Source organism: Oncorhynchus nerka, linkage group LG2, assembly GCF_034236695.1.
Source record: "Oncorhynchus nerka isolate Pitt River linkage group LG2, Oner_Uvic_2.0, whole genome shotgun sequence".
Taxonomy (NCBI): Eukaryota; Metazoa; Chordata; class Actinopteri; order Salmoniformes; family Salmonidae; genus Oncorhynchus; species Oncorhynchus nerka.
In genome coordinates, this window is record NC_088397.1 from 12,261,495 (window position 1) to 12,333,583 (window position 72,089).

The 72,089-nt window shown below is 45.2% G+C and overlaps 3 protein-coding genes across 4 annotated transcripts; all 3 read left to right on the top strand.

The window, feature by feature from the left end:
• Positions 1-27,787: 27,787 nt before the first annotated feature.
• On the top strand, positions 27,788-44,073 carry lancl1 (LanC antibiotic synthetase component C-like 1 (bacterial)). 2 transcript variants are annotated; one of them, XM_065023234.1, is made up of 10 exons: positions 27,788-27,893; positions 28,294-28,442; positions 28,668-28,785; positions 29,398-29,608; positions 29,941-30,094; positions 35,455-35,601; positions 40,425-40,607; positions 41,182-41,358; positions 42,281-42,353; positions 42,644-44,073. In XM_065023234.1, exons 2-10 carry the CDS (start codon positions 28,356-28,358, stop codon positions 42,718-42,720), a joined length of 1,227 nt encoding a protein of 408 aa, XP_064879306.1. In that variant the 5' UTR covers positions 27,788-27,893; positions 28,294-28,355; the 3' UTR covers positions 42,721-44,073. The 2 variants fall into 2 exon arrangements, with proteins under 2 accessions (XP_064879306.1, XP_064879308.1); XM_065023236.1 differs by lacking the exon at positions 27,788-27,893 and adding an exon at positions 27,933-27,956.
• Positions 44,074-48,335: 4,262 nt separating this feature from the next.
• mylz3 (myosin, light polypeptide 3, skeletal muscle) lies at positions 48,336-57,482 on the top strand. The gene is made up of 6 exons (XM_065023238.1): positions 48,336-48,444; positions 49,030-49,102; positions 54,597-54,740; positions 56,315-56,485; positions 56,728-56,805; positions 57,025-57,482. Exons 1-6 carry the CDS (start codon positions 48,442-48,444, stop codon positions 57,051-57,053), a joined length of 498 nt encoding a protein of 165 aa, XP_064879310.1. The 5' UTR covers positions 48,336-48,441; the 3' UTR covers positions 57,054-57,482.
• An 8,132-nt stretch (positions 57,483-65,614) lies between these two features.
• Positions 65,615-71,103, top strand: acadl (acyl-CoA dehydrogenase long chain). The gene is given in 12 exon segments (XM_065023239.1): positions 65,615-65,774; positions 66,512-66,688; positions 66,853-66,990; positions 67,345-67,509; positions 67,807-67,808; positions 67,811-67,872; positions 68,066-68,230; positions 68,728-68,829; positions 69,076-69,189; positions 69,501-69,628; positions 69,907-69,993; positions 70,092-71,103. Coding segments are annotated over 12 exon segments (1,320 nt in total). The 5' UTR covers positions 65,615-65,688; the 3' UTR covers positions 70,186-71,103.
• Positions 71,104-72,089: the final 986 nt, after the last annotated feature.

Genomic DNA, 72,089 nt, shown 5'->3' on the forward strand with positions numbered 1-72,089 from the left:
CGGCCAGAGCACCTGTGCTACCACCGTAGCATACTCCTGGGCTACAATACCCGGGCCCACGACCGGTCTATCGATGTCACCGCATGAAGAGGAATAAACAGACTCACCCCATCGCGACGTCCCCCAAAGGCTAACTTTCTAGCCCTCGCTATCTCCCTGCTTGCTAATTCGGCCTGCTAACTGCTAGCTTGTCTAGCTCTGGTCCGCTAACTGCTACCTTGTTTAGCCCGGGCCTACGAACTGTTAGCTTGTTAGCAACTTCCGGGTTGGAGCGAGCGGTCGCATCTGCACTCAGTCCGCAGGTAGTATTACATTTCATTACATTTCATTATAGTACAACGGTTTGATTTGTCTAATCTTAGCAATTTTTCTTCTTAGCTAGCTACATAGCCGTCTTTGTATCATAGATAATTGCGTAATTATCGTATTTTGTCGTCCTAACGCAGTCTACACCACCCTGCAGCTAGCTAGCTAGCTAACGTCTACCGTTAGCTAGTCCACCGTCTACCGATTAGCAGCACAACTTACACTCAACTGAACGACTTGATTAGTGTAGTGTTAGCTAGCTACATAGTTGTCTTTGCTGTCTTCGTATCCAAGATAATTGTGTAGTTTAGAGTGTGTAGTTTTAGAGTGATTATCTTAATTTACCGAGGTTAGCTAGCCAGCTATTTGTCGTCCTTAACGTAACAGAACTTCCGCACTCAACAATCCGGTCGCATTTCGCTTCGCTCCACAGGTAGTATCACATTTTTCATTTCATTACAGTACAACGGTTTGATTTGTTTGATCGTAGCTAGCTACATAGCTAGCTACATAGCCGTCTTTGTATCAAAGATAATTGTGTAGTCTTGAGCGATTTCCTAGGTTAGCTAGCCAGCTATTGTCGTTCTTTAACGCAACGTAACGTAAATCAACACTGCTAGCTAGCCAGCTAGCCCCGAATAGCAGCACAGTAGCACAGTAGAAACCATTACACTCAACGGAACGACTTGATTAGTGTAGTGTCAACAACGCAGACACTGCCAGCTAGCCTACATAGTCAACAACGCAGCCTCTGCCAGCTAGCCTACTTCAGCAGTACTGTATCATTTTAATCATTTTAGTCAATAAGATTCTTGCTACGTAAGCTTAACTTTCTGAACACTCGAGACGTGTAGTCCACTTGTCATTCCAATCTCCTTTGCATTAGCGTAGCCTCTTGTGTAGCCTGTCAACTATGTGTCTGTCTATCCCTGTTCTCTCCTCTCTACACAGACCATACAAACGCTCCACACCGCGTGGCCGCGGCCACCCTAATCTGGTGGTCCCAGCGCGCACGACCCACGTGGAGTTCCAGGTCTCCGGTAGCCTCTGGAACTGCCGATCTGCAGCCAACAAGGCAGAGTTCATCTCAGCCTATGCTTCCCTCCAGTCCCTCGACTTCTTGGCACTGACGGAAACATGGATCACCACAGACAACACCGCTACTCCTACTGCCCTCTCTTCGTCTGCCCACGTGTTCTCGCACACCCCGAGAGCTTCTGGTCAGCGGGGTGGTGGCACCGGGATCCTCATCTCTCCCAAGTGGTCATTCTCTCTTTCTCCCCTTACCCATCTGTCTATCGCCTCCTTTGAATTCCATGCTGTCACAGTTACCAGCCCTTTCAAGCTTAAACATCCTTATCATTTATCGCCCTCCAGGTTCCCTCGGAGAGTTCATCAATGAGCTTGATGCCTTGATAAGCTCCTTTCCTGAGGACGGCTCACCTCTCACAGTTCTGGGCGACTTTAACCTCCCCACGTCTACCTTTGACTCATTCCTCTCTGCCTCCTTCTTTCCACTCCTCTCCTCTTTTGACCTCACCCTCTCACCTTCCCCCTACTCACAAGGCAGGAAATACGCTCGACCTCATCTTTACTAGATGCTGTTCTTCCACTAACCTCATTGCAACTCCCCTCCAAGTCTCCGACCACTACCTTGTATCCTTCTCCCTCTCGCTCTCATCCAACACTTCCCACACTGCCCCTACTCGGATGGTATCGCGCCGTCCCAACCTTCGCTCTCTCTCCCCCGCTACTCTCTCCTCTTCCATCCTATCATCTCTTCCCTCTGCTCAAACCTTCTCCAACCTATCTCCTGATATTGCCTCCTCAACCCTCCTCTCCTCCCTTTCTGCATCCTTTGACTCTCTATGTCCCCTATCCTCCAGGCCGGCTCGGACCTCCCCTCCCGCTCCGTGGCTCAACGACTCATTGCGAGCTCACAGAACAGGGCTCCGGGCAGCCGAGCGGAAATGGAGGAAAACTCGCCTCCCTGCGGACCTGACATCCTTTCACTCCCTCCTCTCTACATTTTCCTCTTCTCTCTCTGCTGCTAAAGCCACTTTCTACCACTCTAAATTCCAAGCATCTGCCTCTAACCCTAGGAAGCTCTTTGCAACCTTCTCCTCCCTCCTGAATCCTCCTCCCCCTCCCCCTCCCCTCTCTGCAGATGACTTCGTCAACCATTTTGAAAAGAAGGTCGACGACATCCGATCCTCGTTTGCTAAGTCAAACGACACCGCTGGTTCTGCTCACACTGCCCTACCCTGTGCTCTGACCTCTTTCTCCCCCCTCTCTCCAGATGAAATCTCGCGTCTTGTGACGGCCGGCCTCCCAACAACCTGCCCGCTTGACCCTATCCCCTCCTCTCTTCTCCAGACCATTTCCGGAGACCTTCTCCCTTACCTCACCTCGCTCATCAACTCATCCCTGACCGCTGGCTACGTCCCTTCCGTCTTCAAGAGAGCGAGAGTTGCACCCCTTCTGAAAAAACCTACACTCGATCCCTCCGATGTCAACAACTACAGACCAATATCCCTTCTTTCTTTTCTCTCCAAAACTCTTGAACGTGCCGTCCTTGGCCAGCTCTCCCGCTATCTCTCTCAGAATGACCTTCTTGATCCAAATCAGTCAGGTTTCAAGACTAGTCATTCAACTGAGACTGCTCTTCTCTGTATCACGGAGGCGCTCCGCACTGCTAAAGCTAACTCTCTCTCCTCTGCTCTCATCCTTCTAGACCTATCGGCTGCCTTCGATACTGTGAACCATCAGATCCTCCTCTCCACCCTCTCCGAGTTGGGCATCTCCGGCGCGGCCCACGCTTGGATTGCGTCCTACCTGACAGGTCGCTCCTACCAGGTGGCGTGGCGAGAATCCGTCTCCACACCACGTGCTCTCACCACTGGTGTCCCCCAGGGCTCTGTTCTAGGCCCTCTCCTATTCTCGCTATACACCAAGTCACTTGGCTCTGTCATAACCTCACATGGTCTCTCCTATCATTGCTATGCAGACGACACACAATTAATCTTCTCCTTTCCCCCTTCTGATGATCAGGTGGCGAATCGCATCTCTGCATGTCTGGCAGACATATCAGTGTGGATGACGGATCACCACCTCAAGCTGAACCTCGGCAAGACGGAGCTGCTCTTCCTCCCGGGAAGGACTGCCCGTTCCATGATCTCGCCATCACGGTTGACAACTCCATTGTGTCCTCCTCCCAGAGCGCTAAGAACCTTGGCGTGATCCTGGACAACACCCTGTCGTTCTCAACTAACATCAAGGCGGTGGCCCGTTCCTGTAGGTTCATGCTCTACAACATCCGCAGAGTACGACCCTGCCTCACACAGGAAGCGGCGCAGGTCCTAATCCAGGCACTCGTCATCTCCCGTCTGGATTACTGCAACTCGCTGTTGGCTGGGCTCCCTGCCTGTGCCATTAAACCCCTACAACTCATCCAGAACGCCGCAGCCCGTCTGGTGTTCAACCTTCCCAAGTTCTCTCACGTCACCCCGCTCCTCCGCTCTCTCCACTGGCTTCCAGTTGAAGCTCGCATCCGCTACAAGACCATGGTGCTTGCCTACGGAGCTGTGAGGGGAACGGCACCTCAGTACCTCCAGGCTCTGATCAGGCCCTACACCCAAACAAGGGCACTGCGTTCATCCACCTCTGGCCTGCTCGCCTCCCTACCACTGAGGAAGTACAGTTCCCGCTCAGCCCAGTCAAAACTGTTCGCTGCTCTGGCCCCCCAATGGTGGAACAAACTCCCTCACGACGCCAGGACAGCGGAGTCAATCACCACCTTCCGGAGACACCTGAAACCCCACCTCTTTAAGGAATACCTAGGATAGGATAAAGTAATCCCTCTCACCCCCCTTAAAAGATTTAGATGCACTACTGTTCCACTGGATGTCATAAGGTGAATGCACCAATTTGTAAGTCGCTCTGGATAAGAGCGTCTGCTAAATGACTTAAATGTAATGTAAATGTAATCGTCTGAATCGCCGCGTCCCAAACACTCACTGGACCCATATTTACTTTCTATCTCTTTTTGATTTTTAATTTGTTTATACCTTCCGGAAACCTGCCTCACCCAATGTGATACGGAATCGCTATTATTTTTTATTTTTTAGAACACACTCAAGAACCTCCAGAAGCTAACCAGCTAACTAGCTACAAGCTATTTAGTCATTGTTAGTTTTTTTTTACCTGGATAACACTCGCCAGTCCAGCTTCCCTGCCCCATCCACCGCTGCCCCCTGGACACTGATCTCTTGGCTACATAGCTGATGCACGCTGGACTGTCCATTAATCACGGTACCCCATTCTGCTTGTTTGTTTTAACTGTTGGCCCCGTTGCCTAGTCAACGCCATTTTACCTGCTGTTGTTATGCTAGCTGATTAGCTGTTGTTGTCTCACCTACTGTTTTAGCTAGCTTTCCCAATTCAACACCTGTGATTACTGTATGCCTCGCTGTATGTCTCTCTCAAATGTCAATATGCCTTGTATACTGTTGTTCAGGTTAGTTATCATTGTTTTAGTTCACAATGGAGCCCCTAGTTCCACTCTTCATACCCCTGATAACTCCTTTGTCCCACCTCCCACACATGCGGTGACCTCACCCATTACAACCAGCATGTCCAGAGATACAACCTCTCTCATCATCACCCAGTGCCTGGGCTTACCTCCGCTGTACCCGCACCCCACCATACCCCTGTCTGCGCATTATGACCTGAATATATTCTACCATGCCCAGAAACCTGCTCCTCTTATTCTCTGTCCCCAATGCTCTAGGCGACCAGTTTTGATAGCCTTTAGCCGCACCCTCATACTACTCCTTCTCTGTTCCGCGGGTGATGTGGAGGTAAACCCAGGCCCTGCATGTCCCCAGGCACCCTCATTTGTTGACTTCTGTGATCGAAAAGCCTTGGTTTCATGCATGTCAACATCAGAAGCCTCCTCCCTAAGTTTGTTTTACTCACTGCTTTAGCACACTCTGCTAACCCTGATGTCCTTGCCGTGTCTGAATCCTGGCTCAGGAAGGCCACCAAAATTCAGAGATTTCCATACCCAACTATAACATCTTCCGTCAAGATAGAACTGCCAAAGGGGAGGAGTTGCAGTCTACTGCAGAGATAGCCTGCAAAGTAATGTCATACTTTCCAGGTCCATACCCAAACAGTTCGAACTACTAATTTTGAAAATGACTCTCTCCAGAAATAAGTCTCTCACTGTTGCCGCCTGCTACCGACCCCCCTCAGCTCCCAGCTGTGCCCTGGACACCATTTGTGAATTGATCGCCCCCCATCTAGCTTCAGAGTTTGTTCTGTTAGGTGACCTAAACTGGGATATGCTTAACACCCCGGCAGTCCTACAATCTAAGCTAGATGCCCTCAATCTCACACAAATCATCAAGGAACCCACCAGGTACAACACTAACTCTGTAAACAAGGGCACCCTCATAGACGTCATCCTGACCAACTGGCCCTCCAAATACACCTCCGCTGTCTTCAACCAGTATCTCAGCGATCACTGCCTCATTCCCTGTATCCGCTACGGAGCCGCAGTCAAACGACCACCCCTCATCACTGTCAAACGCTCCCTAAAACACTTCTGTGAGCAGGCCTTTCTAATCGACCTGGCCTGGGTATCCTGGAAGGACATTGACCTCATCCCGTCAGTTGAGGATGCCTGGTCATTCTTTAAAAGTAACTTCCTCACCATTTTAGATAAGCATGCTCCGTTCAAAAAATGCAGAACTAAGAACAGATACAGCCCTTGGTTCACTCCAGACCTGACTGCCCTCGACCAGCACAAAAACATCCTGTGGCGGAATGCAATAGCATCGAATAGTCCCCGTGATATGCAGCTGTTCAGGGAAGTCAGGAACCAATACACGCAGTCAGTCAGGAAAGCTAAGGCCAGCTTCTTCAGGCAGAAGTTTGCATCCTGTAGCTCCAACTCCAAAAAGTTCTGGGACACTGTGAAGTCCATGGAGAACAAGAGCACCTCCTCCCAGCTGCCCACTGCACTGAGGCTAGGTAACACGGTCACCACCGATAAATCCATGATTATCGAAAACTTCAATAAGCATTTCTCAGCGGCTGGCCATGCCTTCCGCCTGGCTACTCCAACCTCGGCCAACAGCTCAGCCCCCCCCGCAGCTCCTCGCCCAAGCCTCTCCAGGTTCTCCTTTACCCAAATCCAGATAGCAGATGTTCTGAAAGAGCTGCAAAACCTGGACCCGTACAAATCAGCTGGGCTTGACAATCTGGACCCTCTATTCCTGAAACTATCCGCCGCCATTGTCGCAACCCCTATTACCAGCCTGTTCAACCTCTCTTTCATATCGTCTGAGATGCCCAAGGATTGGAAAGCTGCCGCAGTCATCCCCCTCTTCAAAGGGGGAGACACCCTGGACCCAAACTGTTACAGACCTATATCCATCCTGCCCTGCCTATCTAAGGTCTTCGAAAGCCAAGTCAACAAACAGGTCACTGACCATCTCGAATCCCACCGTACCTTCTCCGCTGTGCAATCTGGTTTCCGAGCCGGTCACGGGTGCCCCTCAGCCACACTCAAGGTACTAAACGATATCATAACCGCCATCGATAAAAGACAGTACTGTGCAGCCGTCTTCATCGACCTTGCCAAGGCTTTCGACTCTGTCAATCACCATATTCTTATCGGCAGACTCAGTAGCCTCGGTTTTTCGGATGACTGCCTTGCCTGGTTCACCAATTACTTTGCAGACAGAGTTCAGTGTGTCAAATCGGAGGGCATGCTGTCCGGTCCTCTGGCAGTCTCTATGGGGGTGCCACAGGGTTAAATTCTCGGGCCGACTCTTTTCTCTGTATATATCAATGATGTTGCTCTTGCTGCGGGCGATTCCCTGATCCACCTCTACGCAGACGACACCATTCTATATACTTTCGGCCCGTCATTGGACACTGTGCTATCTAACCTCCAAACGAGCTTCAATGCCATACAACACTCCTTCCGTGGCCTCCAACTGCTCTTAAACGCTAGTAAAACCAAATGCATGCTTTTCAACCGATCGCTGCCTGCACCCGCATGCCCGACTAGCATCACCACCCTGGATGGTTCCGACCTTGAATATGTGGACATCTATAAGTACCTAGGTGTCTGGCTAGACTGCAAACTCTCCTTCCAGACTCATATCAAACATCTCCAATCGAAAATCAAATCAAGAGTCGGCTTTCTATTCTGCAACAAAGCCTCCTTCACTCACGCCGACAAGCTTACCCTAGTAAAACTGACTATCCTACCGATCCTCGACTTCGGCGATGTCATCTACAAAATGGCTTCCAACACTCTACTCAGCAAACTGGATGCAGTCTATCACAGTGCCATCCGTTTTGTCACTAAAGCACCTTATACCACCCACCACTGCGACTTGTATGCTCTAGTCGGCTGGCCCTCGCTACATATTCGTCGCCAGACCCACTGGCTCCAGGTCATCTACAAGTCCATGCTAGGTAAAGCTCCGCCTTATCTCAGTTCACTGGTCACGATGGCAACACCCATCCGTAGCACGCGCTCCAGCAGGTGTATCTCACTGATCATCCCTAAAGCCAACACCTCATTTGGCCGCCTTTCGTTCCAGTACTCTGCTGCCTGTGACTGGAACGAACTACAAAAATCGCTGAAGTTGGAGACTTTTATCTCCCTCACCAACTTCAAACATCAGCTATCTGAGCAGCTAACCGATCGCTGCAGCTGTACATAGTCCATTGGTAAATAGCCCACCCATTTTCACCTACCTCATCCCCATACTGTTTTTATTTATTTACTTTTCTGCTCTTTTGCACACCAATATCTCTACCTGTACATGACCATCTGATCATTTATCACTCCAGTGTTAATCTGCAAAATTGTAATTATTCGCCTACCTCCTCATGCCTTTTGCACACATTGTATATAGACTCCCCCTTTTTTCTACTGTGTTATTGACTTGTTAATTGTTTACTCCATGTGTAACTCTGTGTTGTCTGTTCACACTGCTATGCTTTATCTTGGCCAGGTCGCAGTTGCAAATGAGAACTTGTTCTCAACTAGCCTACCTGGTTAAATAAAGGTGAAATAAAAAATAAAAGAATCCAGGAACGATACCCTAATAGCTCCACAGTCGCTCAGCATAAAAAGTCGTAGTAGGGGGTTAGATTACAACTGCAGACATAGACAGCGCCTGAGCCAGAGAGTTGTGATGTGGGGGGATGTGTCAGTGCATACCCATGCTGTACAACACTTATGCCCAGGTCAGGGAGCCTCGTCTCTGGATCACTCATCACTTCTGGAGGGGTGGATGGAGCACAGAGGGAGCCTCATCTCTGGATCACTCATCACTTCTGGAGGGGTGGATGGAGCACAGAGGGAGCCTCGTCTCTGGATCACTCATCACTACTGGAGAGGTAGGTGGTTATTATAGGAGGGGTTATGGGGTCAGAAAAAAAGGTAAGAGGAAGAGGTGGACTGGTTGTATGGGGTTATTATAGCAGGGGTAATGGAGTCAGAAAATAAAGAAAAAGAGGTGGACTGGTTGTATGGGGTTATTATAGCAGGGGTAATGGAGTCAGAAAATAAAGAATAAGAGGTGGACTGGTTGTATGGGGTTATTATAGCAGGGGTAATGGAGTCAGAAAATAAAGAAGAAGAGGTGGACTGGTTGTATGGGGTTATTATAGCAGGGGTAATGGAGTCAGAAAATAAAGAATAAGAGGTGGACTGGTTGTATGGGGTTATTATAGCAGGGGTAATGGAGTCAGAAAATAAAGAAAAATAAAGAAGAGGTGGACTGGTTGTATGGGGTTATTATAGCAGGGGTAATGTAGTAAAGAAGAAGAGGTGGACAGAAAATAATGGGAAGGAAGAGGTGGACTGGTTGTATGGGGTTATTATAGCAGGGGTAATGTAGTCAGAAAATAAGGAAGGAGGAAGAGGTGGACTGGTTGTATGGGGTTATTATAGCAGGGGTAATGTATTCAGAAAATAAGGAAGGAGGAAGAGGTGGACTGGTTGTATGGGGTTATTATAGCAGGGGTAATGTAGTCAGAAAATAAGGAAGGAGGAAGAGGTGGACTGGTTGTATGGGGTTATTATAGCAGGGGTAATGTATTCAGAAAATAAGGAAGGAGGAAGAGGTGGACTGGTTGTATGGGGTTATTATAGCAGGGGTTATGTTCATGTTCTAGCGGGGATTGTTTACAATTCATGCAAAACCTGAGTTCAAATACATATTTAAACTATTTAAGGAACAGGTGTACTTGATTTAACTTGCTTGGGAATCCAATGTTTTGCACTGTTTAGGACTATTCCATTGGTTCTATTGTGACTGCTTAGCTAGGTCAAGCACACTCTACTTCAACTATTTCAAATACATACTCTATTCCACCCAGGTCTGATTCATGCTCATTCATACAGTAGACCCTCAGGCATAACAGCACAGTATCGTTATACTCAACAGCCCTTAGTGATCCGCCACTGGTTGGATCTTCTTGTCATCTTAATCCATATAGTGTCTCATAATGAGCAGTACGATGACGGAGGAGACCTTGTTAGAGACGAGAGGATGAGAAGGCTCTCACGCTGGAGGTCAAGCACATTTAGCCCGGGCCGCACGACAGGGAACCAAACGAGGGGTGGGGCTCTCTCTTCAAGGGCCTCCATCCTCTAGCCTCCAGCCACACAATGCTTCACCTTACGATTCCCCCCACGTCTCTCGTGATTCCCAGCCACTCTCAGATCAATAGCGGCCTTCAAGGGGAAAAGCAAGAGGCCTCTATTCAGGTTGACTTTACCGCCGTCTAGAAATCGCCCTTCTAAAGCATGACGGATCCCTCGCCATGGCCGGCGCCACCGCCACATCCGCCAGTCGTTAGTCAGCCCCTCATGGGTGAAAACACTGACGTGGCCCTAATGAGAATTTAAGGCCCTTCAATGTACCTGCAGCCAAACAGGAAGGAAAGATGCAGGGAAGAGGAGCGCTGTTCTTCGCTGGGCGGTGGTGACTCACACAGACAGAGGATATTACATATTGGTGGGCTGTTTGAGAGGAAAGGGACTAGACATAGACAACACATGTATCAGAAGGTGGAATCTATTCATGTGTACTAGCAGGCAAAACATCACAACTGAGCCTGGTGTGTGGAGCTGGATTGTGTACTGTCCTCGGGCATTGCCTTGTGGGAGATCATTTGTTTTTGATGCAGGGTGGTGAGAAGTGTGTGTGTGTGTGTGTGTGTGTGTGTGTGTGTGTGTGTGTGTGTGTGTGTGTGTGTGTGTGTGTGTGTGTGTGTGTGTGTGTGTGTGTGTGTGTGTGTGTGTGTGTGTGTGTGTGTGTGTGTGTGTTTATGTTTTGTGCGTGTGCGTGTGTGTGTGTGTGTGTGTGTGCCTGCCTGCCTGTGCATGTGAATGACTACATTTGTGTGTCTGTTTATAGGTTAATGTATACAGTGTCTTCCAGGGTCATTCATAATTGTAAATGCTTTAATGGGGTTACAAGTCACCCTAGTGTCAGGCCAGTCATACCTTCAGTTTAGCCATGATCAAATAGGCTCGTTTAGCCACATGAATAACACTATACAAACCAGCACGACGCAGTCATATCACTCACTTATTCACATGGTAAATATTCCTATTCATCAGCCTATCACCCTAAATTCCTTTTGATTGTATGAAATACATTGTTTATCTCACACACCAGACACTTGCCCCATGGCATTCACGTTATGGAAATCCACACCACTTCAGACACAAAGCCTATACATGAAGGTGTCTCTCCTTGGACAACTTCTTCAACATTCTAGATTAGACATTTTTTACTCACTTCTCCAGTGAGTCATTAATATATCGAATTATCCAGTCAATTAAACGTTCAGAACATTCCGGTGAAGATTTAATGTTGTTTAACCGGTGCACTTAACTGACTAAATATTTAGCTTGTTGAAATGTGTTGACATATGACAATGTTTTTATATTTGTCACAGTAATTAGAACATCAGTCCATTGCTGCCTCTGGGGCTTAGAAATACAGAATCACTGGGGGCTGCTGAGGGAGGACTTTTAAATGGAGTAAATGGAATGGCATCAGAGATCATTGTACTGACATTGGGGCTGCTGAGTACTCCATTCCAGCCATTGTACTCCATTCCAGGGAGTACTCCATTCCAGACATTGTACTCCATTCCAGACATTGTACTCCATTCCAGATTGTATGGTCTGGAATTCCAGGAGTAATTCCAGACATTGGAATTGGCATCATTCCAGACATTGTACTCCATTCAGACATTGTATCATAGCCATTGTACTCCATTCCAGACATTGTACTCCATTCCAGACATTGTACTCCATTCCAGACATTGTACTCCATTCCAGCCATTGTACTCCATTCCAGCCATTGTACTCCATTCCAGCCATTGTACTCCATTCCAGCCATTGTACTCCATTCCAGCCATTGTACTCCATTCCAGACATTGTACTCCATTCCAGACATTGTACTCCATTCCAGACATTGTACTCCATTCCAGACATTGTACTCCATTCCAGACATTGTACTCCATTCCAGACATTGTACTCCATTCCAGACATTGTACTCCATTCCAGACATTGTACTCCATTCCAGACATTGTACTCCATTCCATTGTACTCCATTCCAGACATTGTACTCCATTCCAGACATTGTACTCCATTCCAGACATTGTACTCCATTCCAGACATTGTACTCCATTCCAGACATTGTACTCCATTCCAGACATTGTACTCCATTCCAGACATTGTACTCCATTCCAGACATTGTACTCCATTCCAGACATTGTACTTCCAGACATTGTACCCATTCCAGACTCCATTCCATTGTACTCCATTCCAGACATTGTACTCCATTTCCAGACATTGTACTCCATTCCAGACATTGTACTCCATTCCAGACATTGTACTCCATTCCAGACATTGTACTCCATTCCAGCCATTGTACTCCATTCCAGACATTGTACTCCATTCCAGACATTGTACTCCATTCCAGACATTGTACTCCATTCCAGACATTGTACTCCATTCCAGACATTGTACTCCATTCCAGACATTGTACTCCATTCCAGACATTGTACTCCATTCCAGACATTGTACTCCATTCCAGTCTTTATTATACCGTTCCCCTCAGCAGCCTTGGATTCCAGACTCTAGCATTGTACTCCATTCCAACCATTGCAGCAGGCAGTGAATCATTCTTTGAGATGGAATAACAGGTTGACTCATCTTAACCTGAAAAATATGGATTTTGTTTGCATAAGATCTATAGGTTTACGGTAGCTATTTACCATAAGCTGACAGCCACATAATTATTTTTGATAGGAACAGACATGATCGTGGTTTGTCCGTGATTTACCTACAGCTTGAATGAACTACTAATGAAGTCCGCTAATTGATAAGGTGTAAGGTGATACATTCAGCAGAAGAGATGCAACTGATATTCAGACACAGACAGACAGGCGTACTGGTTCATAGCTCCATGATGTGCTAGCAGGGTGGTGCCCGTTCTGAGCTCTGTTCGTTGCTCTGTGGTCTCACACTTGTCAGACACACACACACACACACACACACACGCGCACACACACACACACACACACACACGCACACACACACACACACACACACACACACACACACACACACACACACACAGGGACACACACACAGGGACACACACACACACAGGGACACACACACACACTGAGAGCTATGGATTCAGCCCATCCAGGCCGGGACAAGTATAAAACATGACAGTATTGGCAGATCCCCGGATAGCTGGCCGCTCGCCTTTCCAGGGGTGTTAGGATTCATAATGGCTCCATACACTTCTATCAAATGTGTATTGAGCTCTTGTGACACATAAAACTGCCGCACCATGATGAGAAATAACCACTGTCAGCTCCCATCTGCACTTTAAAGATTCAAGCGTTTGGGTAAGATGGAGAGAGGAGAGAGAAGCGAGGAGAGGTCGAAGGGTCAGACCTTGACAGAGCATACACAACTGATTCATACAAACTGATTCAGCCACAGCTGATTCATACACAACTGATTCAACCACAACTGTTTCAGCCACAGCTGATTCAGCCACAACTGATTCAACACAACTGATTCAACCACAACTGATTCATACATAACTGGTGCACATACACACAGATGGGTGTACATACACACACTCTCCACTCACTCTGCCGCTCTCTAACAAAGCCACATGTGATGGTAGTGCTCAAACTCAAATTAGAAACTGGTAGTTTGGGTCCTGGATACTGATTGGCTGAAACAGCATTCCATCATGTGTATATCAGACACTATACAACTGTATGGTGCAAACTACTTGTTCACTGGGCACCGGAGCAGTGGAGCGGAGCTAGACGCCGTGCCTGGACTGGGCACCGGCGCAGAGGAAGGTTCCGGCCATGGAGCGGAGCTAGACGCCATGCCTGGACTGGGCACCGGTGCAGAGGAAGGTTCCGGCCATGGAGCAGGGCTGGACGCCATGCCTGGACTGGGCACCGGCGCAGAGGAAGGTTCCGGCCATGGAGCAGGGCTGGACGCCATGCCTGGACTGGGCACCGGTGCAGAGGAAGGTTCCGGCCATGGAGCGGGGCTGGACGCCGTGCCTGGACTGGGCACCGGAGCAAAGGAAGGTTCCTGCCATGGATCGGGCTGGACGCCGTGCCTGGACTGGGCACCGACGCAGAGGAAGGTTCCTTCCATGGACTGGACGCATGGACTGCACCGGTGGAGAGGAAGGTTCCTGCCATGGAGCTGTACACACGCACTGGTGGACAGTGCAGCCTGGACTGGGCACCGGTGCAGAGGAAGGTGGGGAGCTGGCACAGGGAAGGTTCGGCCATGGAGCCGGGCTGGGGAGGTGCCTGGACTGGGCACTGGTGGGAGCGGGGCTGAGTGCCTGGGGCAGCTGGAGGACATGGACGGGCTGGACGCCGGGCTGGGGAGGCGCACTCACTGGAGGCCCAGATCATTGACCGTCACTGGAGCCGGCACAGGACCGTCGCTGGAGGCTCTGGGCTGGGGCCCGGAGGACGCACTGGAGGCCTGGTGACCGACGCTGGAGCCGGCTGTACACACGCACTGGTGGACGAGTGTGGGGAGCTGGCACAGGACGTACCGGGCTGGGGAGGTGCACTGGAGGCCTGGTGCGTGGAGCCGGCACAGGACGTACCGGGCTGGGGAGGCGCACTGGAGGCCTGGTGCGTGGAGCCGGCACAGGACGTACCGGGCTGGGGAGGCGCACTGGAGGCCTGGTGCGTGGAGCCGGCACAGGACGTACCGGGCTGGGGAGGCGCACTGGAGGCCTGGTGCGTGGAGCTGCACAGGACGAGGGGAAACTGGTCCAGGACACCTACACCACCCGTGTTACAGGAAGCCGATCATCAAGGCACAGGACCCCGCTATCATCCAGGGCTGGGGAGGAGACTGAAAAACAGGCTGGCCATCAGACTGTTAAACAGCCACCACTAACATTGAGTGGCTGCTGGGGAGGCGCACTGGACACTGAGCCGGCACAGGGACGATGGGAAATGATGTAAATATATCACTAGCCACTTTAAACAATGCTGTTACTTACCCTACATTATTCATCTCATATGGGAGGCGCACTGGAGGCCTGGTGCGTGGAGCCGGCACAGGTCACAACGATAGCCGAACCACTTCTGTTCATCATCCAGAAGGCGAGGTCAGTACAGTGTGCATCAAAGCTGGGACCGAGAGACTGAAAAACAGCTTCTATCTCAAGGCCATCAGACTGTTAAACAGGGACGCCACTACCGGGCACTCACTAGCCACTTTAACTATGCCACTTTGTTTACGTTGTCTACATACTCATCTCATATGTATATACTGTACTCGATACCATCTACTGTATGCTGCTCTGTACCATCACTCATTCATATATCCTTATGTACATATTCCTTATCCCCTTACACTGTGTATAAGACAGTGTTTTGAATTGGCCTGGGTTATCACTGCATTGTGGAACAGGCACAAGGTTTCATCTGCTAACCATGTGTATGTGACAAATAAAATGACACGCTGGGGAGGCTGGAGGCCTCAGGGGACGAGTGCTGGGGAGGCGCACTGGTGGACAGTGTGGGGAGCTGGTACAGGACGGCTGGGGAGGCGCACTGGAGGCCTGGTGCGTGGAGCAGGCACAGGTTTCACCGAACTAATGACACACTCTTCAGGGCGAGTGTGGGGAGACGGCACAGGACGTACCGGGCTGGGGAGGCGCACTGGAAGCCTGGTGCGTGGAGCAGGCACAGGACGTACTGGGCTGAGGAGGTGCCCTGGATGCCTAGTGCGTGGAGCCGGCACAGGACGTACCGGGCTGGGGAGGCGCACTGGAGGCCTGGTGCGTGGAGCCGGGACAGGTTTCATCGGACCAATGACACGCTCTTCAGCGCGAATGACATGTAAAACACACCTAACCAACATCTCTCTCCGATCTCCCTCCTCCAACAGCTCCATCGACTCACCATCTGCCTCTGGCTCTCTCCTCGGCTCGACCGACAGCCCCTTGTGCCCACCCCCCAAAAGAATCTTGGGGTTTCTGTGACCATGCCCCAGGACTCCCATGAGTGACTCGCTGTCCTCCAAACTCCTTGCTGACTCCCAGCCAACTGGAAGGGTCTCGGATCCACCCATTATATCCTCCCATGTCCAGCTCCACCTTTACCTCCATGGCAACTGTTCTGCCTTACTATTGGTCCTGTGTCATTGGGATATTCTGTCACGTTCTGTTATAATCTCCATACATAATGAGCGGACCCCACAGGCTCTCTCTAATTCGCAGCGTGAGTAGAGTTCCCCAGGACTACCTGACATGATGACTCTCTATAGTCAGGTGCTGTGACAAGTTTCAACAGCCCTTACCCCATGTTGTTATAACATTTGAACCATTAAAAACTGGGTGGTTTGAGCCCTGAATGCTGATTGGTTTCTGGTTTTGGCCGTTCTAGGTTTTCAGACCATTTTATACCTGCAGGTATGACAAAACAGTTATTTTTCTGCTTTAATTTCGTTGGTAACCAATAGCAGTAAGACACCACTGGGGTTTGTGGTACATGGCCAATATACTGCAGCTAAGAGCTGTGTCCAGGCACTCCACATTGCGTTGTGCATAAGAACAGCCCTTAGCTGTGGTATATTGGCCACATACCACACCCCCCTGGCCTTATTGCTTAAATATACCACACCTCCTCAGACTTTATCCCAATGTCACAACTTCTGAAAAAAAATGCAATTGCCCCCAAAGTAGGCTAATTTAATTGCAGACGTTCAGCTGTCTTAACAGCCTGTCCCAGCAGGGTTCCTAGGCCCATCTGGGATTCCCAGATACAGTAGATTCACCCTGGACTGATTGTTAGACTGCCGTAGAGTCCACTTTCTCTGGGAGGTCAGAGGCTCCACTAACACTGTGAAAGTCTCTCTGGGAGGTCTGGTCAGAGGCTCCACTAACACTGTGAAAGTCTCTCTGGGAGGTCTGGTCAGAGGCTCCACTAACGCTGTGAAAGTCTCTCTGGGAGGTCAGAGGCTCCACTAACACTGTGAAAGTCTCTCTGGGAGGTCAGGTCAGAGGCTCCACTAACACTGTGAAAGTCTCTCTGGGAGGTCTGGGAGGTCAGAGGCTCCACTAACACTGTGAAAGTCTCTCTGGGAGGTCTGGTCAGAGGCTCCACTAACACTGTGAAAGTCTCTCTGGGAGGTCAGAGGCTACTGTGAAAGTCTCTCTGGGAGGTCTGGTCAGAGGCTCCACTAACACTGTGAAAGTCTCTCTGGGAGGTCTGGTCAGAGGCTCCACTAACACTGTGAAAGTCTCTCTGGGAGGTCAGAGGCTACTGTGAAAGTCTCTCTGGGAGGTCAGGTCAGAGGCTCCACTAACACTGTGAAAGTCTCTCTGGGAGGTCTGGTCAGAGGCTCCACTAACACTGTGAAAGTCTCTCTGGGAGGTCTGGTCAGAGGCTCCACTGTGAAAGTCTCTCTGGGAGGTCTGGTCAGAGGCTCCACTAACACTGTGAAAGTCTCTCTGGGAGGTCAGGTCAGAGGCTCCACTAACACTGTGAAAGTCTCTCTGGGAGGTCAGGTCAGAGGCTCCACTAACACTGTGAAAGTCTCTCTGGGAGGTCAGGTCAGAGGCTCCACTAACACTGTGAAAGTCTCTCTGGGAGGTCAGGTCAGAGGCTCCACTAACACTGTGAAAGTCTCTCTGGGAGGTCAGGTCAGAGGCTCCACTAACACTGTGAAAGTCTCTCTGGGAGGTCAGGTCAGAGGCTCCACTAACACTGTGAAAGTCTCTCTGGGAGGTCAGGTCAGAGCCTCCACTAACACTGTGAAAGTCTCTCTGGGAGGTCAGGTCAGAGGCTCCACTAACACTGTGAAAGTCTCTCTGGGAGGTCAGGTCAGAGTAACACACTTCCATGACTGTGGGATTTTCCAGGGCTACACTACCATCACACAGTGACTAAGTACATCTGACGTCACCGTTTAGCAGTACCACACGTCATGATTCTGCTCTCAGTGTGCAATGTCGGAGCACGGTCAAAATCAATGGGAATACTTTTCTACTTGTGACTGTAAAAGCATGGCTGGATGCTGTGGATGTGGCTGCAGCAATGGTGAAGCCCAGTGGAGTTGTATTCCTCCACTCATCAGTCTCCACACTCCTCCACCCCACCTCTCCCTCCTCCTCCTCTGAGTCAGAGTCTCCTTTTTGTGATTTTTGTTGTGGTGTGGAACACTCTGTCTCTCTCCCTTCCTTTCTCTTCCTCCCTCCCCCTCACTCTCTCTCTCTCCCTCCCTTCCCCTCTCTCTCTCATGATTGGCGCAATCCCGGGGGAGCGAGGAGAGAGGGGAGGTTGATGGCCCCCACACAATTAAAAGCCAACCCCTGTTTTTAATGAGGTGCCTGTTTGTTAAGTCCACTCAGGGACCCGGGGCGGGTGCTTAGCATTTGCTCTCTAATTAGGGAAGCTAAACAGTCCCTCTTGCAGAAAGATCAACCATTAGGCGCTGAATTGGGGGCTCCTCAACTGGGCACCGCAGCTCTAAGTCTGTTGTGTGCAGATTGTTGTGCCAATGCAGGATGGAGAGGAAGACAGAAGAAGATGTACCGAAACACACTGGACTGGATAGAGAGAGAGAAAGAGAGAGATGTTTACTGTTAATTTTGTATCGTATATTTCACTTTTGTTTATTATCTATTTCACTTGCTTTGGCAATGTTAACAGATGTTTCCCATGCCAATAAAGTCCCTTGAATTTAATTTAATTTAATTGAGAGAGAGAGAGAGAGAGAGAGAGAGAGAGAGAGAGAGAGAATTATATAGACACTGAACTGAAGCACTGTGTGTTATTGTCAATGGACAACCACTTGACTGTCCAAGAGGAAGAGTACACCAAACCAGTGTTCATCAGACATGCTGATTATGAAAAAGCCACACATCCCCTCCTCATATTGTCTGTGTTCTTACTTGAACAATGTGAAGCCAACTTGTTCCAGCGTCCAGGCGCTAAACTGATGTTACAATGCTGCCATCTAGTGGCGAGTCATGTCATCATCATCCTGCTACACGGGGATCAGCCTCCGAAAAACACTCATCTGATCCCTCCACTTATTAGATGCCCCCCTCCTCTGAGAGATGCCCCCACTTTGGCATTCAGAACAATAATTATTATTCATTATTCTGCTCAGACTGGATATTAAAATGTTCAAAGTACAAGGACGAGACACAGAGAGGGGACCTGCAAGGGCAATTATTTCCCATGCATGTTCTGCTATTGTTCTGACATTTCTAAGGATACATAAAGTATATTGGTGATAGTGGGTATTGTTGAATCACATCCACTCAGGTTTAATAAGCACCTACGTTTCTTCCATTATGAATGACACCCGACACTTTTGAATAACCTTTATTGTACGTCACGCTACTGGTGATGACAATGCCGTTGTCTCGGAGACAAAAGCAAAGTTGCAGGTAGTGAGTGGGTAGTCTGGTTAACCAGTCGTAACCTTTGTCCGCAATGGAGAGTGCATTGTTCTGTCTGGTTCAACCAGACTAGAAGTCTTGGTGAGTCACTGGGACAGTAACCTGTAGCTAAAATACATAGAGAGAGAGAGAGAGAGAGAGACACACACAGACAGACAGACAGACAGACAGACAGACAGACAGACAGACAGACAGACAGACAGACAGACAGACAGACAGACAGACAGACAGACAGACAGACAGACAGACAGACAGACAGACAGACAGACAGACAGACAGACAGACAGATGAGGGAGAGAATGAGAGAGAGAGAGGGAGACACACACAGACCGACAGACAGACAGACAGACGAGGGAGAGAATGAGAGAGAGAGAGAGAGAGAGAGAGAGAGAGAGAGAGAAGAGAGAGAGACACACACACACACACAGACAGACAGACAGACAGACAGACAGACAGACAGACAGACAGACAGACAGACAGACAGACAGACAGACAGACAGACAGACAGACAGACAGACAGACAGACAGACAGACAGACAGACAGACAGACAGACAGACAGACAGACAGACAGACAGACAGACAGACAGACAGACAGACGAGGGAAAGAATGAGAGAGGGAGAGAGAGAGAGAGAGATAGAGAGAGACCAGAGAGAGAGAGAGAGAGAGGAGGAAAGAAAGTAAGAGAAAGACAGAGAGTTTGTCTCTCCACAACCCCGCCCCTCCTCACATTCAGAGCCCAAATGGAAGCATCCCCATTACCCAGAGTGCTTTGGGAGTACAGTGAGGGAGTGCCCAAACACTTTTTTTTAAATGTATTAACATCCTGATCAAATTTTCATCACTGAATTTTGGGAAAGGAAAAAGGGCATAGATGTGTCGACGTCCACACACACACACACACACACACACACACACACACACACACACACACACCTCCCTTTATTCCTCTGTCTAATCTTCTCTCCTTTCCCCAAAAAGATACCACTCCGAACTGAGATATAACATTCTGTCAACGTTTCTGTGATCGCCAGGTGACCTTGTCTTTGACCACTACAGTGATCACTGTCTTTGACCACTACAGTGATCACTGTCTTTGACCACTACAGTGATCACTGTCTTTGACCACTACAGTGATCACTGAGTGGACAGACAAGGCCTCTCTCTTTACAGACTGAAGTCACTTGTTTTCCACACCGTTGAAATCAGTTGGTCTGATTCTAACCACCATTTGAGGGTCTGACTTTGGACCACAGAAGGCCAATCACTGAGGTGTTGGTAAAGGTTTGTGAGGCTAGACTAATCTATATCTAACAGCTCTAACGTCACACACACTTCAGAACTAAGACTGACAGACTGTAGGTTATAGTATGCCTCAGAACATACACTCAATGTGTGTGTGTGTGCACACGATCTGTCCGCACGTCCATGTGTGCGTGCGTGTGCGTGTGTGTGTGTGTGTGTGTGTGTGTGTGTGTGTGTGTGTGTGTGTGTGTGTGTGTGTGTGTGTGTGTGTGTGTGTGTGTGTGTGTGTGTGTGTGTGTGTGTGTGTGTGTGTGTGTGTGTGTGTGTGTGCTGGAATCTCTCCCTGAGCCAGGCGGTTCACTGTTATGATGACACCAGCTAGACTGTGTCTATTCTCAGTTCACAGATGGGCCCATGTCTGTCTGGCAGGGACCAGAATGTTCTTCAGCTCAGCTGTCATGTTTGGCCTTATGAGTGAAATGGATCCCCAGCCTCAGTCTTCACTGAGAGGTGGCTGAATACAGGACTCTCCTTTAATATTCCTTCTTTCTCTTCAAACTGGGCATTTGACATTGAAATTCTCCTGATAACTCACTACATACGTTTAACCCACTTTCACCAACAACAAAACATGTAACATGTCTAATTCATTTGAACTGGATTGTGTTACTACTGCTGAGGAACCTGTGTGTTCAGGGTGTTGTTATATGTGGTGATGTTCCCCAGGCAACAACAGCCTCTTTTCATCAAGCCCTGAGGGAACTCAAGAGTCAGAGCAGCAGTGGGTCTCTGTTTCTCTGGACATACCAACTGATGACAAAGCTGAGAGCACCGTGGGCGGGGCTGGAGACACTTCACAGCAGGGCAACATAACAACCACTTACACCTGACAGACATGCCTGTTGCTGAGGATGAAGAATGACTTTAAGGGACACTTTTCATCACCTTAGTCGGAAGAAGTAGTAGCTACATTGTATGGGTCAAACGGGCTACATATTATGGGTCAAATAGGCTACATTGTATGGGTCAAATAGGCTACATTGTATGGGTCAAACAGGCTACATTGTATGGGTCAAACAGGCTACATTATATGGGTCAAATAAGCTACATTGTATGGGTCAAATAGGCTACATTGTATGGGTCAAACAGGCTACATTATATGGGTCAGGACTGGCTGTCCATCTGAATTGAATATCAGGTGTGTGTGTGTGTGTGTGTGTGTGTGTGTGTGTGTGTGTGTGTGTGTGTGTGTGTGTGTGTGTGTGTGTGTGTGTGTGTGTGTGTGTGTGTGTGTGTGTGTGACAGCAACCTTGGGATATGTGTCACGTTCTGACCTTTATTTCCTGTGTTTTGTATTTAGTTAGTATGGTCAGGGCGTGAGTTGGGTGGGCAGTCTATGTTTGTTTTTCTAGGTTTTGGGTATTTCTATGTTTTCGGCCTAGTATGGTTCTCAATCAGAGGCAGGTGTCATTAGTTGTCTCTGATTGAGAATCATACTTAGGTAGCCTGGGTTTCACTGTGTGTTTGTGGGTGATTGTTCCTGTCTCTGTGTTTGCACCAGATAGGACTGTTTTAGGTTTTCTCACGTTTGTTGTTTTTGTTAGTTATCTCATGTGTAGTTTCTTTATAAATTAAAGAACATGAATAACCACCATGCTGCTTTTTGGTCCGCTTCTCTTTCACCAGAAAACCCTTACAATATGACTGAAATTGTAAGGATAAAATTGCCTCCGATGCAAGTCGTCTTTACAGAGCTTTCCCAGGCTAACATTAAAGGAAATTAGCTCAATATATGTACGTTTTTCAGACGAATCCTGCTATATTAAGTCATTGCCTTCACCTGTCCCCCCAGGCAAGGTAAAGCAGTCAGTCCCTGGGGAAAGACGTGAAGGGCGGCCATTTTGTTTTCACCACATAAACAAACGCTGTGATGAGCTAGCTACTGATGTGGCAATAACTGAGCAGGCTAACAACATGGGCTGTCGATCACAAGGGGAAAAGAAGAGGACGAGAATAGATCAAATCAATAGCTTTCTTCATCTTTATTATGAGGGGTGCAGTAATAAACACATCTTATTCATTCTCCACGCTGTAGCCCCAAAGAATCGATGAAATGAAGGAACCAGGACCACCCACTCTTCACTGCTTAAAAAGCCTGGCTCTGATGTTATTTCTCCACACCTCGATATGCCACTCTACTTTCTAAAAGTCTTGATAGCACAGGAATGGAACGAGAGAGAGAGAGAGATTCAAAATCACAGACTCAAAATGGCTTTAGTCAGGATCATTATGGCATAGTTATAATACATTATAGGGGGGTTCATACATGCCTATGTCAAGTCTGACAACGCATTATAACCAAACGATAATGTATTATAACCGCATGATAATGCATTATTTTAAATGTACATTTTATTCGTTTAGCAGACGCTCTTCTCCAGAGCAACTTAAGTGAATACATTTTCATAGTTTTTGTCCCATACTGTTCCCCACAATCAAACCCACAACCCTGGAATTGCCAGCGCCATGCTCTACCAACTGAGCCACACGGGACCAACATGATAACTACACAATAATGTATTCTAACCACATGATAATGCATCAGCCAGAGCTATATATTTTAGATATTCGCTCTACTGCAGGCTTTAAGGGTTTCTAGCTGGAACTGTTCAGAAGACAGCAAAGCAGCAGGCTGTAACCAATGGAGACAACTTGTTCTGGGTTCTGAAAGGTGGACTTGGCTCCCCGGACTCTGCTATCAATCTGCAGGAGTGGGAGAGCTCAATCTGGAGGAGTGGGAGAGCTCAATCTGGAGGAGTGGGAGAGCTCAATCTGGAGGAGTGGGAGAGCTCAATCTGGAGGAGTGGGAGAGCTCAATCTGGAGGAGTGGGAGAGCTCAATCTGGAGGAGTGGGAGAGCTTGATTGGTTCTGAAGAAGGTCAAAAGCAACTTGGTTGGGGATGCTGGCATTTTCATGGCAGTGACATATGCAAACTGTCATTATTCTGCCACCAATACACAAACAGATTACAGACTCAGAATGGACACAGCATAGAGGCTTATTGGAAAAGAAGATCAAGTGTCACAAACCCAGCACAGGGACATAGCTACAGTAAGACAGATAACTATGGCAGTGTGACTCATAAGAGGCTGGTAGTTCACTATCATTACAGTGCATTAACTGTGATACAGGAATCCTATCAAAGCTTGATATGAACAAAGACTCCTATGGAAAATGCTGGTTTGTAATCTAGTAATTAACTTCCAGATGTATTTGATGGTGCTAATCAGGGAAGAGCTTCCATGGACCTGTGTTCACTCTTAGAGAAAAGGGTTCCAAAAGGGTTCTTCAGCTGTCCCCATAGGAGAACCCTTTTTGGTTCCCGCAGAGCCCTTTTGGGTTAGAACCCTCTGTAGAAAGGGATCAACATGGAACCTATAGGGTTCTACCTGAAAGCTAAAGGGTTCTACCTGGAACCAAAAATGGTTCTTCAAATGGTTCTCCTGTGGGGCTAGCCAAAGAACCCTTTGAGGTTCTAGATAGCACGTTTTGTTCTAAGAGTGTAGTGAACAGAAATAACCACCATGTTCCACTTTTGTTTTTCACGATGGATGTTTATTGGTTTGAACTGAACAAATTGAAAGAACACATTTTACATATAGTATTTTATCGAAATGATAAATGAGCATTGAACACAAATTAAGGCCAATATACACACCACAAGAGGGACAGAGTTGAACTGTTTGTGTTGCAAATGTATTTCTTGCACTTGATGCATGTGTACTGTGTCTTCCTGTCCTTCTTGGGTCCACACACATCGCAGCACTTCTTCTTGTTGCTACCGGCAGCAATCTAGAATGATGAAAATATTTAGTTCAGGAATTTTACTAACATCTTACTCACATACAGTGCCTTGCGAAAGTATTCGGCCCCCTTGAACTTTGCGACCTTTTGCCACATTTCAGGCTTCAAACATAAAGATATAAAACTGTATTTTTTTGTGAAGAATCAACAACAAGTGGGACACAATCATGAAGTGGAACGACATTTATTGGATATTTCAAACTTTTTTAACAAATCAAAAACTGAAAAATTGGGCGTGCAAAATTATTCAGCCCCCTTAAGTTAATACTTTGTAGCGCCACCTTTTGCTGCGATTACAGCTGTAAGTCGCTTGGGGTATGTCTCTATCAGTTTTGTACATCGAGAGACTGACATTTTTTCCCATTCCTCCTTGCAGGGGCGGCAGGGTAGCCTAGTGGTTAGAGTGTTGGACTAGTTGGTTGCAAGTTCAAACCCCCGAGCTGACAAGGTACAAATCTGTCGTTCTGCCCCTGAACAGGCAGTTAACCCACTGTTCCTAGGCCGTCATTGAAAATAAGAATTTGTTCTTAACTGACTTGCCTAGTTAAATAAAGGTAAAAAAATAAAATAAAATTTTTAAAAAAAACAGCTCGAGCTCAGTGAGGTTGGATGGAGAGCATTTGTGAACAGCAGTTTTCAGTTCTTTCCACAGATTCTCGATTGGATTCAGGTCTGGACTTTGACTTGGCCATTCTAACACCTGGATATGTTTATTTTTGAACCATTCCATTGTAGATTTTGCTTTATGTTTTGGATCATTGTCTTGTTGGAAGACAAATCTCCGTCCCAGTCTCAGGTCTTTTGCAGACTCCATCAGGTTTTCTTCCAGAATGTTCCTGTATTTGGCTCCATCCATCTTCCCATCAATTTTAACCATCTTCCCTGTCCCTGCTGAAGAAAAGCAGGCCCAAACCATGATGCTGCCACCACCATGTTTGACAGTGGGGATGGTGTGTTCAGGGTGATGAGCTGTGTTGCTTTTACGCCAAACATAACGTTTTGCATTGTTGCCAAAAAGTTAAATTTTGGTTTCATCTGACCAGAGCACCTTCTTCCACATGTTTGGTGTGTCTCCCAGGTGGCTTGTGGCAAACTTTAAACGACACTTTTTATGGATATCTTTAAGAAATGGCTTTCTTCTTGCCACTCTTCCATAAAGGCCAGATTTGTGCAATATACGACTGATTGTTGTCCTATGGACAGAGTCTCCCACCTCAGCTGTAGATCTCTGCAGTTCATCCAGTGTGATCATGGGCCTCTTGGCTGCATCTCTGATCAGTCTTCTCCTTGTATGAGCTGAAAGTTTAGAGGGACGGCCAGGTCTTGGTAGATTTGCAGTGGTCTGATACTCCTTCCATTTCAATATTATCGCTTGCACAGTACTCCTTGGGATGTTTAAAGCTTGGGAAATCTTTTTGTATCCAAATCCGGCTTTAAACTTCTTCACAACAGTATCTTGGACCTGCCTGGTGTGTTCCTTGTTCTTCATGATGCTCTCTGCGCTTTTAATAACGGACCTCTGAGACTATCAAAGTGCAGGTGCATTTATACGGAGACTTGATTATACACAGGTGGATTGTATTTATCATCATTAGTCATTTAGGTCAACATTGGATCATTCAGATATCCTCACTGAACTTCTGGAGAGAGTTTGCTGCACTGAAAGTAAAGGGGCTGAATAATTTTACACGCCCAATTTTTCAGTTTTTGATTTGTTAAAAAAGTTTGAAATATCTAATAAATGTCGTTCCACTTCATGATTGTGTCCCAGTTGTTGTTGATTCTTCACAGAAAAATACAGTTTTATATCTTTATGTTTGAAGCCTGAAATGTGGCAAAAGGTCGCAAAGTTCAAGGGGGCCGAATACTTTCGCAAGGCACTGTATATAGTTACAGCAGGCCAAGGTGGGAGAGTTAGACACACACACACAACAACATCACACACACACTTACTTCCAGTATTGGAGTTGTTGGTTCTGTGGGTCAGGCGGATGGGGCACCAGCATCCTCACGATGGCTGCAGAAGCTGGGGTCCTTAGGATATGTTGCTTCCTCTGAATTGGAGGTCTTACCCAGCCTTGCCAAGCTCCTCGAGAAAGAGCCGTCTTTTACAGAGCTTCTCTCTGTTCCAATCTAGGTTCAACCCCATCCAGATGACAAATGCATTGTATGCCGAGATGTCCAAAGTGGAACTAGCTTCTCTCTGTATTTCGAAGGCCCTCTGAGCAGAGATGATATTTGCCATACTGATTGAATGTGTTAAGGAGACACACGCAAAGCTATTTATTTTTTTACCAGGTAAATTGACTGAGAACACATTCTCATTTACAGCAAGGACCTGGGGAATAGTTACAGGGGAGAGGAATGAGCCAATTGTAAGCAGGAGATGATTAGGTGACCATGATGGTATGAGGGACAGCTTGGGAATTTAGCCAGGGCACCGGGGTTAACACCCCTACTCTTACAAGTGCCATGGGATCTTTAATGACCTCAGAGAGTCAGGACACCTGTTTAACGTCCAGCCGAAAGACAGCACCCTACACAGGGCAGTGTCATTGGCATTGTGATATTTTTTAGAACATAGGAAAGAGTGCCACCTACTGGCCCTCCAACACCACTTCCAGCAGCATCTGGTCTTCCATCCAGGAACTGACCAGGACCAACCCTGCTTAGCTTCAGAAGCAAGCCAGCAGTGGTATGCAGGGTGGTATGCTGCTGGCAAATTTATTTTGTCTCTCTCCCAATTGGCACCTGGCTGGTAGTGTGGGAAAATACTGGTATTGTATATTAAAAATACTGGTACTGTATATTAAAGGGCTTTAAATATTAATATAACAGGCTTTTAAAATGTAGTATTGGTGCACAATTTATACTTAAAATATCAAATGGACTCTTTTCATTGAACAACTCATAATTCAGAGACTGGGATGGGTTTTAATCATTCAAAACAGACATGTAGGCCTTCATAGCAAAACCTTCTGCTTTGTTTAAAAGGCAACAATAGTTTTAAAAGTTGGATGCGTATCCTTCCACCAGCTCAATCTATCCCTGCGTGCATAAAATCCATAGCATTGCTTACGCCTTTTCACTGTCATTATGGCACACAGAAAATACACAGTGTAATTGCAATATCGTATTTGCAATGCACAGGTGGCAGCATTACAAAGTGGCAGGATTACAAGGTGGCAGTTGAAGATGAATAGTGTTTTATAAATGAATAGTCAGTATTATGATAGTTGATTGTTTAACTCGTTATTTACTGCACATCAACATATTACCTCACACGGTCCTCTTCACTGCTCCAAGTAACCAAAAAAGGCCTGTAATGCGGACTCCTTCACACCAGGTGGCCACACTGACGTTGTAAAGTCCATTCAACGTGTTTGTCAGTGAAGCGATCAAGAACATTATAAACATCAACCGTCTGCAGTGGTATGTCCTTTTAATCGACTGACTTTTAACATTCGGCCTTTTTTTTGTGTATTTAGCGCAAAGGCATGTGTTTCAAAATATTAGCTAATATTGTAGCTATAGCTAGCTGCACTATCACACATGCTAATTTCAATGGCGACTGAGCACATGATATTGAGCTAGCGTAGCATGCTAGCGCTAGTTAGCATAGCTAGCAAGTTTGGGGGCGTGTTGCACGAATCTCTTCCAAAGCAGTGTCTCTAACTATTATATTTGATTTAGTTAGATAGCGAGATACATTGCATATTTTTGTTGCACCCTCTACCAAGGAGTTGTTGAAATTAATGTAATTATATCTGTAGCGAGAGCCAGACCGAGAGTGGTCTCAACATCGTGTGTCCCCATCCCACCTCTCTCGCAGATTCCTTCTCGTTTGACCAAAAAACTTGAGTTTTAGTGGGAGCGGAGGGGAGTTGGAAGAAAATGGACCAGAGAGCTTGGAAGAACCCATACGCAGACTATGATGGGAACCCTGCATCTGTGCAAGAACTATTTGATTCACAAGGAAAGGTATGAAGCTAACATTAGCTAGCCGAAGTTAAAGCTAGCTAGGCCTGGTAAGCAAACGGTCATACCCTGGCTGTACAATACATAGCCTACATGTCATTAGCCTTTTTATGGTAAATGCATCAGGTAACTGAAATATGTAACATTCAAAGGACTTCAAAGCCAGGACTACTGATAAAGATCTAATCCAATAAAATTCAATATGTTCTGTCATGGTGTTTTCTACAGCTCACAGCAGAGTTTGCAGGGCGGTTGAGCAATGCCATCAGTCAGCTGTTGATGCACATGGAGAACGGGCTCAAGTCTGCTGACCCTAGAGACTGCACTGGCTACACTGGCTGGGCAGGTGAGGAAGAATAACCCACCATCTTGTTTTTTCTAGGTTCGACTACATTCTGTCACCTCAAATCATAAGTCTCCTAAACTCTGTCCCCGCCTTTCTCTTCCTCGCATCCCTCTTTCCTGTCCCCCACCTCATCATCTCCCATCCCCTCCCTCCTCTCTGCCCTGTCCCCTCTCCCCACTCCTCGTCTCCCCCATACCTCCCTCTCTGCCCTGTCCCCTCTCCCCCCTCCTCGTCTCCCACATCCCCTCCCTCCTCTCTGCCCTGTCCCCTCTCCCCCTCCTCGTCTCCCTCCATACCTCCCTCCTCTCTGCCCTGTCCCCTCTCCCCCTCCTCGTCTCCCCCATACCTCTCTGCCCTCTTCCCTGTCCCCTCCTCGTCTCCCCCATCCCCTCCCTCCTCGTCTCCCCCATCCCCTCCCTCCTCGTCTCCCCCTCTCCCCCTCCTCGTCTCCCCCATACCTCTCTGCCCTCTTCCCTGTCCCCTCTCCCCCTCCTCGTCTCCCCCATCCCCTCTCTGCCCTCTTCCCTGTCCCCTCTCCCCTCCTCGTCTCCCCCCATCCCTCCTCTCTGCCCTCTTCCCTGCCCCCTCCTCGTCTCCCCTCTCACTCCCCAGGCATCGCCCTGCTTTACCTGCACCTCCACGGTGTGTTCGGCGAGCCTTCATTCCTGCAGAAGGCTCTGGACTACGTGGGCCACAGCCTGACGTGTCCGACGCGGCGACGTGATGTCACCTTCCTGTGCGGTGACGCCGGGCCCCTGGCCGTGGCAGCAGTGGTCTACCACAGAGTACAGAGGGCACAGGAGTCAGACGAATGCCTCAGCAGGTCAGTACAGGACATGGGCCATAGACGTGTGTGTGTATATGATCTGTTTATATAATGATGTGTTACATATGGCTCACCAGTCTGAGAAGTAAGACACTGGTGCTCTGTGTGTCTAGATTTCATTCCACCTAATCGCTCATTTGATCAGTATCTGGATATCATGCCAGTCACTCCTCGCACTTGTGTAGATCTGAGAGGATTTGGTAGGTGTCCCAATATGGCAACAGGTCCACCTGATCCTATGGGATAAAGGCTGGATGTTGTCCAAACAGTTAATCAGTAAGATGCCATAAGAGATCTGAAGTAACCTGAGTGTTCCCCCTTCCCTCCAGGCTGCTGCAGCTCCATCAGTCGGTGGTAATGGGCTCCGGGGCCAGCGGTCTCCCTGATGAGCTGCTCTATGGCAGGATGGGTTACCTCTACGCCCTGACCTTCATCAACCAGCAGTTTGGCCACGACAAGATCCCCATCCAGTACATCCAACAGGTCAGTCGTAGGCTCACGGTTAAGGTTCATCACATACACATTGTATATGTATTCAATGTGTTTGACAAGCACTGTTACATTGACCGTGTTCAATAGAAACCGAGTTGGTTGAGTGAGCTACAAGCATTGTCATCAGAAAGGTGAACGATCACCTAAGTAGGACAATTTTATAATGACATGAAATTGTTAACCTTTTAAATGACTGAAAGGAGCTTAGTCGAGCCAAGTACTGTGCTGGCCTGGTAATGCATCCACTGGTGGAGCTGTGCTCTGAAGGACAAAGCCAGGGAGGCCCCCCTTTTGTAGGCCCACGTTAAAAACATTCTTTTTAGGAACTATCGCCTTCTCAACATACTGTTGAGAGTTATAATATTAGAATACACACGATGCAATTTAGAGATGTGGTTGTGCATCAGCAGTTCCTCTCTTGTCAGTCATTAGCTAGGTTTCCATCAAATTGGCCACCGATTTTCATGCAAAAAGAAAATATGCAGATTTTCCCACCATTGGTGTTTCCACCGAGCAGACTTGGTGTGGAGACAAATCAGTGGGTGAGGACGTAGTGCACAGTGGGTGAGGACGTAGTGCGCAGTGGGTGAGGACGTAGTGCGCAGTGGGTGAGGACGTAGTGCGCAGTGGGTGAGGACGTAGTGCGCAGTGGGTGAGGACGTAGTGCGCAGTGGGTGAGGACGTAGTGCGCACAATGTACTTTTCCCTTTTCATGGCCCCAATGACAATCTGAGGTTCAATGTGTTTCCATCACATTTTCAACTCTACCAATAGTTGAGTCAAACTGTTGCGTCTTGGCCCATGCGCTCTAGCCAACAGCTGGCAGGCAGACCACATGAGCTTAACATGAATAAGAGCGCAGGTATTTTTATTTGTCAAACGGCAGTCGCGTATCGCTCAGGTAACCAGAATAAGACTCTATGTTTATTCGAAAGGTTCATCATGACTGGTTTAATCTGTAGCCTAGTAAACTGCATGGTTTCCTGAGTCCTAGTGGGAGGACCACACACCCATATCATTGTGTGACTCCAAGTTTACTTCCATGTGATGGTTGTTATATCAGTATTTGCTCATAAGAGCGTTTTCACCTCCATTTCTCGCATAATATTTTTTACCGACTCAAAAAGATCCCACCATGTCGAACGAGCAAATTATTTTTGTGCGTTTATAAAGTTGTAATAAAACTTTGTATTTCTATCAAAAAAACATGTATACTGTATGAGTAGGTAGGACTACTATAAAAACATGTATACTGTATGAGTAGGTAGGACTACTATAAAAACATGTATACTGTATGAGTAGGTAGGACTACTATAAAAACATGTATACTGTATGAGTAGGTAGGACTACTATAAAAACATGTATACTGTATGAGTAGGTAGGACTACTATAAAAACATGTATACTGTATGAGTAGGTAGGACTACTATAAAAACATGTATACTGTATGAGTAGGTAGGACTACTATAAAAACATGTATACTGTATGAGTAGGTAGGACTACTATAAAAACATGTATACTGTATGAGTAGGTAGGACTACTATAAAAACATGTATACTGTATGAGTAGGTAGGACTACTATAAAAACATGTATACTGTATGAGTAGGTAGGACTACTATAAAAACATGTATACTGTATGAGTAGGTAGGACTACTATAAAAACATGTATACTGTATGAGTAGGTAGGACTACTATAAAACATGTATACTGTATGAGTAGGTAGGACTACTATAAAAACATGTATACTGTATGAGTAGGTAGGACTACTATAAAAACATGTATACTGTATGAGTAGGTAGGACTACTATAAAAACATGTATACTGTATGAGTAGGTAGTACTACTATAAAAACATGTATACTGTATGAGTAGGTAGGACTACTATAAAAACTGTGGTTGGAAACTTGTTGGCAGTCACTCAATTGGCCCATGTCGGTTTTTAGAATAATACGTTCATCTAGCCAGCTATCTAAACTAGTCATTGTCGATGTCCGTACCACATTTGATTTTATTAGTCACTCTCACTCAGATATTTTATTAGTCACTCTCACTCTCATATTTTATTAGTCACTCTCACTCTCATATTTTATTAGTCACTCTCACTCAGATATTTTATTAGTCACTCTCACTCTGATATTTTATTAGTCACTCTCACTCTCACTCAGATATTTTATTAGTCACTCTCACTCTGATATTTTATTAGTCACTCTCATATTTTATTAGTCACTCTCACTCAGATATTTTATTAGTCACTCTCACTCAGATATTTTATTAGTCACTCTCACTCTGATATTTTATTAGTCACTCTCACTCTGATATTTTATTAGTCACTCTCACTCAGATATTTTATTAGTCACTCTCACTCAGATATTTTATTAGTCACTCTCACTCAGATATTTTATTAGTCACTCTCACTCAGATATTTTATTAGTCACTCTCACTCTGATATTTTATTATATTTTACTAGATATTTTATTAGTCACTCACTCAGATATTTTATTAGTCACTCTCACTCAGATATTTTATTAGTCACTCTCACTCAGATATTTTATTAGTCACTCTCACTCAGATATTTTATTAGTCACTCTCACTCAGATATTTTATTAGTCACTCTCAAATTTTATGTGGGTAAATGCAGAACATTTGATGTAAAACTAGCACATTTTTTTATTAGTCCCCTCCGTATTTTATTAGTCCTCTCACTCTGATATTTTATTAGCAAATTTTAAGTAGAATTTTATTAGCGTGAAATGAGTAATAAATGGCTCACTCTATTTTATTAGTCCCTCCGTCCCCAAGGCAAATGAAGTAGAATTTTATTAGTGAAATGAGTAATAAATGGCTCACTCTATTTTATTAGTCCCTCCGTCCCCAAGGCAAATGAAGTAGAATTTTATTAGCGTGAAATGAGTAATAAATGGCTCACTCAGAACATTTGACTCTCCGTCCCCAAGGCAAATGAAGTAGAATTGCGTGAAATGAGTAATAAATGGCTCACTCTACCCTCCGTCCCCAAGGCAAATGAAGTAGAATTGCGTGAAATGAGTAATAAATGGCTCACTCTACTCTCCGTCCCCAAGGCAAATGAAGTAGAATTGCGTGAAATGAGTAATAAATGGCTCACTCTACTCTCCGTCCCCAAGGCAAATGAAGTAGAATTGCGTGAAATGAGTAATAAATGGCTCACTCTACTCTCCGTCCCCAAGGCAAATGAAGTAGAATTGCGTGAAATGAGTAATAAATGGCTCACTCTCTACTCTCCGTCCCCAAGGCAAATGAAGTAGAATTGCGTGAAATGAGTAATAAATGGCTCACTCTACTCTCCGTCCCCAAGGCAAATGAAGTAGAATTGCGTGAAATGAGTAATAAATGGCTCACTCTACTCTCCGTCCCCAAGGCAAATGAAGTAGAATTGGAGGGCGATATGGCCTGAACCATATCTCAAGTTTATTTTCTTTCTTAAACTTATGGGCAATTCATGATATCTATTTTTTTTATATATGTTTTCTCTAAATAAGAGTTGTACAATTAAAGGTAAAATACACGTTTCAAACAGTCAGAAATAATCTAAAGAATTCAGGGTTTGTGATGTTATACCGAGGCTGAATGTAAGCCTTCCACGACCAGAACACCCACTAATCATTTCATTATTTTATCAAAATAGTTTCACCTGGGTTTTTAGTTTAACTTATCTGTCTTTCAAGTCTTTGAAAATGTCATCTTTTTGTCACAACTGTGACTAGAAGCATAATGCTCCTTCACTAATAATGACTAACTTCTTGTAGCAGCCATCAGGCTATAGAGAATTAACACAGGTCTCATCAGCCATTAGGCTATAGAGAATTAACACAGGTCTCATCAGCCATTAGGCTATAGAGAATGAACACAGGTCTCATCAGCCATCAGGCTATAGAGAATTAACACAGGTCTCATCAGCCATTAGGCTATAGAGAATTAACACAGGTCTCATCAGCCATTAAGCTATAGAGAATTAACACAGGTCTCATCAGCCATTAGGCTATAGAGAATTAACACAGGTCTCATCGGGCTATAGAGAATGAACACCGGTCTCATCAGCCATTAGGCTATAGAGAATTAACACAGGTCTCATCAGCCATTAGGCTATAGAGAATTAACACAGGTCTCATCAGCCATTAGGCTATAGAGAATTAACACGGGTCTCATCAGCCATTTAGCTATAGAGAATTAACACCGTTCTCATCAGCCATTTAGCTATAGAGAATTAACACAGGTCTCATCAGCCATTAGGCTATAGAGAATTAACACAGGTCTCATCAGGCTATAGAGAATGAACACCGGTCTCATCAGCCATTAGGCTATAGAGAATGAACACCGGTCTCATCAGCCATTAGGCTATAGAGAATTAACACAGGTCTCATCAGCCATTAGGCTATAGAGAATTAACACCGGTCTCATCAGCCATCTCTCAAGCCCACGTGCTGGTGACTAGCCAGCTAATCTTTATATTTCAAGTTTAGCCAACATGGATCTATTTGTTGGCTAATAAGGTAGAACAGTTGAATTGTTATGAACACACCCTTCTGTTTGTCTCCAACTGTTTGAGCAGCATGTCAGCCTGTCCACTTGGTTCAGATGTTCAAATCATGTGACCTACCATATTTCTCAGAATGAGAATGTGTTGCCAATTCCTTATTTAACTGTTTTATGCTTATTGCACATTTATGAAACAGACTAGACATTGCGTATACTAGTCTTTGGCTAAAATGTAGGGGGGAGTAAAATGTATTGCTCAGGAGGGTTCGCGTAACAACATTTTGCATAAGGCTCCCAAAAGGCTAAGGGCGGGTCTGACTGCATGTGTGGATGTGGGTAAGCTGACCCGTGAGCCACTGCAGCCCCTCGTTATGAGTTCAGATGCCCATCCCTGGACAAAACCATTATATAATATCAGCGCCAGTAAGGTTCAGGTCGGGCACAATAGTGTGAAAAGCGTTAATTATTTTATCCCGTTGATATATGTTGTGTACGTTCAGTCATCCACCCTGCAGATTTTCAGAAGCAATACAACCACTCTATTGGGAGGTTTCTGACTGAGTTGTGGTGTGTTTTGACCCTGGTCTGTCTCCCACAGATCCAGGGATGTGTGTTTTGACCCTGGTCTCTCTCCCTCTGATCTGAGGCTGTGTTGATATCAGGGATGTGTGTTTTGATCCTGGTCTCTCTCCCACAGATCCAGGGATGTGTGTTTTGACCCTGGTCTCTCTCCCTCTGATCTGAGGCTGTGTTGATATCAGGGATGTGTGTTTTGATCCTGGTCTCTCTCCCACAGATCCAGGGATGTGTGTTTTGACCCTGGTCTCTCTCCCACAGATTTGTGAGGCTGTGTTAATATCGGGGGAGGGCCAGTCTCAGAGGTTCCGCTGTCAGGACCAGAGCCCTCTGATGTACGAGTGGTACCAAGAACAGTATGTAGGCCCCGCCCACGGCCTGGCAGGCATCTACTACTTCCTCATGCAGGTAATAAAGCTAGAGCCGATTGGTTCGAACTTCCCTTTATTCCCATGCAGGTAAAGCTGATAGGTTGAAATTCCCATTTATGCAGGATTCTGAATCTAAAGAAAACGCCTTCATACAGTGGCAAGAAACGTATGTGAACCTTTTGGAAATACCTGGATTTCTGCACAAATTGTTCAATTAATTTTTTATCTGATCTTCATCTAGGTCACAACAATGGACAGTCTGCTTAAACTAATAACACACAATTATACGTTTTCATGTCTTTATTGAACACACCGTGTAAACATTCACAGTGCATGGTGGGGAAAATATGTGAACTCCTCCTTTTGCAGCAATAACCTCAACCAAACGTTTTCTGTAGTTGCAGAGCAGACCTGCATAAGTCAGGAGGAATTTTGGACCATTCCTCTTTACAAAACTGTTTCAGTTCAGCAATATTCTTGGGATGTCTGGTGTGAACTGCTCTTGAGGTCATGCCACAGCATCTCAATTGGGTTGAAGTCAGGACTCTAACTGGGCCACTCCAGAAGGCATATTTTCGTCTGTTGAAGCCATTCTGTTGTTGATTTACTTCTGTCTTTTGGGTTGTTTAATCACCCAACTTCTGTTGAACTTTAATTTCAGTGGACAGATAACTGTACATTATCCTGCAAAATGTCTTGATAAACTTGAATTCGTTTTCCCGTCGATGATAGCAAGCTGTCCAGGCCCTGAGGCAGCAAAGCAGCCCCAAACCATGATGCTCCCTCCACCATACTTTACAGCTGGGATGAGGTTTTCATGTTGGTGTGCTGTCGTTTTTTCTCCACCCATAGTGTTGTGTGTTCCTTCTGACAACACAACTGTAGTTTCATCTGTCAGAGAATATTCAGCCAGTAGCGCTGTGGAACATCCAGATGCTATTTTGCAAACTTCAAACTTGTTTTTTTTTTACAGCAGTGGCTTCTTCCGTGGAGTCCTCCCATGAACACCTTTCTTGTTCAATGTTTTACGTATCGTAGACTCGTCAACAGAGATGTTAGCATGTTCAAATCAAAGTATTTGTCGCGTGTGCCGAATACAACAGGTGTAGACCTTACAGTGAAATGCTGAATACAACAGGTGTAGACGTTACAGTGAAATGCTGAATACAACAGGTGTAGACGTGAAATGCCGACAACAGTGAAATGAAATGCCGAATACAACAGGTGTAGACGTTACAGTGAAATGCTGAATACAACAGGTGTAGACGTTACAGTGAAATGCCGAATACAACAGGTGTAGACGTTACAGTGAAATGCCGAATACAACAGGTGTAGACGTTACAGTGAAATGCCGAATACAACAGGTGTAGACGTTACAGTGAAATGCTGAATACAACAGGTGTAGACGTTACAGTGAAATGCTGAATACAACAGGTGTAGACGTTAGACAGGTGTAGACGTTACAGTGAAATTGTAGACAGTGAAATGCCGAATACAACAGGTGTAGACGTTACAGTGAAATGCCGAATACAACAGGTGTAGACGTTACAGTGAAATGCAACAGGTGTAGACGTTACAGTGAAATGCCGAATACAACAGGTGTAGACGTTACAGTGAAATGCAGGTGTAGACGTTACAGTGAAATGCCGAATACAACAGGTGTAGACGTTACAGTGAAATGCCGAATACAACAGGTGTAGACGTTACAGTGAAATGCTGAATACAACAGGTGTAGACGTTACAGTGAAATGCTGAATACAACAGGTGTAGACGTTACAGTGAAATGCCGAATACAACAGGTGTAGACGTTACAGTGAAATGCCGAATACAACAGGTGTAGACGTTACAGTGAAATGCCGACAGTGAAAAATGCCGAATACAACAGGTGTAGTTACGTGAAATGCCGAATACAACAGTGAAATGAAATGCCGAATACAACAGGTGTAGACGTTACAGTGAAATGCCGAATACAACAGGTGTAGACGTTACAGTGAAATGCCGAATACAACAGGTGTAGACGTTACAGTGAAATGCCGAATACAACAGGTGTAGACGTTACAGTGAAATGCCGAATACAACAGGTGTAGACGTTACAGTGAAATGCCGAATACAACAGGTGTAGTGAAATGCGGTGTAGACGTTAGTGAAATGCCGAATACAACAGGTGTAGACGTTACAGTGAAATGCCGTGTAATACAAAAGGTGGTGTAGACGTTACAGTGAAATGCCGAATACAACAGGTGTAGACGTTACAGTGAAATGCCGAATACAACAGGTGTAGACGTTACAGTGAAATGCCGAATACAACAGGTGTAGACGTTACAGTGAAATGCCGAATACAACAGGTGTAGACGACCGTTGTAGACAGTGAAATGCCGAATACAACAGGTGTAGACGTTACAGTGAAATGAAATGCCGAATACAACAGGTGTAGTTAGACGTTACAGTGAAATGCCGAATACAACAGGTGTAGACGTTACAGTGAAATGCCGAATACAACAGGTGTAGACGTTAGTGAAATGCGTACAACAGGTGTAGACAGTGAAATGCTGAATACAGTGAAATGCCGAATACAGGGTGTAGACGTAGACGTTACAGTGAAATGCCGAATACAACAGGTGTAGACGTTACAGTGAAATGCCGTTACAGTGAAATGCCGAATACAACAGGTGTAGACGTTACAGTGAAATGAATACAACAGGTGTAGACGTTACAGTGAAATGCTGAATACAACAGGTGTAGACGTTACAGTGAAATGCCGAATACAACAGGTGTAGACCTTACAGTGAAATGCCGAATACAACAGGTGTAGACCTTACAGTGAAATGCCGAATACAACAGGTGTAGACGTTACAGTGAAATGCCAACAGGTGTAATACAAAATGCTGAGGTGTAGACGTTACAGTGAAATGCCGAATACAACAGGTGTAGACGTTACAGTGAAATGCCGAATACAACAGGTGTAGACGTTACAGTGAAATGCCGAATACAACAGGTGTAGACGTTACAGTGAAATGCCGAATACAACAGGTGTAGACGTTACAGTGAAATGCCGAATACAACAGGTGTAGACGTGAAATGCCGACAGTGAAATGCTGAATACAACAGGTGTAGACGTTACAGTGAAATGCTGAATACAACAGGTGTAGAAAATGTTACAGTGAGTGTAGAAATGCTGAATACAACAGGTGTAGACGTTACAGTGAAATGCTGAATACAACAGGTGTAGAAGTTACAGTGAGTGAAATGCTGAATACAACAGGTGTAGACGTTAGTGACATGCTGAATACAACAGGTGTAGGCGTTACAGTGAAATGTTTACTTACAGGCTCTAACCAATAGTGCAAAAAAGGTATTAGGTGAACAATTGGTAAGTAAAGAAATAAAAACAACAGTAAAAAGACAGGCTACATACAGTAGTGAGGCTACATACAGTAGTGAGGCTACATACAGTAGTGAGGCTACATACAGTAGTGAGGCTATAAAAGTAGTGAGGCTATAAAAGTGGCGAGAATACATACAGACACCGGTTAGTCAGGCTGATTGAGGTAGTATGTACATGTAGATATGGTTAAAGTGACTATGCATATATGATGAACAGAGAGTTGCAGTATAGTAAAAGAAAGGGGTTGGAGGGTGGTGGGACACAATGCAGATAGCCACATTAGCCAATGTGTGGGAGCACTGGTTGGTCGGCCCAATTGAGGTAGTATTATGAATGTATAGTTAAAGTGACTATGCATATAAGATAAACTGACAGTAGCAGGAGCGTAAGAGGGGTTTGGGGGGGGCACAGTGCAAATAGTCCGGGAAGCCGTTTGGTTACCTGTTCAGGAGTCTTATGGCTTGGGGGTGCAACTGTAGAACCTTTTTGAGGATCTCGGTACCCATGACAAATCATTTTAGTCTCCTGAGGGGGAATCGGCTTCGTCGTTCCCTCTTCACAACTGTCTTGGTGTGTTTGGACTATTCTAGTTTGTTGTTGCTGTGGACACCAAGGAACTTGAAGCTCTCAACCTGAGAGATTTCAGTAAGTCTTTAGCTGACACTCTAGGATTCTTCTTAACCTCATTGAACATTCTGCGCTGTGCTCTTGCAGTCATCTTTGCAGGACGGCCACTCCTAGGGAGAGTAGCAACAGTGCTGAACTTTCTCCATTTATAGACAATTTGTCTTACCGTGAACTGATAAACATCAAGGCTTTTATGCAAGTCAACAATTCTGTTCAAGGCATGGTTCACATCAGGCTATGCTTCTTGTGAATAGGAAACTCAAATTTTGTGAATTTTTTTATGGGTCAGGGCAGCTCTAACCAACATCTCCAATCTCATCTCATTGATTGGACTCCAGGTTAGTTGACTCCTGACTCCAATTAGCTTTTGGAGAAGTCATTAGCCTAGGGGTTCACATACTTTTTCCAACCTACACTGAATTTTTAAATTATGTATTCAATATAGCCAAGAAAAATACCATAATTTGTGTGTTATTAGTTTAAGCAGACTGTTTGTCTATACTTAGATGAATATTTATGCAGAAATCCAGGTATTTCCAAAGAGTTCACTTACTTTGTCTTGCCACTGTATGTTAAGTCCTACTCCACCAAGTAGTTGAATCATATGCTGATGCTGGAATAGAGTATGTGAAATTACTGGGAGACTCTGAAGACCAGGTTTGGAAACACTGTATTATGGGAACATAAACATAGACGAATCAGCAACCAGGGTTGGGATCAATTCAGGGAGTAAACTTGCTTTTTCTCATTGATAACAAACCACCAAATGGAAATGACCCCAACATTTTCATCAACCTACTATGAAGTGTGAGCCATGAAAGATGTCTTCCCTGTTCTGTGCCCTGCAGCCAGGCTATGTGGCGGGGGATGAGAGGGTCCACAGACTGGTGAGGCCCAGCGTGGACCACGTCTGTCGACTCCGCTTTCCCACTGGGAACTACCCGCCCTGCATAGGGGACAACAGGGACCTGCTGGTGCACTGGTGTCATGGAGCCCCAGGCATTATCTACATGCTGCTGCAGGCCTACAAGGTACTGGAAACCTGGGCCCTGTTCAGTAGAGGGTAAACCTTTTAGTGGAACTGGGAGGTGCTCTTTTCTATCTGAACTCATCCAATAAAAACGCAGGTGTTTGCTTTTTTCCCGTTACAAAATGTTTTGATACGGTGTGCCTCTACTCAACACACCCCAGTACTATGTTATGGATAGAATATGTGATATGGATAATTACTATGGTACATGCAATCTCAGATGTAATTGGCAGAATAACACCATCGAGGCCGGAGGTCTCTTGGAAAGTAATGGTGGTGAAGTTGTTTATTTGCTGTATTAGCAACCAACCAAAAGGTATAGCTGCAATAGACTAGGATAATGTCCCTTAAAACATTATCACTGCTTTTATTCTGATAATGTCTTTCATGTGTCACACATTTAACATAGAGGGCATTAGTTGTCTGCCAATCAATCCTTTTGGGTTAGAAATAGACTGAGTTTTTACAGTACTGTCTCAACGTCCCCTAAAGAAAGACATGTTACTTTCCTGTTTGAAACATTTAAAAACATTGAGCCTTACTGAACATGCCTTTGCCCTGTTTTCCCCCTGCAGGTGTTTGGAGTGGGCCAGTACCTGGAAGAGGCTCTACAGTGTGGGGAGGTGGTGTGGCACAGGGGCCTGCTGAAGAAGGGCTACGGCCTGTGTCACGGCGCCGCGGGTAACGCCTACGCCTTCCTGGCCCTCTACAAGCTCACCCATGACCCCAAGCACCTCTACAGGGCCTGTATGGTGAGAGGCAGCCTGAACTTACTGACCTGACGGGGACATCTCCTGACAATGTCCTCGCCTGTTACCACAAGCAAGCTCTCATCAATTGATGAGGGTGTGGAGCCTGGAGTTTCCCCTCGTCCGGTCACATGATCAAATAACTTTTTTTTTCAAATCCGGAGTAACTCCAGGCTCAACTGTAGGTCCTCCCCTCTACCAGCCTCTGATGGTTTGATGTTTCAACAAATAGACATTTGACGGGGTCTCTACAAGGTTTACCACCCACTAGCAGCTTGTCTCGGGAGCTGTTACAAAAAACTTCTCAGAATCCAGAGTTTCCATATAAGATTGAAGGTCACTTTAGCAGAACTCTGAACTACACTCAATAATCCTGCTGGCAGCGACCCAAACTTAAATGAAACATTATTCAGAGAACCTGAGAAGCTTGAGAAGTGAACCGTTGTATGTTTATTGACAAGCGCTAAGTGGCTGTCAGCGTGTTGCTATTGACAGCGTGTTGCTATTGACAGCGTGTTGCTATTGACAGCGTGTTGCTATTGACAGCGTGTTGCTATTGACAGCGTGTTGCTATTAGCGCGTGTCTTTGCATCAACAGACAGTGAGGGGGGGTCCCATGTGTAGTTTAAGCTCTTCCATTTAATCCAATGTACTGTATTGGAACGGACTAGAAGGGCTTTGTGGTCACACAAGTGGGCCATTTAATCCTAGTGTCATCTCAAGTGGCACTGTAAGGCACACAGTAAGAATGGGCTGCTAAAGATATATTTGTCTTAGGACAGTATTTGTCTTAGGACAGTATTTGTCTTAGGACAGTATTTCTCTTAGGACAGTATTTCTCTTAGGACAGTATTTGTCAATGGTCTGATACTCATGCAGTTTGACTGTTGTATTGTAAAAAGCTGTGGTCTTGTGTTTTGTGTAGTTTGCAGACTGGTGCATGAACTACGGCAAACATGGCTGCAGGACACCGGACACTCCGTTCTCATTATTTGAAGGTAATGTGAAGCCGTCTAACACACACAATATCAAGTGTTTCAATTGGGAATGTTTAGCCTAGATCACAGATTTGCTCAATAATTTGACACATTTCTATTGGTCAATGAATAGTGGAAAGCTTGAACATGGTTGTGTTCGTTAGTTTTCTACCATTTGATATCTAATAAACGAGGAGGCACGACCTGATCATATGTTTTAATTTTCCTTTGCAAATGTTTTGCTAAGATGTACGAATACGACCCAATAACTGTTTTAGACGTGAAATGAATGTGTCACTTCCTGTCCACAGGCATGGCTGGAACCATCTACTTCCTGGCAGACCTTCTCCAGCCCCTGAAATCAAAGTTCCCAGCATTTGAGGTGTAAAAGGTATCCCTGCTTACCCCTGGTCTCCTGCCTGCTGCTCTGGAAACTATCATACACATCCAAGCACCTAATCTCTCTCCATCTCTCTCACACACCGAGACATTTAAAGAAACACACACAGGCATATACACCGCAGAGTCACCTCTGCAGGTGATAATCAAGATGACTTTTTCCATCACAACAAAATCTTCCCACAGTCTCTCCTTATTGGCTGAACGAACAGTAATTGTGTGTTGTAGGGAGGGGGACCAGGGACAATCAGTGCAAGGGTGACATTTTGCACGAGCAAATGGCATTGAGCAGTGAGCAAAAGAACCATAAGATTTCAAATAGATGTGAAGGCAAATGATCCAATGTGAATTCCAAAAACTTCAACTCTCAATTGCATCGCACACATCGCATGCATTGCTCAGTTGACTGAACCCTGGCTAAATTCTTGCCTTCTTATGACACTACTTGTTGAAAAGTTCAAATTAAATCATGCTTTATAATGAGTTTTTTTATCATACAGATTGAGTTTTATGGTATTCTTTGCACAGAGCTGCACCTTTTTTTTTGCGTGAGGAAAATGTCGCCCCCTAGTCTAATATGTGCATGGTGCATGGGGGTTTGAAGGGTTATGCACTGAAACTTGCTCACTATTTTGTGTCTAGACATGGGGCATAAGCAGAGAGAACCACCTCGAGTGGATTGTCCATTTATGGACATCAATTCAATATTTACTTTTCATTCATTTTATGACGTATTGAGACTTCAGTTTGTCTGAGATGAAATTGACTAGGATTTGTTTGCTTGGGCTGGAGTCTGGTCAATGGGTAGTCCTCTCAACTCGGGACCATAATTACCCCCTTGGTGACGGGGGTTGGAGCCCTGTCTCCACCTCTCCTGTCCATGTCCCTTTTATCTGGCTCTACTGTCCAGCTGTACTGTCTATGAATCAATAAAAATACCAAGGGGAATTGAGTACCGACCAATCTCCTATTAAAAAAAAAATAGTAATAATCTTTGCTCCAACATTCATGTTTGTTAATTGTTAATTTTAGATTTCACCTCTTCTTTTTTTTTTTTGAATAACCGGAATAGAAATTCCATGGTGTAGAGGATTTTTCATCTTTGCAGATTGTGGCTGCAATAGAAACTTTGTAGTAAAATGATTATACTGTGTGACAAAGTACTACAGTAAAACTGTAATGACCATGTGGCGCATCATAAGTTGTGTGTGTGTGATGTACGCTTGTAACTCTACTGCTCATCTACGGTTTCTTCACATTTCCATTGGCTAAATAATAAAACAAGGTATTTTTTACATCTCACCTGTCTGTTACCTTTGCTATTAAACTATTATTCATCGTTCTAGTGTTCTGAATCTGACTGGCTCCTTGTCTCGGCCTGATGTTATAATAACAGAGCAAAGCCACTAAGGGGCAGCAAAGAGTTTGTCCATTTGGAATGGGAGCGTTCCCGTTGAGCGGCCAGAATCGGTGAGTCCATCCGTCCGTCTGCTAAAGCCTCCATTTTACTGTCCCCTTTCCAGACCCTGTCAAGTGGTTCATATCCTCTTTCTGACTTGACCCCTCCAACTTTCTCTATATTTGACTCCGTTCACAAAGGCACCAAAAATGTGCCTGTTAAACCACAGGTCTGCTGTGTGCAACAAGACTGTATACCTACTGAGCTTAGGGAGCCAACGCAGGGTTCCCCGAACCACCTCCATCACAAGCTGCTCTGTAACCTGCTGTATTGACTAATTTACTGATGCAGTTATACATGTGTAATCATCACAACATCCTTATTGACTGGTCCTGGGTCAGCTGTAAAGGGGTGTTACAGTATGAGCCTCTTAACAGGACACTAATTGGGCTGTAACTGTGGAGCTGGATGACTACTGAAGTCATCTACCCTGTCCCTAAGGAACTCCACTCCTAACACTCTCTATGCCAGATCAGGCTCCTGTAACCCCGAAGGAGAGGGGTCACAATACGTCAGCTCTTTTTTTTAAGCCTGCTCCCTGCCCCTCTTTTACGAAGTGTGGCTGACATGTGTTTAAATAGTATTTGACTGTTTGCTTTAGCCTGTGGGTGGGTTTGGTGGTTGGGCTTGACATTTGGGACTGTTCTATTGGTGCCTTTGAGCCAAGCAAGCTCAATCAACCATAGCTTAATGTGTGAATTGATTTCAAATAGTATTTGAACCCAAGACGACTTGGCTCAGGGTAGAAGGGGCGAATGTCCCAGCAACCAGTGACCCCCCCCTTGAGGAGCTGCTCCCTGTCCCCCTCTCTGAGATCGGGACAGGGGGAGGAGGAGATAAGAAACTGAACACCGCAGGAGCAAGGGTAAAAATAGTGCTCATGTGTCCCGGGGCGCGGCCTCACCCAGCCCCCAGACATGTCCTTACACCACATTACATACAGCAGGAGGGGGAAGGACAACACTGGCGGTGGGATGGGGATGGAACTACAAGGTCGGGATAAATTAAACCTGGGTTCAAATACTACTTGAATTACATTGAGCGTTTGCTTTAGCCTGCCTAGAATGCCAGGTGGGCGGGGCTTGCAGATTTGGGACTAATCTGTTGGGCCGTTAAGCTACAGGCAAGCTCAATCAAGCACAGGTGATGAATTGATGTAGCGGTGCTTGGTGGCTGGGTATTAACAGGGGATGTTACTAATGATGGCTGTGTTCTTGACCTTGTTGGGGGTCGAGGACAGTGACAGTCACACTGGATTCTATAGTCTGACCACTGTGACATAAGGGTCAGATTCCACACAGGCTCAACATTTCCAACATGGTTTCTGACAAAAACAACTTGAGACAAAAGTACAGCCGATTGGGCAATAACAAGTGGCCACTGGTTCAATGTAAACTCTGTTTAAGTGCAACACAGTCCCAATTAAATACGGTAACTCCTTTTTAAATTGCTTTGGATATCTGGATTCGGTGCAGATGCACCTATTCGTGTCCATCCGAGCCGTTGCACACGTCATAGATCAGTACTCAGCTGTAGGCTATAGCCTTTTCCATGGCATTAATGAATTCTAATACAAAACATTATGTTGTGAATCATTACTCATTCTTCATGCTGTTGATTTTCCAAGTCTTTTATACACCACACACACACAGTATAGCTATAATCTGTGTCATCACAAACTGGACTCATACAACCTTTATCTCAATCACAGATTATTATATTTCTTTGAATCGCTGCCAGGCTGTTATCGACGTTCACAAGCACCATTTCAATAAGGGATCATACAACATGCATCCTATATCAGAGACGTTGATATGTAGCCTGTCCACTTCTGACAGCCCAGACATGATGTATTTCTCCTGTGTATTATGCTGTTAGGCCTGTTGACACAGTACAGTGGCAGATGACTCTCAGTCCTGGACCATAGGTAGGATAAACTTATTCAAGGATAAGAATAATTGTTTCTTATAGTAGGACCACATTGTTTGGTTATTTTAGTCCAAATGTACATTCCTATTGCGCAACAATGTGTGCTACCCCCACACACTCCGCAATCCCCTGGTGTCTGGTTTCGATTGAACAGGGTGAAGGAGCTTGGAGGGGGTGGTTGTTCTATTAGCTTGTGTAGTGATTGTCAGGTGACATTCCTGACATGCCGGCTCATCTTATTTTACGAAAGACTGCGTCTCCTATTGAGAGAACAATTGAACCAATAAGACAGAAGAATAAAGTGTATTTCTGCTCGTTATTGGTCATTTCATATTACAGTGACCCACACAAAAAATGATTGGCTAACGTCCACCTCTGTCATAATGTATTGGTAAAACATGCAACACACAAACTGGAGAATGAAAACAAGAACAAGCCTTTACTTTTGCCAACTGTAGCATTGAATACAAGGGAAGCCAGTGATCATTTGGCCTACCTTGATAAAAAAATAAGGTATGAATAACCAATCAGCCTTGATAAAAAGTATGAATAGCCAATCAGCCTTGATAAAAAGTATGAATAGCCAATCCGCCTTGAGCTAAACTGAGAATGGTCCTGACTCACCAAAACAAAGTGTAAAGGGAAGCCAGCTTGGATATGCCATCACTCCTATCACAGAAAAATACCTTGAATTGTTGCATCTCGTTTTGTTGTTGTCCAACGGTGGCCATCTTGCTAAAATGGACCCTTTCCTAAATTTGCCATGGGTGGAGATGGGTATTTGGATTTGTGGGTTTACTGCACTGGCCAATGATTATTACAGTGATTTTGATTCAACCATAAAATACATTGTGCCCCTGGACTAAGAAGATTGAAGTTCAATATGTAGCTAGATGTAGAAGGCTAATGTTAACTGGATAACATTGCCCATGAAAGGAAGTTATTCTAGCGAGCAAGCGTTTTAGCCAGGTAGCCTAAGACAACAACAAATAAAAGCGTGTACTGTATGACAAACATAGACCGTTTCGTCAACGTGCAAGAGAGAAGGATGGCATTGACCTCTACAAGTAGGGTGAGTCAACATGTTTTTTCCACTTGCACGAACAAACACACATCAGAACCATGGACAGCCACATATTTAGCTTACATTGATTGGACACTTGTTAGTGGTATCTTTTTGTTGTCACTGTTTTATGCTAAGCACAGGTGATGCTGCAATAGTGGAGGCAGCTCCTGTTTTCTTTGCGACTTTCAGTAACTGTCCCTTGTTCTAAATCATTAGTCGGAAAATATGGGAAACATGAACTTTCTTGACCATGCTGTTTGTCAGGTAACTAACTGTTACATACAATATGCTTTGTGGACTCCACCGGACAGAGTTGCACTCCGGTTTTGTGATGAAACAGAGGTGTGGTTTAATGTATTCTGCCACTGTGTCTACTTATTGTCTCGGCCTTTAGACCTAAATATCACGTTGTCAAGACATATGAACTAACAGATTATAGAGCAAACAACTCAATTATCACAACACACAGGTTGTAATATGGCTTTTATCTGGCTTGGCTTCCCAGGGGATGTTTTTAACCCCACGCACATCTACTTATTAGCCTACCACCGAATTCGTGTCAGTTGTTTATGGCCTAATGCAAATAGGTGTGCAGCGTCAATAGGAAAATGCTAACTTGATTTGTAGGGCACTATGCTTATTACGGCCAAAAAATATCCTAAACGTTAAACGTTGTGCTTCATGACGTACTGTTGCTGCGGACCCAACAGGACCCTGCTTTTCGTTGTGTGTTTTGACTACTCCCCTATACAACCATAAGAGGAGGAAGACTCTCACTGTTTAAAAATATCACATGAGAACCTTTCTGCAGTTGTAGGTTCTGGTGGTTCGGCGCATTTTTTTAAATCCGCTCCGGAACACGCAAATCCAGCCCATTTCAGTGCCCATCTATCACTCACCTACTTCAGGCTAGAATGTCAACCAATAAAATAATTTGCGACCCTTGTAAAGGGGTTTGGAAATGCTGACCCGAGACAAGGCGTCTCGAATCAGTTCCTTAGCCGACTAAATATAGCCCTGTCCCCGTCCTTCTAAAGGCCTGCCAGCGCTCCAAGAGGCGACCACAGCTCCACTTTCCGTATTGCCCTAAGAAAGTTAGAGAACTTCCAAAGTGGCATCTGACCCGCCCCGTGACATCACCACCCGATCATAAATAAGAGAGGGACATTGAGCATGGTTCAGGACCACTCTCTCTCTCGGGACTCCGGCTTCTTTAGTATTTCTTTCTGCCCCGTGTCAACTCCTTCATCTCCATAATGGTGTGTACTTTTGGATTTACCACTGCCTGAATGCTTTTTTTTTGTGCCTATACATTTGTGTGGCTTTGGGGCTATTGGATTATCTAAAAGCCTGACGTTGCTACAGAACTACCATCTGTGTGATTTGGTATAGAGATTGGATATCAAGACTTGGGTGGTTCCTTTCTTTAACAAAATAAGCCACTGTCATACTCCATTTTGGGGGGAAGAAACCAAGGTGGACGTATTAGATTAGAGCTTCTCATTGGGCTCCACAGAGAAACCTTGGAATATCTCCCTAATGCTAATCTGTACATCTCTACGTACTTGTACCATTGAAAGCATTTAATCTAGCCATCGTCACACTAACTACTGTAATTACTACTGAATGTAGACCTCCTATACACCTGTACTTGTATGTTATTCTGTTGAGCACCTGCATCACTTTGAGATTAGTCTCTGTATCACCATGGTGCCGGCGATGTGTTGGTACTTTGAGAATGGCAGGACGCCCGTGGTGCATGGTGGTGATGGATTGGTTATAACAGGTCCCAGATCAGGTCCTAGGGACTCATCCTTGTCTTGTGCTGTGTGCATCTTTAATAGGCTGATGCTGCTCCCGCTCCCGCTCCCGCTGAGGCATCCGGCGCCTCCGCTTTTTCGGCCGACCAGCTCGAGGGTAAGTGAAGTGTGTTGAGTTTCTCAGGGCCGTCTCTTTGTTCAGTCTATCTACTCTCTAGGTGAGGACTGTGTAGGACTAGGTGAGGACTGTGTAGGACTATGTGAGGACTCTGTGTAGGACTAGGTGAGGACTCTGTGTAGGACTAGGTGAGGACTGTGTAGGACTAGGTGAGGACTGTGTGTAGGACTAGGTGAGGACTGTGTGTAGGACTAGGTGAGGACTGTGTGTAGGACTAGGTGAGGACTCTGTGTAGGACTAGGTGAGGACTCTGTGTAGGACTAGGTGAGGACTGTGTGTAGGACTAGGTGAGGACTGTGTGTAGGACTAGGTGAGGACTCTGTGTAGGACTAGGTGAGGACTCTGTGTAGGACTAGGTGAGGACTGTGTAGTACTAGGTGAGGACTGTGTAGGACTAGGTGAGGACTGTGTAGGACTAGGTGAGGACTCTGTGTAGGACTAGGTGAGGACTGTGTGTAGGACTAGGTGAGGACTGTGTGTAGGACTAGGTGAGGACTGTGTGTAGGACTAGGTGAGGACTCTGTGTAGGACTAGGTGAGGACTCTGTGTAGGACTAGGTGAGGACTCTGTAGGACTAGGTGAGGACTCTGTGTAGGACTAGGTGAGGACTGTGTAGTACTAGGTGAGGACTGTGTAGGACTAGGTGAGGACTGTGTAGGACTAGGTGAGGACTCTGTGTAGGACTAGGTGAGGACTGTGTGTAGGACTAGGTGAGGACTGTGTGTAGGACTAGGTGAGGACTGTGTGTAGGACTAGGTGAGGACTCTGTGTAGGACTAGGTGAGGACTCTGTGTAGGACTAGGTGAGGACTCTGTAGGACTAGGTGAGGACTATGTGTAGGACTAGGTGAGGACTGTGTAGGACTAGGTGAGGACTGTGTAGGACTAGGTGAGGACTCTGTGTAGGACTAGGTGAGGACTGTGTGTAGGACTAGGTGAGGACTCTGTGTAGGACTAGGTGAGGACTATGTAGGACTAGGTGAGGACTGTGTAGGACTAGGTGAGGACTCTGTGTAGGACTAGGTGAGGACTAGGTGAGGACTAGGTGAGGACTAGGTGAGGACTCTGTGTAGGACTAGGTGAGGACTCTGTGTAGGACTAGGTGAGGACTCTGTGTAGGACTAGGTGAGGACTAGGTGAGGACTCTGTGTAGGACTAGGTGAGGACTCTGTGTAGGACTAGGTGAGGACTAGGTGAGGACTAGGTGAGGACTCTGTGTAGGACTAGGTGAGGACTATGTGTAGGACTAGGTGAGGACTCTGTGTAGGACTAGGTGAGGACTAGGTGAGGACTATGTGTAGGACTAGGTGAGGACTAGGTGAGGTCTAGGTGAGGACTCTGTGTAGGACTAGGTGAGGACTATGTGTAGGACTAGGTGAGGACTAGGTGAGGACTAGGTGAGGACTCTGGGTAGGACTAGGTGAGGACTAGGTGAGGACTATGTGTAGGACTATGTGTAGGACTAGGTGAGGACTAGGTGAGGACTATAGGTGAGGACTCTGTGTAGGACTAGGTGAGGACTATGTGTAGGACTAGGTGAGGACTAGGTGAGGACTGAGGACTAGGTGAGGACTAGGTGAGGACTAGGTGAGGACTATGTGAGGACTATGTGTAGTACTAGGTGAGGACTAGGTGAGGACTAGGTGAGGACTATGTGTAGGACTAGGTGAGGACTAGGTGAGGACTATGTGTAGGACTAGGTGAAGACTATGTGTAGGACTAGGTGAGGACTATGTGTAGGACTAGGTGAGGACTAGGTGAGGACTAGGTGAGGACTCTGTGTAGGACTAGGTGAGGACTATGTGTAGGACTAGGTGAGGACTAGGTGAGGACTATGTGTAGGACTAGGTGAGGACTATGTGTAGGACTAGGTGAGGACTATGTGTAGGACTATGTGAGGACTAGGTGAGGACTAGGTGAGGACTAGGTGAGGACTATGTGAGGACTAGGTGAGGACTATGTGTAGGACTAGGTGAGGACTAGGTGAGGACTATGTGTAGGACTAGGTGAGGACTAGGTGATGACTATGTGTAGGACTAGGTGAGGACTATGTGTAGGACTAGGTGAGGACTATGTGTAGGACTAGGTGAGGACTATGTGTAGGACTAGGTGAGGACTAGGTGAGGACTATGTGTAGGACTAGGTGAGGACTCTGTGTAGGACTAGGTGAGGACTCTGTGTAGGACTAGGTGAGGACTCTGTATAGGACTAGGTGAGGACTAGGTGAGGACTATGTCTTTACAGATACCTCAGTGATAAATCATGTCCCCTGTGTTTTACAAAGTAGCACTCACCAAGTTCAATAGGCAAAATTACACTCAGTCAAGTTGCCCCCAGAATACATTCCCCTGTGGACTAGCTTTAGTTATCCTCTCAACGTAGAGTTGTATGATCTGCATGGCTTCTGCACCATGAGGTCCCCTCTGTGAGGGCCTAACAAAGTGTGATAAGTCACTGGAAATGACCTAAGTTTTGTCCACTAGTTTTGGAGCCCATGGCCTTGCAGTGCAGGGGCTTGTTCAGCTGTCCAGAGGAGATTAGTGTCCCTGCTTCTATTCTGAGCAGCACTGTCTTGTCTTGAATGACAGAGCACAGTGGTCCTTAGGGCTCGCGTGGCCAGCCGCATCTCCGTACAGCAGGAGCCTGACCCCCCCTCCACCCTTTGTTCCTCACTGAAGGACATGATCTTTTAAAAGACTCCTTTAGAGTGGCTGTTGTTTTGTGTAGAGCTAGTTGGTGTGTAGAACTAGTAGCAGTTAGTGTGTAGAACTAGTGGCAGTTGGTGTGTAGAACTAGTGGCAGTTGGTGTGTAGAACTAGTGGCAGTTGGTGTGTAGAACTAGTAGCAGTTGGTGTGTAGAACTAGTAGCAGTTGGTGTGTAGAACTAGTAGCAGTTGGTGTGTAGAACTAGTAGCAGTTAGTGTGTAGAACTAGTAGCAGTTGGTGTGTAGAACTAGTAGCAGTTGGTGTGTAGAACTAGTAGCAGTTAGTGTGTAGAACTAGTGGCAGTTGGTGTGTAGAACTAGTAGCAGTTAGTGTGTAGAACTAGTGGCAGTTGGTGTGTAGAACTAGTAGCAGTTGGTGTGTAGAACTAGTAGCAGTTGGTGTGTAGAACTAGTGGCAGCTGGTGTGTAGAACTAGTGGCAGCTGGTGTGTAGAACTAATGGCAGTTGGTGTGTAGAACTAGTGGCAGCTGGTGTGTAGAACTAGTGGCAGTTGGTGTGTAGAACTAGTTGCAGTTGGTGTGTAGAACTAGTAGCAGTTGGTGTGTAGAACTAGTTGCAGTTGGTGTGTAGAACTAGTGGCAGCTGGTGTGTAGAACTAGCGGCAGTTGGTGTGTAGAACTAGCGGCAGTTGGTGTGTAGAACTAGCGGCAGCTGGTGTGTAGAACTAGCGGCAGCTGGTGTGTAGAACTAGCGGCAGCTGGTGTGTAGAACTAGCGGCAGTTGGTGTGTAGAACTAGCGGCAGTTGGTGTGTAGAACTAGCGGCAGCTGGTGTGTAGAACTAGCGGCAGCTGGTGTGTAGAACTAGCGGCAGTTGGTGTGTGTGTGTGTGTGTGTGTGTGTGTGTGTGTGTGTGTAGAACTAACTAGTGGTTGTTGGTGTGTGTGTGTAGAACTAACTAGTGGTAGGTAACTGGTCAGAAAAGGGTGAGCTGGAAATGAACTGTTGAGGCCCTTTATTCATTTTAGCACCTAGTTAAGTATCACGTCAGTCAGTGGCAGTCCAGTGGAATGTACACTCTCCTATACTGGACACATCATTAACACACTGTTCATAAGACCATATACAATTCCTGTATGTCATCTTATACAATACAATTATTGTATAGGTGTTATTTTATCAGACAAGTCACTATTAGAATAAATTGGTAACACTTGATCAACTTTCATAAATAAGCATTAATAAACAAATGTTTTTTCATTATTTGTAAACATTTATAACCATTTATAATGTAATAAAAGTTATTATAAAGTGTTTCCTAAAGAATCCACTGCTTCTGCATACTCTAGACTAGAGAAATTCCTATTGGCTGGAGGAGCAGCTTGGCTGGGTGCTGCAGGAATACAGGCGAGCCCATTTGGCTGGAGGAGCAGCTAGGCTGGGTGCTGCAGGAATGCAGGTGGGCCCCATTGGCTGGAGGAGAAGCTAGGCTGGGTGCTGCAGGAGAAGCTAGGCTGGGTGCTGCAGGAATACAGGCGAGCCCATTTGCCTGGAGGAGCAGCTAGGCTGGGTGCTGGAGTAGAAGCTAGGCTGGGTGCTGCAGGAATACAGGCGAGCCCATTTGCCTGGAGGAGCAGCTAGGCTGGGTGCTGGAGTAGAAGCTAGGCTGGGTGCTACAGGAATGCAGGAGGCCCCATTGGCTGGAGGAGAAGTTAGGCTGGGTGCTGCAGAAGAAGTTAGGCTGGGTGCTGCAGAAGAAGCTAGGCTGGGTGCTGCAGAAGAAGCTAGGCTGGGTGCTGCAGGAATACAGGCGAGCCCATTTGGCTGGAGGAGCAGCTAGGCTGGGTGCTGGAGGAGATGCTAGGCTAGGTGCTGCAGGAATGCAGGCGGGCCCCATTGGCTGGAGGAGAAGCTAGGCTGGGTGCTGCAGGAGAAGCTAGGCTGGGTGCTGCAGGAATGCAGGCGGGCCCCATTGGCTGGAGGAGAAGCTAGGCTGGGTGCTGCAGGAGAAGCTAGGCTGGGTGCTGCAGGAATGCAGGCGGGCCCCATTGGCTGGAGGAGAAGCTAGGCTGGGTGCTGCAGGAGAAGCTAGGCTGGGTGCTGCAGGAATGCAGGCGGGCCCTATACTAGTGTGTGTTGATTACTCCAGAGTCAGCATTCTTATGTTTAAACCGAGCAGGCGGACACGCCCGTGCCCGTATATGGCATGGGTTACTTTCTTAGGGCGTATCGCTTGTCAGTCGCTGGTTCTAAATGCCAAACGCCAGCAGGCCTTGTAGGGGGAGGGAGGGAGGGGGGCAGCTGCTGCAGTTCAGAAATCACATAAGGCCAGTAATCTGTTGGATCACTTTCAATTGGGATTCACAGTGGAGTCCATAGAAATAGAGACCCGCCTGCCATGCTACCTTTCTGCACCTCTACAGTTTATAATTATTCAGGGGACAATGAGGGAGGAATCGAGCGGTCGCCATCTTGGAATCTGCAGCACAGCAACATGAGACATGTCGTTTCTCACCATTCTCCAGTGCTGCATTTAGAATGAACTTTTACGAGAACGGTGTCATTGATTGCGTGTAGTTTTACTAGAAGTATTGAACAAATATCTGGTCTGTTTTGCCATTGGTTCACAAAACAAAATAACGACGAAGCTCCTTTTCGTCCCTTTCAATAACTAAAATATTACAACTTTGATTTATTGAAACATTTTGAGTGTGAAGAGTTGTCAGGTTACTTCCTGTATGTTTGTGCCCACTTTCTGCTTGTCTTCATCCAACTCATCGTAACTCTTCTGCTCTTCCCTCCGCCTCCAGACTTCAAAGAGGCCTTCGGGCTCTTCGACAGAGTCGGTGACAGCATGATTGGATACAACCAGGTGGCTGATGTCATGCGCGCCCTGGGACAGAACCCCCAGAACAAGGAGGTTGCAGTGATCCTGGGAAAACCATCCCCCGATGGTGAGACCACCACTACTCCTATAGGGATAGGTTGAGAGAACGTTGTGAGAACGTCATGATACGTTCAGGTATAAATGTCGTATGAAGACCAAACAGGCCTCTCTACTCCTGTAGATACGTTCAGGTATAAATGTCGTATGAAGACCAAACAGGCCTCTCTACTCCTGTAGATACGTTCAGATATAAATGTCGTATGAAGACCAAACAGGCCTCTCTACTCCTGTAGATACGTTCAGATATAAATGTCGTATGAAGACCAAACAGGCCTCTCTACTCCTGTAGATACGTTCAGGTATAAATGTCGTATGAAGACCAAACAGGCCTCTCTACTCCTGTAGATACGTTCAGATATAAATGTCGTATGAAGACCAAACAGGCCTCTCTACTCCTGTAGATACGTTCAGATATAAATGTCGTATGAAGACCAAACAGGCCTCTCTACTCCTGTAGATACGTTCAGATATAAATGTCGTATGAAGACCAAACAGGCCTCTCTACTCCTGTAGATACGTTCAGGTATAAATGTAGTATGAAGACCAAACAGGCCTCTCTACTCCTGTAGATACGTTCAGATATAAATGTCGTATGAAGACCAAACAGGCCTCTCTACTCCTGTAGATACGTTCAGGTATAAATGTAGTATGAAGACCAAACAGGCCTCTCTACTCCTGTAGATACGTTCAGATATAAATGTAGTATGAAGACCAAACAGGCCTCTCTACTCCTGTAGATACGTTCAGGTATAAATGTAGTATGAAGACCAAACAGGCCTCTCTACTCCTGTAGATACGTTCAGATATAAATGTAGTATGAAGACCAAACAGGCCTCTCTACTCCTGTAGATACGTTCAGATATAAATGTAGTATGAAGACCAAACAGGCCTCTCTACTCCTGTAGATACGTTCAGGTATAAATGTAGTATGAAGACCAAACAGGCCTCTCTACTCCTGTAGATACGTTCAGGTATAAATGTAGTATGAAGACCAAACAGGCCTCTCTACTCCTGTAGATACGTTCAGGTATAAATGTAGTATGAAGACCAAACAGGCCTCTCTACTCCTGTAGATACGTTCAGGTATAAATGTAGTATGAAGACCAAACAGGCCTCTCTACTCCTGTAGATACGTTCAGGTATAAATGTAGTATGAAGACCAAACAGGCCTCTCTACTCCTGTAGAATAAGTCATGATGTCTGTTCTAGTCATGACATTGCAAAGTCCCACATACGTTTTCTCTACTGAATGTGGCCCCGGGGATGGAATAGTCCCAAAAGTGTAAATCCCACCCCACCGCCCTCCAGGTGGTCTTGATCAAACACTCCACATATTTGAAATAAACAAATACTCTTTGAACCCACATCTGGTAACAATATGAATGTTAATTTTGTTGTCTGGTTGAAAGACTGATTATATAAAATAATAATGAGGTAACGACCGTCACTAGCGAGACACTACTGTTTGTCATTGACCTGGTGTGCACGTTGTGATCGTATGAAAACAAGCTGTGGAAGGCTGTAGATGGACCACCCTACCGTGTGTGACTAATGTCCATCTCTTCTCCTTCGTCGTGTCAGATATGGCCAACAAGAGGCTGGCCTTCGCCGATTTCATGCCCATGATGGAAAAGGTGGATAAAATAGTGAAGGGTACACTTGATGACTACGTTGAGGGTCTCCGCGTCTTCGACAAGGAGGGCAACGGCACCGTGTCTGGGGCTGAGCTGCGCATCGTGCTGGGCACACTGGGTGAGCTGAGTCAATACGTTTAGACACGTTACAGTACAGCGCTGACTGGGCAGTGGGTTAGGGGTTGGCTGGGTGACATCCCCTGGCCACCCTACACCAGAGGGACACTACTGCCACATTGCTTACACCTGTCTAACCGTCTCAGATCTACACAAGTGCTTAGGGTGTAGGGTGTGTTGGGGTTGATTTTGCATTCAGGATGCGTGTGTTTTCCTGACTGGCTCGTTGTTGGTCCCTCTTAGGTGAGAAGATGTCCGAGGCCGAGATTGATTCCCTCCTTATAGGTCAGGAGGACGAGAACGGCAGCATCAACTATGAGGGCAAGTCTTGTTCAACCTCTAAAGAGCCAATATCCTGGATCCTGCACAGATCACGTCACAGACTGTTTTAGTAACACTATCATTCAAATATTATACTCTTATTTAAAGTGATCAAATTGATGTTTATCAAATGATTTTATAAATGTGTATGTTTTATATGATTTTTTTATTTAGGTCTCTTGCTCCTGTCCTTATGTGTTCTCTCTGTTCTCCCCACAGCATTCGTCAAGCACGTCCTGTCTGTGTAAGATAGTGCTGCGGCAACCAAAGCTTATCTATCTCCCAGACCCCATGGTGTCAGGACTGTTTTTCTAAAGACCAACCTAGGAAAGAAAAGGACTATAATGGGATGTCCAAAAGCCATTCTGTGTTTGTTTTATTTTCCTCCGTCAACTTTTCAACTCATCACTACTCCTCTCTACGGAAGTGACCTCTCCGCTGTCAGATGACTCGCCTCGCCTCCACCTGGGGCATGTTTCTCCACTTGGGGTGGGACGGTGACCACTCATCAAGTAGGGGATTGTACCCTCTGCCCCGCCCACCTCATGTCATCATCATCTTGCCGGCAATGCTGGCTGGAAAAGATTGTGGATCGGCCGCCAAGCCCCTCCCCCATCAGTTATATTTATTTTCACTCTGCCGTTTCAGAATAAACTTTTCCAAAAGTACATCCCCCACCTGGCTTGATTCTTGGTCTTCTTTTTGAGCTTGTGACGATGTACTATTTTACAGGTGTCCTCCATGAAAAGATAAGACAGGAATATTAAGATGTGTATAAATACACCTTCACTGAAATACAACTATCATATATCATAGCATATTTTTTCATAAACATGTAGTTATATTGAACAAGTGAACTACTGTCACCTGTTGACTGAAAGAACACTATTTGCTGAATCTACAGTTACATGTTGCAATGGTAAGTTAAAGGCCCAATGCAACTGTTTTTATTATTGTTTTCAATGAGGGGACCGGGGTGGTGGGGGCTGAAAACTAGCATTTATTGGCAGAGAGTTTTGGAACTCTATTACTGGTTTATTAACTAAACTCCATCCCACCAAAACAGGCTGAAACTTAAGGCATTCTTATCTAAACAGATCTTACTCTAAAAGGGCATTATCATAATTTTCACAATTTCACAGTATTATACCAACCTCAGTGTGGAAATATATAATACAGGAAAGTCACGTTTTTGACTGCAATGGGCCTTTAATGGGATCAAAATAGGAAGGTTGAAGACATTACAAATAACTTTTCTTCCATCGACTGTTTGACACATCTTCAGAAAGCCAAGGATCTCACTTAGCATCTACCATGTTTGACTAGTCCCATACAGCCGTGCCATTTATCCATACATGGGTATTAAAGTATCATCAAACAACGTATCGAGTGGCTATATCATAAAGCCTTTTTGTACTGCAGACAATATGTTAGCCCACTGTAAAACAGATTCTCTTTTGGTACATACTTGCTGTTGAATGAATTGACCAATTCAAAAGGTTAGTTCACAATCTCACTGGATTAGAGAATAGCAAATCCCACACTGATGGGGGATAAGAATTAGTTCTTAACTGACTTGCCTAGTTAAATAAAGGTTAAATATTTTAAAAATACCCTGAAATTTAGACTCTTCAATGTAACCCAAAACATATTGGGTTTTAAATAAAATAACAAATTAAAAAGTTTTGTTAATCTTATTGGATTATTGAAGCCCAAATCCCATACTACCCTAGGATATATCATCCGTTACGTATGTAATGTGTAGGCAGAGAAAATATGTCGTAGGCTCATTCAGCAGGCCTTACCTCCGCCCAGTAGATGGCAGCACATTCAACAGATGAGGCTGTAGCGTGGCCAGACGGAAGCCACTCCTCAGTAAAAGGTACATGACAGCCCACTTGGACTATGCCAAAAGGCACCTAAAGACTCTCAGACCATGAGAAACAAGATTCTCTGGTTTTATGAAACCAAGATTGAACTCTTTGGCCTGAATGACAAGCATCACGTCTGGAGCAAACTTATGTGTAGATTGAGGAGGGGGAAAAAACGATTTAATACATTTTAGAATAAAGTAACAAAATGTGGAAAAGGGGAAGGGGTTTGAATACTTCCAAATGCACTTATTTAGGCTTCAACAATAATCCAGTGAGATTTAATAAAACATTTTAATTTGTTTTATTCAAAAGGCAGTATGTTTTGTGTTAAATTGGATTTTAGAGTCGATTTTCACGGAAATCAAATCGAATTCGTCACATGCGCTGAATACAACAGTTGTAGACCTTACCATAAAATGCCTACTTACAAGTCCTTAACCAGCAATGCAGTTTCAAGAAAAAGAGTTAAGAAAATATTTACTAAATAAAAGTAAAAAAATAAATAAATTCTAAACACAATAAACAAACTAATGAGGCTATATTCAGGGGGTACCGGTTATTGAGGTAATATGTACATGTAGGTAGGGGTAAAGTGACTATGCATAGATAATAAACAGCGAGTAGCAGCAGCATAAAAAGGGGAAGGGTCAATGCAAATAGTATGGGTAGTAATTTGACTAACTGTTTAGGAGTCTTATGGTTTAGGGGTAGAAACCGTTAAGGAGCCTTTTGGACCTAGACTTGGCGCTCCGGTACCGCTTACCGTGTGGTAGCAGAGAGAACAGTCTATGACTAAGGTGGCTCATACTTCATACTCCGGGTAATCCAAAGATTGTGAACTAGCTTTTTGAATTGGTAATTTCATTCAACAGCAAGTATGTACCAAGAGAAAACATAATGTTTTCAGAGTGGGCTAACATACATTTTCTGCAGTACAAAAGTGCTTTATGATATAGCCACTCTTGATATATTACTTGATGACACTTCAATACCCATACGTGGATAAATGTCACGGCTCATATGCTAAGTGGGATCCTTGAGATGACCTTAGAGTTCGTCAGAGTTCGATGCCAGGAATAATAAGTGTGAAGTTTGATTTCCTCCCTTCTGTAATAAGCAGCCAATGAGGTATTTTTTCCTTTATTCATGTGTTTAATCTGAACCCGTTATAACGCCGGTTAAACTGTTATGTATGTAAGCACTTCAGAGTTATACCAAGCTAATAAGTCACTCCTAAGATAATGTTGTAAGAGTGTGCTTAACTGTATTTTTAATTTACTTTATAGTTCTCACTGAAGGTGATAATTCTCACTGAAACTACTGAATAAAGCCGCCCGTTAAAATCATTGAACGGTTGTGCTCGTGGTTACTGAAGGGAGCTATGCCCACATCATTAATGAATAAGATGTGTGGAAAACTGTTTAGCCATAGTTAAAGGCCTTTCATAAAGAGCCTGTCATGATTGCATGTCCCTTATGTTTAACACGTATTGCTTGTTACAGAATACTACTGTTGTACATGTAATATCCCCTAGCAGATTTCGTTGCCTTTGCACAAATTCTGTCATGTTACTGTGTTCTTTTTAAAAGTCAATAAAAATGTGTGTAAAGTGGCCATGTTTGTTTCACTGTATATTTGTTTAAGCCCTCCTAGAAACACATAATTTCATCCCACAGCATTAATTAATAAGCTGTGTAGAAGCTGTTTAGCCATAAGTAAAGGCCTTTCATAAAGCGGCTGTCATGATAAACCTGAATCTGAAAGTACCTTTAGGATCTTTTCTTTGGGGTTCTAATCTCCCCGTGTGTACATGCACTGAAAATCCTTAGGCTGGAGCCATCTGGAAGCTCTGTGCCTGTACATATAAAGAGAACTCAATAGGAAACTAGGCTGAGAAACATTATTTAGATGGCTGTTTAATTGTTGTTTAAAGCCTGAAATGGACACAATGCCCAAGGGACCTTGTTTCTAACACACACACGCAACCACACACATTCCTTGTTTCTCACACACACACAAAAGTTCAAACACCCTCTAACACATGACCACACGAACAGGGGGGCGGGGTGGGGCGGGGGCACATATTCTGTACATGTCATCAGGTCATAAGGTCAGCAATCAATCAAATTTGACACGCGCCGTATCCTATTACTCTCTAACACATATGGAATCATGTAGTAACCAAACAAAGTGTTAAATTAAAATATATTTGAGATTCTTCAAAGTAGCCACCCTTTGCCTTGATGACAACTTTGCACACTCTTGGCATTCTTTCAACCAGATTTCCTTGGAATACTTTTCCAATAGTCTTGAAGGAGTTCCCACATATGCTAGGCACTTGTTGGCTGCTTTTCCTTCACTCTGCGGTCCAACTCATCCCAAACCATCTCAATTGGGTTGAGGTTGGGTGATTGTGGAGGACAGGTCATCTCATGCAGCACTCCATCACTCTCCTTCTTGGTCAAATAGCCCTTACACAGCCGGGAGGTGTGTTGGGTCATTGTCCTGTTGAAAAACAAATGATTGTCCCACTAAGCATAAACCAGATGGGATGGCGTATTGCTGCAGAATGCTGTGGTAGCCATGCTGGTTAAGTGTGCCTTGAATTCTAAATAAATCACAGACAGTGTCACCAGCAAAGCACCCCCACACAATCACACCACCTCCTCCATGCTTCATGATGGGAACCACACATGCAGAGGTCATCTGTTCACCTACTCCGTGTCTCACAAACACACAGCGGTTGGAACCAACAATATCAGATTTGGACTCATCAGACAAAAGAACACATTTCCACCGGTCTAATGTCCATTGCCCATGTTTCTTGGCCCAAGAAAGTCTCTTCTTCTTATTGGTGTCCTTTAGTAGTGGTTTATTTGCAGTAAATCAACCATGAAGGTCTGATTCACAGTCTCCTCTGAACAGTTGATGTTGAGATGTGTCTGTTACTTGAACTCTGTGAAGCATTTATTTGGGCTGCAATTTCTGAGGCTGGTAAATCTAATTTATTCTCTGCAGCAGAGGTAACTGGGTCTTCCTTTCCTGTGGCCACACCGTACTTGGTATTGTTGGTATCATAGCGTGGCAAATGGTCTTTGACAATAACATGTGCTCATTACAAGGAGTCAGGTAGCCTCACAGTTCAGAACATTGGGCCAGTAACTAATTTGAATCCCCAAACTGACTAGATGAAAAATATGTCGATGTGCCCTTGAGCATGTTACTTAACCAGAGTGACTTACAGGAGACATTACAGGTTAAGTGTCTGCTAAATGACCAGAATGCAAATGTAAAGACAGAATACTTCAATTGGTGAAACAGCCAAGTCCGTTTGGGATATTATAACGACAAAGAAGTTACTGCAAACAACCAACACCATTTCATATTCCTGGTGTCCTACTGTATCTGTATTAGATACTGTGTCCTCCGTCTAATCACAGCATATTCTACTAACGTCACATGAGAAATATTTATATAAGAACATATATCAACCCATCTTATAAACTGCAGAGACGTCAAAAAAAGTCCAAATTATGTTCTTGAATGTACATTTTTGTGCATGCAGCAGGCATACTAGTGATGCAGTATAGAAACACGTCTCGGGACACATTTTGAATGTCTCATCTCTGACACGTTTGTACTCGTTACAAATGTGGTCTCGAATTGAGTCAAGTCAGAGATCAGGGACCCTATGTAACCATGAGGTCCCCCCTAGTCCATGAGATTCCCCCTAGTCCATGAGGTCCCCCCTAGTCCATGAGGTCCCCCCCTAGTCCATGAGGTTCCCCCCTAGTCCATGAGGTCCCTCCCCTAGTCCATGAGGTCCCCCCCCTAGTCCACGAGGTCCCTCCCCTAGTCCATGAGGTCCCTCCCCTAGTCCACGAGGTCCCTCCCCTAGTCCATGAGGTCCCCCCCTAGTCCACGAGGTCCCTCCCTAGTCCATGAGGTCCCCCCCTAGTCCAGGAGGTTCCCCCCTAGTCCATGAGGCCCCCCTAGTCCAGGAGGTTCCCCCTAGTCCATGAGGTCCCCCCCTAGTCCACGAGGTCCCTCCCCTAGTCCATGAGGTCCCCCTAGTCCAGGAGGTTCCCCCTAGTCCATGAGGTCCCGCCCCCTAGTCCACGAGGTCCCTCCCCTAGTCCATGAGGTCCCCCCTAGTCCACGAGGTCCCTCCCCTAGTCCATGAGGTCCCCCCTAGTCCAGGAGGTTCCCCCTAGTCCATGAGGTCTCCCATGATCCATGAGGTCCCCTAGTGGAAACACGTATAACCAGGCCAGCTCGGCTCAGTTCAAAAGTGTGAAATGGTGAAACACTTACCACAAGCCAGGCTCGCTTTAGCGTAGAACTACGGTGTTTGACCGTATTGCCCAGCCTGAAGGGTATCCATGTTTTTTAGATCCCAAAACATGTCTGGCATGTTTTCCATGCCAGTGTGTTGAGGGCAGGACAGTGGGGGCACTGAGTTGTTTTTGTCTTGGTCATTTTTCCTGAAATTAAAAAAACGATGTAGTGGGTAATATAAATGTTGAGCTGACCCGAGTAATCTAATAGAGAGGATGCAAAATAAAGTACCAAAGCAAAAATGCAAGAAAATGTATAAATGAAATATAAAGAATGATAATTACCACTGAACAGATTCCAAGATCCCAGATTGTATGGGTTCCCGAATGCCAAATTGTACCTTTATTGGTTCACAAATCCCAGACTGTACCTTCATGGCTGGTATCAGGAACAAGCTAACAATGTGGCAAGCTCTAATAACTGAGATCTGCATACAAATACACACCCTTTTTTAAAACTGTATAACTGATCTTGGACCTGCAGTTTGCGTGATGGTACTAAGGTATTTCATTGTTTGCTGATATTTTTTAATATTTTTTATTGAACCTTTATTTAAATAGGCAAGTCAGTTAATTTTAAGAATGAATTCTTATTAACAATGACAGCCTATGATTTCCAGGATTGTGGTAAATAAATGTGCAACTATGCTGATCAAACAAAATTATTTTGAGAATCTATGAAATCATTACACTGTGACTATGTTAAAATTCAGATAGGGATCAGCTATTGTTATAAACTGTAAATTAGGTTTGTTAAACACACGTTCGTCTAACCTTACTTTATCAATCCAGTTTGACTATTTCGGTTAAACTTCGGAACTGATCGGGGAAAATGTGCATTAGGTCGCCGACATAACCATAACAGTATTGATTACCAGGCAGCATGAAGCCAAAAGATAAGTAGAAGAAGAAAGAGCTTCCGATATAGAAGCACCCGATTAGCCACTAATCACCCCATTAAAAGGTCGAAAAATCCACATTCACCATATGAATGGTGTGATTGGTAAGATGATTCCACCTTTTAATGGTGTGATTGGTAAGATGTTTCCACCTTTTAATGGTGTGATTGGTAAGATGTTTCCACCTTTTAATGGTGTGATTGGTAAGATGTTTCCACCTTTTAATGGTGTGATTGGTAAGATGTTTCCACCTTTTAATGGTGTGATTGGTAAGATGTTTCCACCTTTTAATGGGGTGGTTATAGTCTAAACGGGTGCACCCGCAGTCACCCGCTATTGCCAAGGACACAGTAACCTAGATAACGTCAGTTAGGTTAAACCAGGCCAAGAATGAAATAAAACATCCATTCAATCAATCAGGATAGTCCGTTTCATGAATAGGGAGTATGTATGCAGTGTTGTATAGCTGAGTTATTATGGACTCAAACAGTCTAGCAAGCTAGCTAACTAACTAAGTGTAACTAGGTATTTCTGGTTGTATCCCAAGGTGACTGTGTCCCAGTTTCGCATTAGCGGGTCAACAGACAATGTTGAACAATATAACTAACTAGCTACATTTTGCTTGCTGATTAAGTTACATGACAACATTGTAAAACAAAAATATGTTTATGCATCATTTTGATGAATTCAACACTATTCTCCATAGAAACAATAAACAATTTATGTACTGCTCATTGAGTACTGCTCAAAACGAACGGATCTGGCACTTGCAGTAGAGAGTATCTGTCAACTTCGACATATATTTTTCACACTAGTTAAACACGTTTTAACAGCTTTTGAGAACATTTTCCCGTGTAACACTTTTACCCAACCGACACAACAAAAGTGAATGTGTTTCTTTAAAGGCCTGATTGGTGGAATGTTCAAGAGATGGTTGTCCTTCTGGAAGGTTCTCCCATCACCACAAAGGAACTCTGGAGCTCTGTCAGAGTGACTATTGGGTTTTTGGTCACCTCCCTTCCCTGACCAAGGCCCCCGATTGCTCAGTTTGGCCCGTGCGGCCAGGTCTAGGAAGAGTCTTGGTGGTTCCAAACTTCTTCCATTTAAGAATGATGGAGGCCACGGTGTTCTTGGGGACCGTGAATGCTGCAGACATTTTTTTGTACCCTTCCGCAGATTTGTGCCTCGACACAATCCTGTGTCAGCGCTCTAAGAACAATTCCAACTGTGGGACCTTATATAGACAGGTGTGTGCCTTTCCAAATCATGTCCAACCAATTGAATTTACCACCGATGGACTCCAATCAAGTTATACAAACATCTCAAGGATGATCAATGGAAACAGGATGCACCTGAGCTCAATTTTGAGTCTCATAGCAAAGGGTCTGAATACTTATACATATAAGGCATTTCGTTTAAATGTTGAATACATGATCATTTCTAAAAACCCTGTTTTAGCTTTGTCATTATGGGGTTTTTTCTGTTGTAGATTGATGAGGGAAAAATATAATTTCATCATTAAGGCTGTAACGTAACAAAATGTGGAACACGTGAAGGGGTCTGAATACTTTCCGAATGCACTGTATATCATCCATTATGTTTGGAATGTGTCAAATCTGATGTAATATGTTCATTCAGCAGGCCTTACCTCCGCCCAGTAGATGGCAGTAACTTCAACAAATGAGACCGTAGCCTACGCTTGAAATACTAGAGAAGATACGCATTCAATGTTATTGTGTCAGTTGCGTAAAAGCGGTAACGTTACGGAGGAAAATGTTGTCAAAAGCTGTCAAAGCGTGTTATTCTGGTGTTAAAAATGTATGTCGAGGTGGACAGGTACTTTCTTCTGCAAATGCCAGGTGCGTGTCGTAGATTTGCATGCTAATTTTACCGGAGAAACGATGTCTGTAGATATGCTTATCATTCACGTTAATTTACTGTCATTGAGCAGGAAATAAGTTATTTATTTTAAACATAAATATTTTAGTTAAGACAGCCTTGTCATATGTAGTCAGCAACAAAATATAGCTTCTTATAGTGTTCAACGTTGTCTGTTGACCCGCTAATGCTAAACTGGGACACAGTCACCTTTGGCACACTTTCCCAGAAATGGCCTTTAAAGCCCACCTAACGTGTTCCTTCACGTATGAGGTAACTAGTGGGTTTGAGTTTGTTACTCAGCTATCCAACACTGCTAGCTACAGGTTTTTACACCAGATAATGTGGTTTTTAATCTGTAGATACATCACTGTATACTTCCTATTCATGACCCTGACTCTCCTGATTGATTGACTGGTTGTTTTGTTTGCTCCTTGGTTTGGTTGCTTTAACCTAATGGCATTAGTAATGTCCTTCTAGGTTACTCAGCCCGCCATGGGGGGCTAGTCAAATTCCATGACTCAAATTCCACTACTAACTACACTGATCTCAGAAGTCAGTTTATAACTTTCTTAGCAAACACACAAGTGGTTCAGTATACCACACCTAAAGATTAAAGGTGGACTTTGTAGGACACGTTAGGCCTTACAACCGCCTTGTTATGCCCATTAGACCAACATGTAGTTTATTTATAAGTGCCTGTGCCTCCATTTCCCAGAATGCAGCACAGCCAGCCCCAGGAAGGGAAAGCTCCACCGTCCAATAGGCTGGAGACGTCCAGCGCCAAGACTCTGATGGACATCGGCACCCGCAGAATCTTCAACGAGGATCATGACATGTTCAGGGAGAGTGTCCGACGTTTCTGGACAGAGGAGGTGGTGCCCTACCACAAGGAGTATGTATTGACTGTCTGTAACCATCTCTGCATAGGCCTAGTGTTCCCCACCAGGGTCCTGTTCTTGGGGACCTTGAATGCTGCAGACATTTTGTGGTACCCTTCCCCAGGAAACTGACTGAAGCTGACTTAAGGTATGGTCTCTGTCTTCCCTCCCCCTCCAGATGGGAGAAGGCAGGTATGGTGAGCAGGGAGCTGTGGCAGAAGGCTGGGGAGCAGGGTCTGTTGGGCATCCTCACTCCAGAGGAGCACGGTGGGATCGGAGGTGATCTGCTGTCTGCAGCTGTGATGTGGGAGGAGCAGTGAGTATCTTGTCCTGACCAGGGATCAGCTCTCCACTGTCCATATAATCATATTTATTATGATCTAAACTGATCCTATCTCAGCACTCATACTCTGAGACGCTATATGAATACAGGCCCAGGTGTGGGTTGATTGGCTAGTATTTCCCCAAGCCCTATTGCTATGACCATAGGTGTATAGCAGAATGTAACAGTTGTGATTATATGTCAAACAACTGACTTAATTTATATGCCTACTGATAACATCAAAATGCTATTCTGTCAACAGGCTTTGTGTTGTACTGCAGGGAACGTCAGAAGGGGATATCAGGACGTTACACCCCTCTCCTCACCCTGTCTCTCTTTGTCCTCTAGGATGTACTCTAACTGCTCTGGCCCAGGCTTTGCCCTCCACTCTGAGATCTGCATGCCCTACATCAGTAACTATGGCTCCAAGGAACAGATTGATCGCTTCATACCCCAGATGGCTGCTGGTACCTGCATCGGGGCTATCGCCATGACGGAGCCGGGAGCTGGCAGGTGAGGACGTTTAACACTACTGGGCCAAGCTGAGCTGTACTGCTCTGGTCTGGTTACCCTACTGGAAAGCATGATGTGAAAAGAAGATATCCAAGCAGGCACAGTACGGTTTGGGTCAGCACGATGGTGTGAAATTTGTTTGTTTAATAGGCTATACTTTCAGCATGAGAATTTCACGATGGTAAGGTCAATTTGGGGTCATTCTGCTTGTTTTCATTACGTGTTCTGTAACTTCTACCTCTGTCTAGCCAATAGCAGTTCATCCTAAAGACCCTCTCTTCTCTCCGTTCAACCCAGTGACCTCAAGGTGTCAGGACGTACGCTAAGAAGGACGGCGATGACTGGATCCTCAACGGCAACAAGGTGCGTTCAGGGTGGATGTGGTTTAACCAGACTAGGGTTGTGTTCAGTAGGGCACACCGTAGCAAAACGTTTTGCAAAGGAGAACAAAAATCTGTTTTCTTGCTTGACAAATTTGGGTAGTACCTCCGTTTCAAAATGTTTTCTCCCAACTGAACATGACCCATGTCATTGACCATTGTCCCTTGACTCACAGGTGTTCATCACCAACGGCTGTATGGCCGACATGGTGATCGTGGTGACCGTAACGAACCGCGAGGCGAAAACAGCGGCCCACGGGATCAGCCTCTTCCTGGTGGAGAAAGGAATGCCGGGCTTCCAGGCGGGCAAGAAGCTGGAAAAGATTGGCCTGATGGCACAGGTACAGTCAGAAATCTCAATTGCTAATGTTTTAACCCCCTCTCGTTAAGGGGCCATTTTGACCACCTGGCTGGGTTCAAATACTTTTGATTTCCTTTTCACATCCTTTCAGTTTGATTGAGCCTGTATGTAGAACCAGAGAGATAGGTTGCTTTTTGTTTTTGACTATTCCTTTGGTGTCATTGTGTAGTTAAAGCTCAATCGAAGGCAGCTAAAGTATTTGAAAGAAAACAAACACTATTGAATCCAGGTCTGGTCAAATGAAAAAAAAACTCATTGCTTCAAACAGTCGGTTTGATATTGACGTCCCTTGAGAAGTGGGTTCAGATGACCAGAAGTGGGTTCAGATGACCAGAAGTGGGTTCAGATGACCAGAAGTGGGTTCAGATGACGAGAAGTGGGTTCAGATGACCAGAACTGGTCAACTGTCATGTCAGACCATTTTATAGAACAGCCATTCCCTTCGATATATATTAACCGTTGTCTCTCTGTCCCCAGGACACGGCTGAGCTGTTCTTTGAGGACGTGCGTCTCCCTGCTTCTGCCCTGCTGGGACAGGCCAACAAGGGCTTCTACTACCTGATGAACGAGCTGCCGCAGGTACACCTTTCAGAGAGCAATTACACTTGCATGATATACCAGGGTTGGGGTCAGGTACATTTCAATTCAGGAAGTAAACTGAAATTGCAATACCGATTGTATTTATTTATTTAAAGAGCAATGACTGAGTTGAAGGGAATTGACCCCTAACCTATTCCTATGTACTCGATTGTCACAAAGGTATGACTATATCTAGTAGCTACAGACCACGTCATTATTAATGCTCTTCACCTCTTGTTCTTCCAGGAACGCCTGCTGATTGCAGACATGGCCATCGCCAGCAGTGAGTTCATGTTTGAGGAGACCAGGAACTATGTGACTCAGAGGAAGGCATTCGGCAAGACCATCGCTCACCTTCAGGTTGGATAGCATTATCTTTGACTTGTATTTCTGCTGTAGTAACAGGTATGTTTTAGGTGTAGTGAACACTAGTGCTATTGGGGTGGTAGGTAACCTAGGTTAGAGAAGCTGAGTCAAAGTGGGGACTGAACTAGCAACTAGAGGGCTGTTGGTGTCAGACCCCGTCTCTCCTACTGTTTTGCCCTTGAGCGAGGCACCTAACCTCAAACTATCTCCATAGAACACATTTCTGTTTGATCAGATGGATGAATAGTTGTGTTGTAGTATATTGAAGTGATCCACTAAGTCCATCCCCCTGTCTCATGGTGCAGACTGTGCAGCACAAGCTGGCAGAGCTGAAGACTGAGATCTGTGTGGGCCGCTCCTTTTTAGACACCTGTCTCCAGCTTCACACAGAGAAACGCCTGGACTCTCAAACAGCCTCTATGGCCAAGTACTGGTGAGAACACAACCAAATACTAAACCTTCTTTCACCAGATTTATGCTACTCCAGTCCAGAACTGTCAGTATGTTGGACGTGTAAAGTGCACTTGCACATCCACCCTTGGATTGGATTTAAAGGGAGTGGATTGGTATAAGAGTAATGCTGGTGGTCTTTCCAGACAATGCTTTTAAACATATGATGAAGTGTTGAAGTGCACACTTCAGGGAGAAGGGTAGAGCATTGGGACACCCCCTATATCGTCTGACTTGACTCTTGTTGTTGTTGTTTATCAGGGCGTCTGACCTCCAGAACTCTGTGGCCACCCGGTGTCTGCAGCTCCACGGAGGCTGGGGCTACATGTGGGACTACCCCATCGCCAAGTGAGTGACGGTGATGTGTGTCTCGTGGAAATATAACATGTTATTCTATTTAGTTCTATGCTGTCAGTGCACATGAAAATCCTCTCTCTCCCCATCAGGGCGTTTGTGGATTCCCGTGTCCAGCCCATCTATGGAGGCACCAATGAGATCATGAAGGAGCTGATCGCCCGCAGTATCGTCAGCCAGAAGTGAGGGAGACGTCCCAGTGACATCGTCATGGAGGAGAGCTGGGAAGTGGTTAACAATAAGTCTCTTAACACCAACAGCAGTTTTGACTGGGTTAGCTACTGAGCTGGTTGTCTGTCCCTTTTGAAGTGATTGTCATGTTCACTGAAGGTAGGCCAGTGGTATTTCTGGGACAAATCTGAACTTCCACTTAAGTCAAATTTGTACTTATTCTCCCATAGAGATCAATGCATGACTGAGAGAAACATTTTACTTAAGTGGAACTTAGGATTCACTCCTCTTTGAATAAGCATGGAGTGAAATAATAGATATTCAGGTTTTGTAATTTATTTTCTAATATTGCTGGGAATGTGTTTTTAACAATCTAGATGTAGGGTTGTTTATCCCTTTCCTTTTGGCTTCTACAAAGTCAACAATATGTTATTAAATCCGTCCATCCTTTCACACTTGAAATCTAAAAAGTTTGAAACAATGATCAAATCAATGCACAGAGTTAAGTTGTATATTTTTGTAATACCACCTTTGTGTTTGTGTCCGTCTGTCCTGCTGTGTTCATGGGGGTGGAAAACTAAATGGTCCTGTACGTTAGAATGTTTTAGTTTGAATGAACAGTATTTTATCCATCATTTGTTCCTAGCTCCAAACCGGAAGTGCCCTTGCATTCTTCTCCTGATAACTATTAATGGTCAGCATTAAAGGGAAAATGAGATACCTAGTCAGTTGTTTCAATTGAATGCATTCAACTGAAATGTGTCTTCTGCATTTAACCCTCTGAATCAGAGAGGTGCAGGGGGCTGCCTTAACACCTCCACAAGCTGTGAATTAGAACATTGCAGTATTGTTGAACATTTTAAATGCCACCTTTTTTAACATTTTGTAATGTAATAATATTACTTGTTTATTAAAGTTATACAATTTTGGTGATCCCTCTTCCAATTTTAATTTGGATCTATTGTGTTCTGTCAGTTTCATGAAGATGTGGGGTGTTCTATTGCAGTGGACGAAGACATACAGGAATAATGCATCATGATACGGTCCTAATGCATTATAAGCCCGGTTTTTGGGTGTGTGTCTGTTGTACGTGAGAAGATGTGTGAGCCTGAGATTGATGCCCTGGTGACAGCTCAGGAGGATGAGAACGGCAGCCTCAACTACTAAGGTTAAGTCTTCTGCACAATGCTATGTATTATTTTAACCACAAGATGGCAGTACGTCTTGTGAACCAATTAAACCTGTGTTTTATTCCATCTCAATAGTGATGTCTGTCTACTAGGAGTATTTTCATTAGCTATGATTCCATTCCTTTTATTGTTTATCAATTCCTATCTGTATGGTTTTGATAATCATCCTGTTCCCCTTCAGTATTAAAGTTTAGTGGATTGCTGTGGGCACATCTATTAAAAGCTCTTGTCCCAGGTGCTGTGTTAGGATGTAGAACAAAAGATAAATCCACATTCATGAAATACCATTGGGCAGGGGCCACATTCAGTAGTCAAATGTTGAGAAATGTATTGAATAGAGCTGAAGAGCTTCCTTATTCTACATATCACTCTGTTCTACATCATGTATTTCTATCTGAAATCTACAACGGTTGTGCTTGGCTAAACTTATTTACCCAGGTGTAGTATTAAATCCAGCTGCCTCTCTGAACACTTGAGTTGCAAACTGCTTTGGCTCAACACAAAGGCAGGTGTCATTTCTGGCTCCCATTGACCCAGTCCCAAACTGAAACCCATACATGTACTGGGTAAGCATCCCAAATTGCACCCTATTCTCTATATGTAGTGCACTACTTTTGACCAGAGCCCCATAAGGTTTCATTTGGGATGCGCACCTAACGTATATATAGCTTGATTTAGGTTGAGTTGGATGTCTTGTGTTGTTTTTTACATGATAAAGCTGGTGTTTCA

Coding starts and splice junctions, on each gene's coding strand:
- lancl1 (XM_065023234.1), top strand. CDS start 28,356: ATGGACCAGAGAGCTTGGAAGAACCCATACGCAGACTATGATGGGAAC. Junction 29,609..29,940: donor TCAGACGAATGCCTCAGCAG/GTCAGTACAGGA, acceptor CCTTCCCTCCAG/GCTGCTGCAGCTCCATCAGT. Junction 35,602..40,424: donor TCTACTACTTCCTCATGCAG/GTAATAAAGCTA, acceptor TGTGCCCTGCAG/CCAGGCTATGTGGCGGGGGA.
- mylz3 (XM_065023238.1), top strand. Junction 49,103..54,596: donor TTCGGCCGACCAGCTCGAGG/GTAAGTGAAGTG, acceptor CTCCGCCTCCAG/ACTTCAAAGAGGCCTTCGGG. Junction 54,741..56,314: donor GGGAAAACCATCCCCCGATG/GTGAGACCACCA, acceptor TCGTCGTGTCAG/ATATGGCCAACAAGAGGCTG.